Here is a 72089-nt window from a genome sequence, read left to right on the forward strand (position 1 = left end):
GATGTGCCACTCCACATCTTATTCATGGCAGTTGGCTCACATGAATACTGGGTAACCCTGTTGTTGGAAGATAAACCTCTACTCATGGAACTGGACACCGGTGCAGCAGTTTCACTGGTCTCAGACACGGTGTATAAGGAGAAGCTAAAGCATCTCCCGCTTAAGCCAACAAAAATTATTCTGAAGATGTACACTGGAGAAGCTATAGCCATGTTGGGCATTACTGATGTTAAAGTGGAGCTCAATGGACAGACTGCTTAATTGCCACTGTTTGTGGTGGAAAGCAATTACCCAGCCTTAATTGGAAGGTCATGGCTTAAGAAGATCCAGCTGAATTGGGCAAAAGTGCATAGGATGGCTAAAGAAGAAACAGGGCTGACAGCTGAATTAAAGAAACATGCTGCTGTTTTTGGAGAGGACCTGGGAAGTATGAAGGAAATCACTGTGAAATTGAACATTAAGCCTGACAGCCAACCAGAATGTATGAAAGCCAGAACTGTGCCATATGCCATCAGGCCAAAAGTTGAAGCAGACCTGGAGCACCTGGTAAAAAATGGACTCTTAGTACCAGTTACCCACAACCAATGGGCAACACCAGTCATTCCAGTATTGAAGAAAGATGGCTCCATTTGGATTTGTGGGGATTTTAAGATCACTGTTAACCCGGTATTTTGTGCAGAGCAATACCTTCTTCCCCGCATCGATGACCTCATTTCTGGCTTGGCTGGTGGACCAAAGTTCATCAAGATTAATCTGAGTCAAGCGTATTTACAAATGCACGTCGATGAGACCAGATTTTGTGTGGCTTGCAAGTGTCCAGTTGCTATCTTGATGACATACTGGTCACTGGCAAGAATGAGGAGGATCACCTTAAGAACTTGAATGCTGCCCTACAAAGACTGGAAGAGTACGGCCTACGAGTTTGCAAAGACAAATGTAAATTCTTCCAGCCCTTTGTTAAATATTTGGGACATATCATAGATGCTACTGGCCTTCATAAGGTTCCTGAAAAAGTCAAGGCTATTGTGAAAGCTCCACCTCCTCAAAATGTAAGCCAGCTTCACTCTTTTTAGGGTTATTGAACTATTATGGAAAGTTTATTCCACAGTTAGCAACACCACTAAAACCACTCCTTGGCCAGAACAAGGTCTGGAAGTGGACTGAAGCCTGTGATGTTGCATTTAACAAGGCTAAATGTGCATTTCTAAATTCAGAGTTTTTGACACATTTTGATCCATCCTTACCTCTACAGTTGGCCTGCAATGCCTGCCCTTATGGCATGGGAGTGGTCGTGTCACACATTATGACTTCTGGAGAGGAAAGACTCATTGTTTTTCCATCACGCACCTTAAACAAAGCAGAAACTAACTATGCCCAAATCGAACATGAAGCACTGGGAATCATTTTCGGAATTCGGAAATTTCCCCAGTACCTATTTGGATGGAAGTTCATACTTCTCACCGACTATCGAACTCTAACATCATTTTTTGGACCATACACAGGCATTCCACCATTGGCTGCTAGTCGTATGCAATGATGGGCGTTGTTGCTTTCTGCACACACATATGAGATTAAATATCGGAGATCCACTCTGCAGTGCAACGCAGATGGTCTCTTGAGACTGCCTTTACCAGTTAAACATCTTGGCCAGAAAAAAATATTGGCCAGAAAAAAATCTTCTACTTTGAATAGGTAGAGAACACACCCATCACTGCCACTCAAGTAAAGAAGGCAACTCGTGTTGACCCAGTACTGACCCCAGTTATGGACTTAGTGATGCATGGAACTCTCTATGGGACTCTCAAGTCTCACCCGACCTTCCTCCCTACATGTCCAGGAGGATGTTCTGGTTCTGCTTGCTTGTTGTGGGGGATGCATGTCATTATTCCACCACTACTGAGATCACAGATGTTAGAACAGCTACATTCAGGTCACTGAGGAATAGTGTGCACGAAAGAAATTGCACGAAGTTACTTTTGTTGACCTGACCTGGACAGTGCCATTGAAGGCAAGAGCTTGTACTTCATGTCAGAGTATGAGAATGCACCTCAGCTGGTGCCCCTACAATCATGGGACTGGCTTGAAAACCCATGGCAGTGTATTCACATTAATTTTGCCAGCCCATTTGAAGAAAGCATGTTCCTGGTTGTTGCTGACACCCACTCTAAATGGCTAGAAGTCTCCGTAATGCCGTCGACTACTGCTGAAAGTACTATCCAGAGACTGCGTAAAATCTTTAGTCATTTTGGTCTGCCAGAACAACTTGTGAGTGACAACGGACCACAGTTCGTCTCTCAGGAATTTGAAAATCTTATGAAAGCAAATGGGATACATCACATCACTTCAGCACTGCATCTCCATCCGCCAATGGATTAGCAGAAAGGTTTGTGCAGACAATGAAATAAACTTTAAAATCTGCACAGAGATATTTGTCCCTTCAAAAGTATCTGGACGCCTTCTTAGTATCCTACAGAAATACACTTCATACTACAACCAAAGCATCTCCAGCCTTTTGTTAGTCCTGAAGCAGTTTTCAGCTAACCGAAACCCACAGTAGTTAACAGGCATGCATATCAGAGCCCCAAGAACAATGGCAAATATAAATACCTGATAACGCGGAAGGACAGATACCCACTCAGTAATTTTGCCTCACAATAGGAACAGCACTTTCCTTACACCCCCTCTCTCTGATGTACCTTTCTATCTGTAAAAGATCCTCCTTCTCCACCCAGACCCCCCCTCCACCCAAATGTAGTCATAGATCCTTTAATGTAATTAAAGTGTCTCTGCACGTATGTTCTGTATTTGTCATTATCACTCCTGTTCTTTCTGAGTAAAACAATGTCTGTATTCATAAATAAATAAATAAATAAAATATAAATACATTGTTTAAATAATAAAAAACGTATGTATATAAGTGTCTCCGATAACAAGATAAATTCAAAGCTGTTTAAGGCAAACTTCCCAGAACCGTAAAAAAACCCCTTCAGTATTATTTGTGCTGCCTAATTCTTGGGGAAAGAATGCTTTTTGCTTCACACTTTCTAATGATGGGACAACAGCTGCACACTTGCTTTGACCTGCTGAAACCCTCCAAAGCATGACAAGTTGTGCAACGTCAACAGCACAACCAAGTCAGCTGATGAACACAGAGAGCAAAAGACCGAACCTTTAGTCCTGGACAGTCTGTTCTAGCTTGAAACTGTGCTTCTGGAGCTAAATGGATCCCTGCTACAGTCGTCGCTCAGACATGATCTGTTCACTACACTGTCCAGACTGCAAATGATCTCACCTGGCAGTGGCATGTAGATCAGTTGTTGCCAAGTCATAGAAGTCCCAAGGACACATCTCCAGTTGAACTGCCCGACCTCACCATTGCAGGTGAGATATCCTTGAGTCAATAGTCACCCATTCCTGACAACCCTCCTCCATGTACCCCTGCAGCAGATACAGCATCCTCACCTGTCCGAGCTACCAGTCCTGAGCCCATTGCTAGACCTACACCAATAACACCTTTCGGTGCTAGTACATCAGAAATCCGCCATAATCCACTTAGAGAGACAAGGCCTCCTCAATGGCTGGATCTTTATCTTGAGGAAACCCATGTTTATGGGGCAGAATAATCCCCGGGGTTTAGCCGGGAAATGAGGCAGTCTACCCTCATTCCCTAGTTTAATGATTGTTCTGTTCATTAAGGAGAGAGGAATATGTTGTGTATTTTGTGACCTGCCAAGCTTGCTATAGCTTGTATTCTGTGTCCTGCCTAGCTGGTTACTGTAGCAACAGAGTTAGACTATTATGGGATAGCTCAGGCAGTGCTGGCTGATCTTAGCTGTAGTTCAATAAACGCTGTCTGTGTGTTTACATCTCTCTGTGTCTCTGTGCTGGTTTCTCTCTGAGTGCAAGTAACTTCCAAGGATCCAAACATAACACATATCCTGGAGGGAGCTGCTGACAGGTTGTTCTTTTCCTTTCTTCTATTTAATCCCGTTTATTGCCTGCAGGCTGTTTTGTGTTTTTGCCTGGGACCCCACTGGGGACGAGACTCGAGAGGCCTCAGCCAGAGCTGCAAAGATGCCCGGCAACACCTGCTAGGGTGGAGGAACATTGGATTTAGATGTGTGCTTCCCATGTAGCTCCTACAGTGTGCTCTACCATGGACAGATTTGTGACAGTCCCAAGCAGACATGCAACCAGCTGTGTCATCCAACAGTCACAGCCTATTCCACATACAGCTCTGTCCACAATTCCTTGAACTTCTCTTCAGCACCCTGCTGCCATATGGCTCACCCAAACAGAGTCCAGCCACTCCCTGGTTCAGGACCTGTCCCTTTACCTGGCAAGGTGAAAGGGTGTGCTGTGAGTCTGGGGGTTGATGGGGGTCAGTCTCCTGCTTTGCAGATCCATCACGCACGCCTCTCTTTTTTTCAGAGCGCTGTAAGAAAACACAGCACCTCTGGCTCCTGGCAACACCACTCTGTACCCTGGCAGTGTGAAGCCATTGGTCTGTGGAGGGAGTTGGGGGGGCGGGATCCAGTAAAAGGGTGTGTGGAATTTAGGAGTAAAATTCCTACAAACCACATAGCTCAAAATCAGGGACAGGCCTGAGGGATCTATAAATTAACAGGGACTCTGAATACGAAGACCCCTGCCCCTTTTTTTTTTTTTCAAAGACATTTTAATTAAAAGGAGAGTCTTGGAAAACCTCTCCTAGAGATTTAGAGCTAAATTCTGCAGTCAAAGGTGGGCCATGGCACTCATCAGTCAAGCTGATATTAATTGGGCTTGATTGAATTCTTCATCCTTTATTCTTAAAAAATAAAAACCACTACTATTATTTATAACTTATATTACAGTATCACAGAGTCCCCAACTTACATAGAATCATAGAATGTTAGAGTTGGAAGGGACATCAGTGGTCATCTAGTCCAACGCCCTGCTCAAAGCAGGACTAACCTCAGCTATATCATCCCAGCCAGGGCTTTGTCAAGCCTCAGCTTAAAAACCTCTAAAGATGGAGATTCCACTACCTTCCTAGGTAACCCATTCCAGTGCTTCACCACCCTCCTAGTGAAAAACCTTTCCTAATGTCCAACCTAGACCTCCCCAACTGCAACTTGAGACCGTTGCTCCTTGTTCTGTCATCTGCCACCACCGAGAACAGCCTAGCTCCATCCTCCCTGGAACCCCCTTTCAGGTAGTTAAAGGCTGCTATCAAATCCCCCCCTCATTCTTCTCTTTTGCAGACTAAACAAGCCTAGTTCCCTCAGCCTCTTCTCATAAGTCCTGTGCTCCAGCTTCCTAATCATTTTTGTTGCCCTCTGCTGTACTCTCTCCAACTTGTCTACATCCTTTTTGTAGTGGGGGGCCCAAACTGGACACAATACTCTAAATGCGGCCTCACCAATGCCGAATAGAGGGGAATAATCACTTCCCGTGACCTGCTGGCAATGCTCCTACTAATGCAGCCCAATATGCTCTTAGCCTTCTTGACAACCAGGGCACACTGCTGACTCATATCCACCTTTTTAATCCACTGTTACCCCCAGGTCCTTTTCTGCAGAACTGCTGCCTAGCTCGTCGGTCCCCAGTCTATAGCTGTGCATGGGATTCTTCCTTCCTAAGTGGAGGACTCTGCACTTTTCTTTGTTGAACCTCATTAGATTTCTTTTGGCCCAATCCTCCAGTTTGTTTAGGTCCTTCTGTATCCTATCCCTACCTTCCAGGGTATCTACCACTCCCCCCAGCTTAGTGTCATCCGCAAACTTGCTGAGGGTGCAATCTACCCCATCTTCCAGATCATTAATGAAGATATTGAACAAAACCGGCCCCAGAACTGACCCCTGGGGCACTCTGCTTGTGACTGGTTGCCAGCTAGACATGGAGCCATTGATCACTACTCATTGAGCCCTATGCTCTAGCCAGTTCTCCATGCACCAAAGAGTTTATAATCTACATGAACAAGACAAAAATAACCTTGTCCCCGTTTTACAAATGGGAAACTGAGGTCCAGAATGGTTAAACTACTTGCCTAAGGTCATACAGGAAGTCTGTGACAGTGCTGGGTAGTGAACCCAGATTTTCTGAAAAAGCAGCTCAGTGACTTAACCATGTGGTCAGTGCTGAGTAGGTTGATATTTGTATGGTGGAAGCTGGGTGAAAGCTCATTGAAGCTAGTGGGTATGACAGCTGCTCTTCGTTCAGGTTAAATGTAAAAAGCTCTTTTTTGGAGTAAGATAGCTGAAATAATAGAAGCAGAGGTCACATTCAAGGCCAGTTAGAAACTGAGCTATATGGACACAAGATTTTCACCAGATATTGTTCGATGGACATGTGCGTGTCTGTGAGCAGAAGCAGCCAGAGAATGGGCTTAGAGAATCAGCCAAAAAAACCAAGCAGACAACAAGAGAAGCACTGGAAAGTGGTCCTTAGAGAAAGCGAAGACAGAGCTTTTTGGTCTCAGTGCTGGCCGGAAAGAGGGTTTGGAACTGTGAGCAAAAGAAGCAGCCTCCTATTGTACTCCTACTGCATCCAGAGAAATGGGATTTTGTATATGCTATGTAAATAAACAAACTTGCATCAGAGCAATAGCTGACTTTATCATAATTTTTTCCTCCTAATGGAAACAACCCCCAAGACCCTGATTTTTGGCTAACCATTTGGGTCAATAAGGGATAACAATATTATGAAACATACAGAATTTTTCTGAGTGAAAATACTGATTCTTACACCTGTCCTGGTCTTAGGGCAGGCTGCCTCTTCTGAGACCCTTTTCCAGTCCCCCGTGTGGCAGGATCTTGCTTCAATTTCTCTTTGGAGTCAGATCCCACAATCCAGCCACTTTCTGACTGCGTCTCCGGGTTACACCTCCCTGGTGCCAACCATGTTACTTAGCAGGTCCAACTAAGTTTTGACCCTGCCAGAACTCTTCTTCAAAAGCCTGTGGTCAGTGACACAGAAGCAGTTTCTCCAAAATTAATTATGATTCATTTTGCCCAGACAATATGCAAAGCTTATAGAAGGAGATTTAAAAATAACAGACACCTATATTTGTCTTACCTATGCTTGACATTCCCCTCAAGCCTTTAAATAGACGTGACTTAGGCTTGGTGTCCCCTCTAGGCATCAAGTTACAGCTGATTTACTGAAGACCCCAAATGTCAGTCAGGCCTGGTCTACACTACAGAGATAGGTCAACGATCAACGTAAGGCGGCTTACGTCAACTTAACTCTGTAAGTGTCTACACCAAAATGTAGCTCCCACCAATATAACTCGCCCACTACACTGACTTAATAACTCCACCTCTGCGAGAGGCATAACGCTTAGGTCGATGTAGTTAGGTCGATGCAGTGTCCATGTAGACACTGCATTGCTTACATTGATTGTTGCTGTCTCTCAGAAATCATCCCATAATGTCCCACACGTCAGTTAAATCAGTGCAAGCACTCCTGGTGAGGCTAAGGAATGTAGTGTGGATGTGTAAAACTGATACAATTATTCTCGTTGCTGTACTTCAACGTAATTTTGGTTGATTTAATTTTGTAGTGTAGATTTGCCCTCAGTCTCTTTGTGTGTAAGCCTTTACGACATGCTGACTGAGTGTCTTTCTGTCAGCTTCCAGCTGGCCTGAGAACTCCCCCTTCCCTTTCTGCCAGAGACCCTTTTTTTAACCTTTCAGAGTCTTTTAATCTCAGTAGTAGCCTGGGAAAGAGAAGAACATCTTAATCTGGATGGTGCCAGCCCACTAATTCCTTCTTCTAATTGATAGCTCAGACATCTTTGTCTTAACTCCTTTGAACTGGATACCTGAGAGGCTGTCTTACTGTGTCACCATTTTACCCTTCCTAGGTCCCTTAACAACTCCCTTTTACAGCCTCCTTTATCTGAATATATGCTTCAGGAAGGTAACAATACTGAACTGAACAGGAAAGCAAGGTCATACATAAAATTAATAAGAAATAATAAACATTTTCCTGGTTTGTTACAACACCCTCAATACTTTGTGTGTACTCTATAGCATGATGCTGAGTTTCAAAACTATGAGCAGACACTCAGTTTGGTGTCCACCTCTTGTTACTATGAGGTGTTTTGTTTGATCCACGAGGGTAAGTTAGATCATGGATATTGTCAGTGGAGGGGGGAACAAAAAGATGACACAGCTGGCAGGACTGTGAGGAGCCAAGTTTCTTTGTTGGCTGGACACTTCTCTATGTAGTAGGCCCTCTCCTCTTCCTGGACTCTGAAGACAGTGTTCTGGAGGACAAACTCTTCTTGGTGTGATAGGGCAAAGCTAATGTCTTCCCCCACAATGCACCACTTACAAGAACTAGCAACAATTGGGCCCTTTATAATTATACTTTTGTTATGCTACCACAATTGTATTAATTGTCCACTGTTATGTTATATTGCCACAAAACAGAATTATCGTCCAGTTTGCTCTAACCTTATCATTTTGGAACACAAGTACTGTATCCAGTTTACTTATGGATTAAAACTTTGCATTTTCTTCTAAAATGATGTCATTGTTCTTTAAGTGACATGCTAGTCTGTTAATTTTTTAAACAGACAGATAGCATTTTAATTACATAACTACAATCTAACAATAAGTATAGAATAATAAATTAAAATACAAAGTCAACCTGATTAGAATATATTTTTTTTCATATTAGTGAATGATGTCCTTGATTGTACTCTCTTTCAATGGTCATGATTCAGTAGTAATTTCCCTTCTGATATCATTTAAACATGATTACTTATTTCATCAAATTATTTTAATTTATTCCCTAGCCCTCAAATCATCTTTTTGCTCATACAATAGCTCTTTCTATCAATGACCCTTGTGTTCATATTCTGTTTGATTCAATCATTTTGCCTTTGCTTGCTTTGTTTTCTTTGATTTTCCTCCTGGGGCTTCTGAAAATTGAGGTCAAGTAAGCTAGTAGAAGGAGGTGTCTGAAAAACTGCTTCGACTAGAGACTTATCTGTTCGTAGATGTAGAACACTTCAACGGTTTCTTAAGAAAGAACTGGTACAATTCTTTTTTGAGTGGTTTCTTTTATTGTGGGTCTATGTCTGATCTTTCCTTGAACCTTTTATTTAATTCATTTCCTTGATGTCAGAAAAAAGTAATTTTTCGAAGATTGTTCAAATGCTTGGGCACAAATTCTCTTATGGTATAAATTGAAGTCAGTGGAGTTGTGCCAGTTTTTACTGGCAGATAATATTACCTTAGATACTGTGTACATTTCTGTAGAATGGGATTTACAAGGGAGCTGAGCACCCAAATCCCATTGAAATTCAATGGATTTGGGTGTCTCCCTCCTTAAGGCTCCTCTGAAAATCACAGCTGTAAATAATAGCTATAAAATGCCACTTTTATAACTCTTGGGGAATAATGTGAGGAAATACCATATAATACTGGTAACTCACCCTTACTTATAGAAAATATAAATTCTATTATGCATTCATCTATAACTAAAATATTTTCTGATTGCCAATTACCATAATATATGTCTAGGCAATGTTTTCCCGTAGTGTATAGTAAAGCAGATAAACTATACTGGCCTAGTGAGTGTTATCAACCTCTAATGGTTAGTCCTAATGGCATGAAGTTTACTATTATATCACAGCAAAAGGAGTTTTCAGCACAAGTGGTCTGTAGGTCTGTGCTGATGTTGAAATTTCTGAATTTGATCCTCACCATTGACCATAGTGTTGCTTTGTATATGCAATAATGGTTCATTCTTAATTGGTTCCCTGTAGACCTCCGATGCTCAGGACAAGATTGTTTAACTGGGGAGTAGGTAGTACACTGTTCTTTGCTTTTGAGGCTAACTCGCTGTAGTGGCTGTCTCCTAGAAGTTCTATGGCTTCCAACTTTTTAGTAAGTAAAGGATTGCTTGAATTGTGGTGGTAGAAATTTGTGCTTTTGATGACGAAGGCCATGGGTTCAATCCCGCCCGATAGCTCTAGTGTATTACAGAGACACTGAAAATGGTTCTGGTTTCACAGAACTTGTTTCCATCTGAAGACATCATAGTTTGCAATGATATGTCAGTTAACTTACGCACAATATGTATTGAAATCATAATCCAAATTCTTCTATAGATTATACTCGAATAAATCTGGAATGGCTTCACGGAAGCCAGAAAAAAGAGTATTATTTGATCCCTATTTCCTTTTTTATAAATTTCCTTTTATTCACAATGTTAAAGTGAAAAGGAGGTATTTTTTCTTGTGAGTTTTTCTCCTATTCTGTTTTCATAGTGTCTTATGAAAGAATATAACTGCATTTATCTCTAAAAGAGAGGAACTGCCATCTACTTTTTCTTCCCATTAAAGGGTCATAAAGGAAATATGGCAAAAACAAGGAGAGTTCTGTAGCACCTTAAAGACTAACAAATTTCTGTGGTCATCAGCTTTCGTGGGCTGCAACCCACTTCATCAGATGGTTCATTTTTCATGTTGGTTTTTTTTAACCCTCCATTTCCATATCTGAGAATGTATATTTCTATTAATATTAAAACTTTTGGCACTGGGAATGGAGTTAGAGAGTCAATGTTTTATTCTGCGGCTGATGCAGAACAGTGCAGCCATGTTGTGTGGATTACTCATCATAATGCCCAGCCCAAGTAGTCAGGCCAGGTGCTGATCCAAATCCTCTTCCACAGGCGGTGAAATGGCTCTGTGGCCAGTAGTGGCTGGAGTAGCCTCGCAAGATGTGCCAAACCCTCAGCAGGATATTTATCCCATTTTTGTTTTTAATTTAAAAGATCTTCTTGAAAAAACTCAAAAAACTCATTTTTTGTTGAAAAATCTTTGACAAGAAATTTTCAACCGCTTTACAAGGCAGAGTTTACACCATGTGAGGACCTGACCTGAAGTTTCTCTGAATCCACTTTTAACTCCTTACAGTTGTAAATTTTTTTGTCAACCCTGTACTTCTGAAATACTCATTCTTTTCTCAGAGTTTTAAAAAAGTAGCCATGTCTCCCTAATTACAAGCTAATTACAAGTTAATTAATTGTGATTAGGATATGTTCAGATGCGGTGTTGGTTAACAAAGAGTATGATGCTATACTCCTGTTTGACCACTGGAGTGGACCAGGGAATACATTGCCAGGTCTTACCGCACACCAAACTCAGTTCCTTCGATTGTTCTGGAAAAGAGTCAGCATAAAATGAAGGCCAAGTTAGCCAATATTTAATTACCAACATGAAAACAAAACCCTATTTTTTTAACACTACTACTGTGAAAAATAAGGGACTCATGCCCTGAGGATCCCCAGGTGCAGGATACACTCCGAATGAGGGAGGTCACTCACCTCCATGGTAACATTTCTCTCTCCACCCATACCAACCCAGAAGAGAAGTCATAGGAAGTTAACATAGGCAGTATTGATAAAGAATTGATAAAAGCACCAAATGAGTTATGCCTAGCAAGGGACATAAAAAGGAATAAGAAAAGGTTTTTAAATACATGAGGAGCAAGAGAAAGACACAGCAGGGAAGGAGAGCTAATATCTGATAACATCAAGAAGGATGAGGTGTTTAATGCCTATTTCACTTCAGTCTTCACTAAAAAGTTAATGTTATCCAGATACTCAACACAACTGGGAATTATAGTGGATCACAAATTGAATATGAGTCAACAATGTGATGCAGTTGTGAAAAAGGTTAATTTCATTCTGGGGTCTATTAACAAGAGGGTTGTACATAAAACCCGGGAGGTAATTGTTCCACTATACTCAGCACTGGTGAGGCCTCAGCTGGAATACTGCATCCAATTCTGATTGTCACTCTTTAGGAAATATACAGACAAGCTGGTGAGAGTCTAGAGGAGAGCAACAAAAGTGATAAAAGGTTTAAAAAATGCAACCTATGAGGAAAGGTTAAAAAAATTATGCATGTTTAGTCTGGAGAAAAGAAGACTGAGGAGGGACCTGATAATAGTTTTCAAATATGTTAAGGTGAGTGACCAATTGTTCTCCATGTACACTGAAAGTAGAACAAGAAGTAATGGGCTTAATCTGCAGCAAGGGTGATTTAAGGTATTAAATAAATGTCTGACTATAAGAGTAGTTATGTTCGGGAACAGGTTTCCAAGGGAGGTTGTGGAAGCCCCATTACTGGAGGTTTTTAACAACAGGTTGGACTGGATGACTTCTCAAGGTCCCTTCCCTTCCTATAGTTCTATGACTGGTGAGACTGATACTGGAATACTGCATTCTCTTCTTTTGTCCACATTTTAAAAAGGATGTTGAAAAATTGGAATAGGTGTAGAAAAGAGTCACACATTATTTGAGGACTGCAGAAAATGCTTTATAGTGACATACTTAAAGAGCTTAATATGTTTAATTTATCAAAATGGAGATTGAGAGGTGACACGATTATAGTGTATAAAGTATCTTCATGGGGAGAAAATACTGGATGCCAAAGGGCTCTTTAATCTAGTGAAGAAAGGAATAACAAGAACCAATGGATGGAAGCTAAAGCTAGACAAATTCTAACTGGATATTGGGCACACATTTTTAACAGTGAAGGGGATTAAATTTTGAAACAAACTACCAACAGAAGTGGTGGATTCTCCATCTCTTGATGTCTCCAGATCAAGACTGGATGCCTTTCTGGAAGATATGCTTTAGTCAAACACAATTATGCTTTAGTCAAACAGAGGTTGCTGGACTCAATATAGGGGTAAATGTGTTATATAGGAAGTCAGTCTAGATGGTCTAAGTCTTTTCTGGCCTTATACTCTATGAATCTGAATCTTCTGCATCCTTCCATGATCCCTTTGTACTATGAAATCACCTTTGAAAGGTTGCTCCAAGGCAGTAAGACAGAGGCATCCCTAGTAGCATAACTTTATTGGGGAAAGACTTGGGTACTAGGGATCTGCACTCACTGACCTGCTCTGTTATGAGGCTCTGTCCATCCCTTCAACATAATATAAAGAGTAGTGATAAAGATGTTTCCCCCTGTGCAGAAATCTGAGAATGACTCTGGTGACTGGAAATGAAGATGAATTATTCCAGCCATGAACATAACTGGAGGCACTTGAAGATAAGTAATGAAAGATTTGCACAAAATTGAATCTATTATTCTTATCAGGATCCAATAAAGCTCTAATTATGATAGATATTTAATGCACTTGATTAGAATTCTGCATGGTTAACAATACAGATGGTGTGCAGTCAGGTTAATGACAGTGCAGTGGAGTCCTCTTCCAATTTGGATTTCCAGTGCTTCATGCTGATAAGTTTAAACTGAGTTATTAGAATAATAGAATCAGAATCGTAAGACTGAAAGAGATCTCGAGAGATCATCTAGTCCAGTTCCCTGCACTTATGACAAAAAATATTATCTAGATCATCCCTGACAGGTGTTTGTCTAACGTGCTCTTAAAAACCTCCAATGATGGAGATTCCATAACCACCCTAGGCAATTTATTCCAGTGCTTAACTACCTTGACAGTTCGGAAGTTTTTCCTAATGTCCAACCTAAACCGCCCTTGCTGCAATTTAAACCCATTGCTTCTTGTCCTATCCTCAGAGATCAAGGAGAACAATTTTTTCTGCCTCCTCCTTGTAACAACCTTTGAGGTATTTGAAAACTGTTATCATGTCCCCGCTCAGTCTTCTTTTCTCCAGATTAAACAAACACAGTTTTTTCAATCTTCCCTTATAGGTCATGTTTTCTAGAGCTTTAATAATTTTTATTGCTCTTCTCTGGACTTCCTCCAATTTGTGCACATCTTTCCTGAGATGTGGCTCCCAGAAATGGACACACTATTCCAGTTGAGGCCTAACCAGTGAGGAGTTAAGTGGAAGAATGACTTCTCATATCTTGCTTCCAACACTCCTACTAATACATCCCAGAATGATTGCTTTTTTTGCAACAGTGTTATGCTGTTGACTCATATTTAGCTTATGATCCACTATGACCCCCAGATCCCTTTCCACAATACTCCTTCCTAGGGAGTCATTTCCCATTTTGTATATGTACAACTGATTGTTACTTCCTAAGTGGAGTATTTTGCATTTGTCCTTATTGAATTTTATCCTATTTACTTCAGACCATTTCTTCACTTTGTCCAGATCATTTTGAATTTTAATCATATGTCCAAAGCACCTTGGTATCATCTGCAAACTTTATAAGTGTACTCTCTATGCCATTATCTAAATCATTGATGAAGACATTGAACAGAACCAGACCCAGAACTGATCCCTGCAAGACCCCACTCGATATGCCCTTCCAGCTTGACTGTGAACCACTGATAACTATTCCAACCAGTTATGCAACCATCTTATAGAAGCTCCATCTAGGTTGTATTTCCCTAGTTTGTTGACAAGGTCATGCAAGACAGTATCAAAAGCCTTACTTAAGTCATGGTATACCATATCTACTACTTCCCCACTATCCACAAGGCTTGTTACCCTGTCAAAGAAAGCTATCAGGTTGGTTTGACAGGTTTTGTTGTTGAAAAATCCATGCTGTCTGTTATTTACAACCGTGTAATTTAATTGGTGTTGACAAATTGATTGCTTAATTATTTGCTCCATTATCTGTCTGGGTACTGAAGTTAAACTGACTGGTCTGTAATTTCATGGGTCGTCTTTATATAGATTATAACCTTTTTACAGATTGGCACTATATTTGCCCTTTTCCAGTCCTCTGGAATCTCTCCTGTCTTCAATGATTTTTTTTAACGTAATCACTAGTGGTTCAAATATTTCCTCAGTCAGCTCCTTCAATATTCTTGGATGTATTTCATCAGACGCTGGTGACTTGAAGACATCTAACTTGTCTTAAGCAATTTTTAACTTTTTCTTTCCCTATTTGAGCCTCATCTCCTACCTCATTTTCACTGACATTCAGTATGTTAGACATCTAATCACTATTAACCTTTTTGGTGAAAACTGAAACAAAAAAGTCATTTAACACTTCTGCCATTTCCTTCTTTTCTATTATTGTTTTTTCCCCCTCAGTGAGTAATGGGCCTACCCTGTCCTTGGTCTTCCACTTGCTTCTAATGTATTTGTAAAATGTTTTCTTTTTATCCTTTATGTCGCTTGCTAGCTTAATCTCACTTTGTGGCTTGACCTTTCTAATTTTGTCCCTACATACTTGCGTTATTTGTATATATACATCCTTTGTAATTTGACCTCGTTTAAACTTTTTGGAGGACTCTTTTTTGAGTTTCAGATCATTGAAGATCTCCTAGTTAAGCCAGGGTGGTCTCTTGCTATACATCCTATCTTTCCTACACAGTTGAATAGTTTGCTCTTGTGCCCTTAATAATGTCTTTTTGAAAATCTGCCAACTCTCTTGAACTGTTTTTCCCCTTACACTTGCTTCCCATTGGATCTTACCTACCAACTTCCTGAACATACCAACATAGAACTGAGAACATGAGCTCTAGTACACATCAAAGACCAAATTCTGTCTTCAGCTGCAGCAGTTTAACCCTATTTAAGTCAATGGGAGCTGCATCAGATAACCGATGACAGAATTACATATAAATTAAATTAATTATTAGCTACAGTTAGGTATTATGATCCAATAGTGCTAGTCTTACTCATGTGAATGTTCCATGTGACTTCCAGCCCACATTTGCAACTCTTTATTTACTTCTCAGGTGATTATTTGACCTTTTCTTGTCAGCCTTGAGAACCATGTTTTGGCATGTTAATTGCCCTGACAAATTAGGTCTGCTTTTGAAGGCATAGATTTATTATTTATTCTTAAGTTTAATACTATCTTGCACCAAAATGGAATCACAAATCAGACTAAGGCCCATTAAAGTCATTAGGACTATTATAATCACCTCTTAAAAATCAGGCTGTTTTTATTGATGTACTAAATTACAGATTTAGGTGCCTAAATCTAGGAATTCAGGTTGGAAAATGTTAGTATTTGGCCCTAGTCCTCCAACTTGCACCTTGTTCTTAAATGGTTTCAGTAGCAGAGTCATATTCAAGAAGAACAGCTTTTTTATTCAGTCACTTTGCTGCCATGATAATTCAAATCCATTTTCTCAATTGACCATGTCTTATATATTTGACAGTACCGAGGTACATTTGAATCTGTTTTTACTTGATAAACTCTTCAAAGCTGTTGGTTATACCTTTTGGGTTTTGTGTTGGAAAGAATAGCATAAGCTGGCCTACTGTATTAAAAGCTTAACCAAAAACTTTACTCCTCTACAGCCTGCAAGACTCAATACAAATTTCCAAGCAGCTTAGTGAGTTTCTTTTTTCTAGGTTCTATTCTATTCTGGTTCTTATACCACCAGTGGTATCTGAGTGTCTTTCAGCAGTGCAGTAAGCCACATAACTAACACGTGTTACATGTAGTTTGTTCTCTGTCTCTCATCCTTTCCCCAGGAATACATACCGTTTGTCTTGATTTGTAATAGATATCTGATAAAACCTGTCTGCCTTCCTATTTTAGCTATGGTCTTACATTGAATTGTATGCTGAAGAAGTATGAAATAACTAAAAGTAGCTTGATTCAAAATATATGCTGCTGTGTATTCTGACACAATACACAGTTGTAAACACTGAGAACTTAAGTCTCTAGCTTTACTGATATTGAGTAGTGTGACAGGTATGGCAATTTCCTGCCCTATTCTAGACAAACCTTACTGAATTAAGTCAAACCTGACTGAACTAAGTTTAATATCTTTGGAGTCCATTGTATTAAGTTAATGGTCTATGTATCTTTGTGGGTCAAGGATTTATGTATTTCCATGAGGAAGAGTAGATAGAGTTCATCCAGGAACTGAGAACAGTGTGCGTTGTTAAGGCAAATTCACTGATAAGAATAACCATACAGGGCCAGACCAATGATCCATCTAGCCCAGTATCCTGTTTTCTGACAGTGGCTGATGCCAGATGCTTCAGAGGGAATGAACAGAACAGAGCAATTTTGAGTGCTCCATCCCTTGTTATACAGGCCCAGCTTCTGGCAGTTGGAGGTTTAGGGACACCTAGGGCATGGGGTTGCATCCCTGGTTGCATCTTGGCTAATCACCATTGATAGACCTGTCCTCCATGAACTTATCTAATTCTTTTTTGAACCTAGTTACACTTTTCGCCTTCACAACATCCCATGAGTTTCACAGTTTGCCTGTGTGTTGTATGAAGAAGTACTTCCTTTTGTTTGTTTTAAACCTGCTACCTGTTAATTTAATTAATTTAGTTCTCATTTTATGTGAAGGGATAAATAATACTTCCCTTCCATTCATGATTTTATAGACCTCTATTATGTCCTCCCTTAGTCGTCTCTTTTCCAAGCTGAACAGTCCCAGTCTTCTTAATCTCTTCTTTTATGGAAGCTGTTCCATATACTTGATAATTTTTGTTGCCCTTCTCTGTTGTAACACCTTCATGGAAGCACGACCACCTGGAGAGTCTTGAATATATTAGTTCAGACTGGATTCTTTAGAGACCAATGGATAAAGAAAGAATTTTCAGATAAATAGCATGAGTTAAACTGACTCATAGCCTTCTTACTGATCCAACAAATGGACAGGACTTTCTGTCTAAGGTGGAGCCGCAATCCTTCCTGGAAAGGTTGGAGAGATTTGTCCTAGTCTGTGATTAATCTGAGCTGAAGTTGTGATGAATTTGTGACCACAGGAAAAACCCGTGTGCGGTTTGAAGGACTAATCACCAACCTGGAATCGGGGTGATCTCTGGTAAGCTTATTAGAATGTATGTACGTTCTTCTGTTGTTTTAATGTTTTCTCTGTAATACTTTTACCTTAAGAATGAAAGTGCTTGCTCAGAAAGAATTGTGTGGTAGTTTAACAGATGAATACAAATTATGGGCAAAAACACCACATCACCCAAGGCAAATACTTTTCACAAAGCAATCACCCCATATCTGTTCCAGAGGGGTAGCCGTGTTACTCTGTATACAGCAAAAACAACGAGAGTTCTGTGGCACTTTAAAGACTAACCAATTTAATATTTGTAGACATAAGCTTTCGAGAGACTTCAGCTCTTCTTCAGATGCAGTAATACAGAAAATAGGTAACACAGAGGCATCTTATAGATATCCAGGTGCATTGAGAGCAATGGGGGAGGTGGAGTCCGGTACTTAAGACCTAATTATGACCCCATATCTGACTTCTCAATCCTTGTTCTCAAAGGAAATTGTGTAAAGGTCCCTTCTTGTCTTAGAATCTATGAACATATAATATCTTCAAAAGATGAGCTTGGAACTTAAGTTAATAACTCTGTTGCACACTAAAAATCATTAGCAGACTGTGATTGGGTGGACTAGGCGTAAAGGTCTCCTGCTGGAGGCCTAAGGCTCCTGCCACACCCATGCCATGAAAAGATTAGTAGAGAAATCCTCCAAGCTGCATGGAGAGTTTAGGTGGGATGCAGCCAATCAGGGGGAGGCTGCAAGGGTCTAGCCAATCAGAGAGTTGCAGGTTAGTATAAAAGGAGATGCAGTGCATACCAGAGTCAATTGCTGCTTGAATCCTGAGGAGTAAATATGGTGCTTCTAGCAGGCTGAAGGTCTTGTGTAGGATGCATGGTCTCAGAAGGGTTCTGGATTAGGGACCTTCTGTGCCGTATGATTACATTTATGTCCTGTAATGTCAGAGCTCCTACCTACCAGGAATTTTCTGCTGGAGTTTCCTTCTCCCATATTTCAAATAATTTTCAAACAATGAATCCAAAAACTGTTGTCCTACACAATCTCGGAGACCGATAGAACTACCTGAAGGATGCACACTATTTCATGCAATATAAACTGCAAATATTCAACATCATCTTTGTGGGGATGTTCCCCAAGTGGGGTTGTCATTTATAATATTTTGCATACCTATTTAAAGATTTGGATGCTGGAGGAACCCTGGAGAGCAGTGACATGCTGCCTACATCCCCGCTTGCCCCAGAATAGAAATATTTTACACACACAAAAGTTGTCTCTTAAACCTTAAGAATAATTTATATTTAATCCACAAGTGTACATTTGGGCAATATTAGTACAATGATTAAAACTAAAATATATTGTCTGAGTGTCACTGTGCCACATGTAGCTTGATTAAATTTTGAATACTCAGAACAAATTACAAATTCTGGTTGTGCATGGATCTCCTCTGCAAACATTCAGATGTCTTACTTTGTATGCCATTTTATGAAACTTCACTCAGTTCAGATGGGAAATCATTGGGAGTGTGCTATTTAGATTGCTGTTGGTATTGACTGTATTGTGTTGCTCTGAAAAGCCTCACAAACCCATGGTGATGTTTTTCCTTTTAGTGATTCTGATAGGTGTTGATTGACAGCACAGGAGAACAAAGACTCTATTGCTCTACAGAGCACGCACAGCATAGGCAGTTGCAATGCACACTTACTTATCCATCAGTTTGAAAACCCAGTTCTGAAGGGAGCTACTTCTGAAGGAGAGAACATTTCAGTCTCTGTAATCATTCATCCTGGGACTCCCTGCTGAGACATGGCATCATAATTAATATAACATTATATGCATTGTGCACTATAAAGATCCAGAGTGTTACTATTTACTTCAGTGGGAACAGGATCAGGTCCATAATGCCTCCGAGAGCATATTGCAGAAAAAGTCTAATTAGGGCTTGATTTATCTTATTTATTTTTGTCATCTGAGCATCTTGAAACCTTTCAGACAGAACATTCTAATTTAACCATCAAAGTCTTTCTCTAAACTTATTATCACAACTTTGAATAAAACAAAGTACTTGTGGTGCAGAACTACACAGAAGCTGCAGTACAGCTTTAATAGATCCTAACAGAGGGAGCAGTGTTTTATTTACAGTGTTTTGTACACATTTAGAAAGCAAATAATTTGAAGACAGAGCTATAATCAATACCTGCCATGCTACTAATGAAATTATAAAATGTCTTCTTCAAGGAAGTATTCTGAAATGATAAAGTCTCGTTGGATAAACTACACCAAACTTATTTATCACTGGCGGGAAATACACATATAACCCACTGGTCAGTGTGCTTTACAGTTCCCACTCTGTGCCGGTCCCCAGAGGATATGAGTTGTTACAGCCCCACCTAACTGGGTTTGTCTCTTCAGCTTAAGTTGTAGCAGCTCATTCTTTTAAACTCTGGAGGTCTCTGATTCAATACCCAGAGTGCTGGCCAAGAAAGTAGCACACTTTCTCTCTTTCTCAAACACACACACACACACACACACACACAATGTTTCAGTAACAAGCAACAACGGCAGTAACAAGAGCCATTGCATTTCCTGTTACAAATTACTTCTGTAGGTATAGACAGATTTTTCCTTCAGATCCATATATTCTGTCTTCAAAGTTTTTGAAGTAATACTGGAAGTAATACCAAATCTCTGACTGGATCTAAGGCTTCATTTTCAGAGTAATTTAAAATTAAATAGGGCTGTAAAGATTTCCCCCTCCATTTCATTAGGCTATTTTCTCTTTACTATCAATTGCTTGTTTTAGTGGAGTGGAATACCTTAGATAAACCCAGAAACTTTGGGTGGGTAACAAAAATAAATAAATAAAAATGAAAAAAAGTTTGTATTCCTTTAACTTGTATTAATGTAAAATTTTCCATTAAATGGTAAATAAAGGAATAAACATTTACTTCACACAAATGTACTTGATATATATCAATTTGACTTTTCAGCTACTGAAAATTAGAACCAGAGGGCCTGGAAAAAAAGATAGGAAAAATACTGAGTTGTAAACTATTTTAATAGTTTCCTAGATTATTCTATTGATCAAGCATGACTTTGTTTTCAGTATTACCAAAATAAAAATTATTTCCCTTTCAGCCAAGTTATATAATCATGGTCTCAGCAGCTTAACTGTATTGTAACCATTAAGATCACCATAATATAGTGAAACAATACAGTTAAGCTGCTGGCAACACTTGGAAGCATCATGCCCAGTTCTTCCCCAGTGAAGTCAATGGATGTTTTGCCATTGACTCTAGCTGGAGCAAGTCTGAGCTGTTAAAGGAGTGAGTACTCTTTTTAAGGTCGCCTTGGAAGTGGTGGTTTTGAAAACAAGAAACAAAGATCCCCGAAAGACACAGCTCTTTGTCAAAATGTATGTTTAATATTTTCCAATGTACATTTAATATAAATATCAGTGCATTCATTTCATAGTTTGTAAGCACATGTACAAAGCTGAATTTGAAAGCATTTCTCTCCCTTCCTTCCAAGTTCCTTTTCCTCTTTGTCTCTCCCCTGTCTGTTAATAGTTGCAGGAATGGGCACCCAAGGAGCCCACTGTATGATTAGTGAAAATCAAGTGCTACTAGTGCTGCTTTCAGATTGGTCAGCAGTTAGTAAGTTTTGGCTTGTCATTAATAACTAACCCATCATGTGCATGACATCACACACGATGTCATGGACACGATGGGTTAGTCGCTAATAACTATGTCAGTTCCTGAATACACGTGTGAACATACTAGCCACAGACAGTCCTTTTATCCTGTATTGTCAGTGAACTGCATATTTTTAGAAGCTCATTTTGGTCTTTATGCTTGTCGTATTCATCATTAAGGAGGCAATTGCACAATAACAAAGAATACTTTTGCACAGCAGCCTTCCACCACATGCTCTAATATCCAAAAAGTGGACTTGATTAGTCTTTCACACTAGCTTTTACACTGATATAAGTGTATGACTATGATGAAGTCACTCCTGAGTGACAGCAATATAAGTGAGAAGGAAATGAAACCTAGTCAGTTTAACCATCAAAATAGACATATATGTAATACATCTCTCTTATTGAATAGACCCTCCTTTTAAAAGCTTGACCTCAGTGTGTTTTCAATGTTGTTAACTTCACGTTCTGTCATCCTGAGTTTGACATTTGTGCACCGAGTCAGACGCTTCCGAAAGTTCCCACTAAGTAGTATGTAAAGGAAAGGGTTAATGCTGCTGCTGGCATAGCTGAGGCAGATCGAGAAGTAATAGCTGACGTAGAATGTTACTGAGGGCTGAGAAATCTGAAGATTCACGAGCTGTATCACATGGTATGGGGCAGCACTTACAACAAATACACCGACCAGCACGAGCACCATCTTGGTCAGTCTCATGATTCTTTGTCTTGGGATACCGGTATTGTAACTGCAACACAAATGTGAAGAACTGTAACTGTAAAATGAAGATAATATAAAGGAAAATGCAGCTCAGTGAAGATAGTGTATTTGGGCAAATTTTAGTCCTGACAGAGGCAGACACAACCCGCAAGGATTTCATTTTTATTTCAGTGCTGCTGTGTCTGCTTCTGCCAGGGGTAAACATGGCCTTATGGGTTCATTAGTATAGGAGGTACTAAGATTTATTTAATAGGTTCAGTTGATGACAATTTGTTATCATTCAGAATATTGTGAGCAAACACCTGCTCCTTCCAGCACTGGAACTGCGCAGTTTGGTGCCCCACACTGACTTCTCACTGCATTGTTTTAATTGGGGCACAAATACTGCACCAAATCATGGCTGGCCCTCATAGGAAAGATGCAAGGAAACTTCCCTCCACTATGCAGGAGTCAACTACAATTGAAGAACCTGTACACACTGCTCCCTCCATGCAACTGCTGGAGTCCAAGACACCACAAAGGCAGTGGAGACTGATGAGGAAGAAGAGCCCCCTGCAATAGATGGTGGTACCTGTGTGCCCGCCATGCACACAAGGGAACTTGAGGAGAGATGTGAGTAGGGCTGGTTGAAAATTTTCTGTTGGAAAAATTTTTTTTTTTAATGTAAAATTGTGTTTTTGACTAAACACATTTCTTCATTAAAAGCTTCTGCTTTCTGTGGAAAAACGGAATGCCCAAAAATGAATATTTTGTCCATACACCAAAATATTGATTTGGAAATGCTGCTGCAGAGCCTCATGGGTGTTGTCATTTGGTTGTCTCCTACCCCATTCTCTTCTATGGGATGGCTTCTTGGCCAGACTACTTCTTCCATCCTTCACCGTGACCAGAGATTCTCATGATACACTGCCTCTCCTTTCCAAGAGAGAAGGCATGGTGCATTTTGGAAGATGTAGTCTGACCAGGGTGCCTGGCCCATAGAGGAGAATGGGAGCTTGAGAAACCTGAGTTTCTACTCCCATAAGGCACCATAGCATTTCCAAATTGAAATATTTTGGGTTTTGGCAAAAATATTTCAGTTTTTGACCAACTCTTTTTGATATTTGAATTTCTGACAAAAATTGAAATTATTTTATTTTCACTGACATTTTCTGAACCCATTACCCCTAATTTTCAACCAGCTCTAATCAAGAATTTGGCCCTCTCTATCTAAAGTTCTAATGCAGTCAGCACCTGAAATCATTAGATATCTTAAAAAAACTCCTTCAATCAAAAGACACCAATTTCCCATCAAATTCTGGGGAAATAATTATTTCTTGAGATAAAAATCTGTATGCACAATTGCAGCCAGAAACTTATTTCTTTTGGGTTATGTTTATAAGCCCTTGAAATAGGGATTTGCAATGGAAATACTGACACAGCTCAGTACAAGGGTAGCTGGGTGACGAAGCTCAATACAGCTCAATACAGGTATTGGGTGAAATGTAACGGCCTGTTATAAAGGAGGTTAGACAAAATGATCTATTGCCTTTAGGGACTTAAACTCCATGAATCTATGAGCCTTGACTCGTTATATTTTGAAAGAGAATTTCAATTAATAATTCTGTCGCATTGCTTGATGAGACAGCATTCCTATCTGAGAAGGTGTTTGTCCACCAAACCAAACCTAATTATGGACCTGAGACTACAAGATGCTATGTCTCTTCTGAGGTGCTGAGTACCTTCAGCTCCCACTGACATCGTGGGAGTGAAAGGTATACATCTCCTTTTGGGACTTGGCCCATTGCAAACAAGTTCTAGCATAACTGGAATACAAAATACTTGGAATGATACTTTACCATCCTGATTTCTTGTTTTGCTGATACATCTCCCATGTGTAACATAAAATTAATATATAGCAAATAAATATCAGTGGTAATGGAAAAAAGAAAGTTGTTATGGTCAGATAAAGTGTGTACCTGTAAAACAAAACACAGATAGAACAGACAACATGTTTATATATAGCCTCAGAAATGGAAATAAATATAGGGCACATTTTTCAGAAAGTGGCCTATGATTTTGGGTGTCCAGGGACCTCAGTTTTGGAACCACAATTGAAGTCAGTCAGAGCTGTGAGAATAAACCCCCAAAACACTCAAGCTAGGCCCTCAAAATCTGAAGCACACAAAACCAGAGGCATCTTTTGAACATTTTGGCCCTGATTTACTTATAGGACAGGATACATAATGTACAGTTAGTGGATCATGTACTCTGGGCATCATTCTGAAAGAACATGCAACATACAAATAAGAACTAAGTATAGAATTGACATTTTCAAAAGTGCTCAGTGTTGACCTAACTCTGTTGTCATTGAAGTCAATGCTAAAATTTCCATTGATTTCTATTATCATTTGTGACTAGCACTATTATTGCTGAGCACATCTAAAAATCCCAACCTTCTTCTTTTATTTCCCCCATGACAATTCTATAAATAAGGCAGGAATTTGGGCATGGCCAGATACTGGAGGTCTATGTGTGTGTTTTGAGGAATGTAGGTTAATTTTTTCATGGGCCATACCCTCAAATCAGCATAGCCTGTCTGGATAGACTGAGCACTGAGGGATCTCTATGTGGAAAAGAAGATACCTAATTCCAGCCAGAGGCTAAGCACTCCAGACCATATCCTCCACCTCTGCACATCAGTGTAGCTCCACTGCATTCAGTTTTGCTGAGGCCATCAATATTAATAATAATATCTAGGACTACTTTAATGGACATAGCACTCTGAATTGCCAGGCAGGAGATCAAAGGTCAGTTCATTCTTCTGTTCCCTTATGTTAGGAGACAGGAATGATGCAGACAAAATGGGCATGAACCTCAACTGGTGTCAAACAGAACTGAAGTCAGTGGAGAGTCTGAGAGCCTGGTCCACATAGTTTTAGATCCTTACCAAAGTACGTCATCAGGTGATGTTAGATCGAAAGCACAACTCTCCAAGCCATCTTTGAATTTGATTACTTTTGAGTAGACCCACACAGGAAACACTAGCATAAGTGAAGCTGCCCACAGACATAAATTGACTTGAATAGTCTTTGATCTTGTTCTCAGGCTGGTAAGGCGGAATGGTTGGACAAGAGCCAAGTACCTGTGGAGACAGGTAACAGAAAAATACTATGGAAAATCAAATGAATTAGGAAGTTTATTTAATTGTCCCTAAAATAATAGATGAATAAAATATCCATTGCCAGGAGTGAAAACTGCATTTTAAAAAGTCTTATAATGCTACAGGAGGAGAAAGCACTTTGAATCTACAATTTATTCAAGCAGTGCTCTGAAAAATCCACAACTGCAGTTATAAGTTATCAAGCTTTGCTTACCACATCCTTTAACTGTGGTGTTGGAGAGTTTTTAATAAATGATGGTACTGGAAGAAGTCAGTTTCAGGACTCATCCATAAAGGAATAAGCAAAAAGAAGACTTTAGATTGAATTAGTTCCTGGAAGGGGATGGAGATATAACAATGAACCTAAGACTTTCATTTTTCAACATAATTAAAGGCCAATCTGACATATTTGAGCAATTGGATCCCTCAAATCTGCTGTAGTTGTGTCTGTAAAATTTAAAAGATTTACTATCACTAGTACCAAAGAAATAGATTCTGTACTGTTCAAAGAGTACACTGACTCACAAGTAAATCTCAAGCTGTCCACAGTTTATGAATGCTACAATATAAATTCAATTGAAATTTCATGACCTGCATATTTTGTTAAAGGGAACTTTCATCTGTCTGCTCAAAGTGGATTAAAGTTGTCACTCCTTGAGCTGAAAAGCAGAAGATTAAATGCAGCAATTTATCTGGCAAAGATGTAACTTTAAATGTTTACCCAGGAATATATAAGATAGGCATTTAAGTACATTGCATTTGACATTCTTTTTCATTCCAATTAAGGTCAAATCATGAGGATGATATGCTATTACTAGCATTGCAGCTGGGTTGACCTGTAAATAATTTCTTTTGTGAGAATGGTCCAGGTATTTTAGAATCTGTGCAGGGAAATTCCGTTTTGTTGGTGGGAAAAAAAAATTAACCATGAGTTCTACTTTTCTGTCTGCATCTTTCCACATTGCAATGGCAGAGTCCAAGAAATGTGGGGCAGACCATGGATATGGCCAAAATGCACAGAGCACAAATCAAAGATGGTGTAAAGTTTCCACATGCACTGTCCCGGAATTTGCTGCTGCTTTTAACATATCTTCCTCCTTAGAGCAGCCTGAGAGATCCTCTAATATGCACTGGGTTGTTGCAGTCAGAAGGGGATGTAAACATAGCTAAGGGTCAGTGTGACACAATTATATCCCAACCAACCCTCCTTTCCCTGTTGTGCACGTTGCAGGGAGGGTCTACGGTATACAAACCTCTGTGGTGGCTCTTTCATTGGAATCACCCAGCAGAATCACCCTTGCACAGGGATGATCCTCAGTGTGCTGGTCAGAAACTTTTTGCAGCCACACTCCACCTGAAGAGACTGACCATTGTGTTGTCAATTAAAAGAGCTGGGTTTGTTATAGGCCCATAGAGTTCTCATTTTTAGTTGAGATGGGCTGTATTACAGAGGTGATATCTTTGCTCTAAATCAGGAAAAGAGAACCTTGATTTCTATACCTTTTACCAACTGACTTGTCAAGGAGAACTAATGGTGACATTAAGGGAGACTGTATTTCCCAGTGCTTTAGTGCCACTGGCTAGAAGAAAGATGATGGAAGCAATTGGACAGTCTGAGAGCTCTCTGCATGCCTTGTAAAAACAGTACATAATGAAAATGTTTGGTTTTGAAACTGACGGCATGTGGAAATGTGCTGAATGGATGTTGCCAAACAGTACCAGAGCTCTGTATTTAACATGGAGGGGCAGATTCTCTCCTGCATCAGAGCTCTCCTCTGACAGGGGAAGAGAAGAGCATCAGGGAGTTGCTTATGGCTCCCTGATCCTAGCCCAATCCCAGTCTTGGGGAGACTTAGAGCAGCAGCCAGCGTGCTCTAAGATCCATCACTAGTTTAGGGCCCTTTAATGAAACTTATGCCAGTGGAGAATGGTTGTGGTAGAATTCCACCACCCCCTCTCCCAGTTTCTCCCCCAACACATCCGCTATGCCAGGAAGAGGGGAGGCAGAGGTGCAGGGCCCAGAAAGAGAATCTAGTCCTATTTCTTAAATCAATACCAAACAGTAGAGCTAGCTGAAAAATATTGAATTTTAAAATTTACCAAAAGAAAAAAGCAGATACACTTTTTGCAAAAAACAAACAAACAAACAAAAAGTGAAAAGGATATCTAGTTTTTAACCAGCTTTACCAAACCGTTCAACAATATGACTCTTCCTTGTCCAGGTAACCTATGCCCATTTTCTACTTGCATAGAGTCTAAACTGGAAAGAGTTTCTTAGACAGACACAGTGAACTGTGGGCCTGATTAAATTTACATAGACTTATATACGATTTAGATTGGCCCCTATATCAAGAAGCAAAACAATTCTTAGAAATCATTTTCTCAGTGATTAGCAAATCAGGGATTTTTTTTCAACTCTGCAAAGTTCCACCCTAATGATTTGGAGTCAAATTATTTAAGACTCCTACTAGTGTACGATACTTTAAAGGAGAAAAAATAAATGACAATGAAAGGTTGACAGAGTTTTATTAAGTGATTTTTAGTGCTCATGGAATTGATAGGATTGACAGTCCTTCAGACTGAGGTACACCAGGCAAGTACAGTATCAGCAGTAAGACTGAAAGCTTTCACATACTGCCCAACAAATATGTCTCACGCTTGTTCTAAAGGGATAACATCTGGTGATGACACCTCATGCCCATTCACCCTTCATTTTACTGTTTAAGAATGCAAATCCAGGTTACTAATTCTTGCAGTTGTGATGGTGTATTTTCCTGATTTAGATCAATCCACTGGGAACTGGACTGAGATCATCAAATTATTACCAGATTCTCCTCTCAATGGAGTTATTCCTGATTTATATCAATATGTAACACCTGAATTTTGGCTGTAAGCAAGCATATCAAGCCACATACATGCACAATTTTAAATTAAGTCTCTGCAAACTGAGTGCAAAATTGTGTTTTCAGTTGCACTGGGATAAATCTACAGTAAATCTACTGAAGTCCTGCCAGTTACTGTGATCTTAACTAGTGTAACTGAGAGCAAAGGCTGAGTTAAACAACTGTCAGATGAAGTATCATTTGTGAATTAATTTGAGATTAGGTAGACAATAGAATAACCTAATATGTGAGTTCATGGAACCTAAATTATGATTATCATTCAATACATATTAGAAAAGAAATAGTGTAGATAGTATAAAAACCTAACAATACTAACACTTTGCCACCCAATATCACCCAATAATGCAGATGTTTTGGCTAAATGATCTGAAATGGTCATGACCAAACTAACTATAAATAATTTGAAACTGTGGTTAACCATTTCCTATACTAGACTTTCATACACTATAGTGATAGACCCATGTATGTGCACAGAGAAGTAACTCATATTTACATTTTATGTTAACTAAATATAAAATATCTTAAACTTCAAAGATTCATAGTGTCACAGTTTAAGACCACGAGGGACCATGAGATCATCTAATCTGATCACCTGCATATCAGAGACCATTAAATTTCATCCAAATACCCTTATATTGAGTCCAATGACATCAGCATTTCAAGACTTCAGGAGATTAAACTTGTGTTGTGTGTCACAAGGAAAGAACAGAAGAGACCGAGGTGCCACTAGTGACAGAGATCCCTGGAATGACAGGGAATAGGTTGGTGAGATATGCCTGGATGATCCTAGCAGGAGATTCACTGCCCATGCTGCAGAGGAAGGAGAAAAACCCTCAATGTCCATCTCATGTTGACGTTTGGGAAAATTTGGCATTCAGTTTGACCCTGAACATTTCAGCCAAACACCCTAGCCAGCCATCTAGAAAGTGGATTCTCTGTACCACCTCAGAGCATTGGTCCATCCCATCTTCCATCTGCTACTATGTATTGTTTACTTTACTTTAGATCAGTAAAGATTCAAGTTTCAGCTGACATGATTTCCTTTTCAGTTTTGCCTAGGGCTATAAAACCCATTATTTCATTTTTCAAGTTGTGCAACAAACCAAGCTCTTTTTCACTGGACTCTGACAGACTATGACATTTAACAAGTTATGCCAGTTGTTTTCCCCATGATTATTATTAATCATGGTCTTGCAATCATGATGCTGGAGACAGAAATAACAGGCTTTTTGATTGATCTGGATATGAGAGGGTATGGATTATCTACCAAGAATTGTTTGATTTGTGCTACATTTATAATGCAGCTGGCCTATTTTGCCCTAATTGGGTAGATCTATTTGTACTAATCTAATCTGTTGGCTCACAGAGTCAGATCCTGATATCACTGATAGCATTTATATTAGAGTTACTCCCAATTTGAACTACCTTACATATTGATAAGATGCTTATAAAGTTGGAATTACTCTGGATTTACACCACTGTAATTGAAATTGGAATTTGGCCGATTCTCTGTACACAAATAGTGTCCTATTTACTCATTTCTATTTAAGTTTGCTATCATTATTCCAAGCTGTGTAACAACTAAGCTGCTTTCACACAAAAATAAGGTCAAAATAACAGTTTTTTTCACTGGACTCTGCAAAAACATTTCCAGAATCTGACATAGAAAAAAGGGATGATTGACCCTATGAAAAATCTTGGAATGGTTGCAACTTAAAGCAAGTCAGTGTAGAATTTCAATATATCTAGGAGTTTAAAGTATGGGGAAGCAAAGCAAAGTGCTGCTTTCCCTCTTCTGCTAACTGACTTGCATAATAACAATACTAATAATTAATAATAAATACCTCTCAGTTATATAGCATTTTTCATTAGTAGATTTCAGTGCTCCCCCTCAGCTTCTGCTTCTCTTTGACTGGAGTGGTGACAACTCCCCCTCTCTGTTTCAATCTATTTCAATTGCTAAACATATGACTTCAAAAAGACAGTAATATGCTATTCTCTTAACAGTATTTCACATGGAACTGTATAACATAATGCATCACAGTTGACCTCACTCGTAGGATCAAAGTGTTGTCTAGATCAAACCAGTGGTATCAAGTAGTCAATATTTGCATTCATTTGTATTTGTGTTAATATATTTCTTAAGTTAAGTGCCTGAGAGTCATTAATGGGGCTGAAACAATGCAAGACCTATTGTATCATAGAGCAGTTTTTCCCCACTTCATAGCCAAGGTTGGAAATAACTTTCTGTTGTGTCTGGTTTTCAGACTTCTGCATTTCTCAGATTTTCCCCAAAGAAGCCAGATATCTTACATGCTGCATCTAAACCCTGGGTAGAATTTTTCTGGGAAGTTTGTAAAAAATCAGATGAGTTGTAAAGATACGGAATTTCAAAAATTGCCCATTTCCTTTTTTTGAAAAATGTTTCTGTACTGTAATTACAGCGTATTCACAGTGTATCTGTACTGAAAGGTACCTGTACTATAAAGTGTATCAAAATTGTGTAACTTTTCTGGGCCTGTCATATCTGCAAAATGGCTTGGTCAAAAAACTCCAGATTTTTTATGTTGAAGGGAGGAGCAATTTAATGTTTTTTTCGGACCTTTTTCCCCCAGCATCGTTTACTGGCATGCTTAGGACAGACTCCCATTTAATGTTCACCAGCACTCCTACTCTCCTTTTTCCACAAACTAATGTAAAACCACCAACCTAATCTATTTTTATATATCTAAGATGACTATTGCCTGCCACCCATCCTTCAAAACATTCAAGGTATATACCACATGCTCCATTCTATTTCTTTTGTATTTTCCTGTACTCTGTCAATGATAACCTTTTGCTTTTCAACTCTTTGTGTCACAGAATCTCATTTGTTTACACATTTTACCTATTCTTCAGTGTGGTGAACAGCTGTAGTGCTAGATAATTATGACATAATCATAACTGAGCTTTGAAAGTGATTACTTTGTTTATGAAAATGCATTACCACGTTTTTTTCACCACACATGCTGTATTCTAAATTTTTGGAAACATCTACAGTGTATTCTGAGATGGAGACCTCTAGAACAAAAGCATCGTTGCTCCATAGACTTAATTAACCCAACAGTCTTTGATTCATAAATGGCTATGAATCTATTACCTCTAAGGCGGCTTTAAATTAGAAAAGACAATAATGTGCAGGTGCATCAATAGTAAATCTGCAGACCATTACTTTGTAATTTTCTTTAATCCAGGCAACCATTGTTTGGAAGAAATGGGTTCTTGAGATCTTACAGAGAAGCAATGTATGTTTTGAAATCTTTTTATCTTATTAAAAAGAAGATTGAGAGATAACTTGATTACAGTATATAAGCACTTTCATGGGGATAAAATACTAGGTACTAAAAGACTCTTAAATCTAATGGAGAAAGGCATAACAAGACCAGTAGCTGGCAGGTTTAGCCAGACTAATTTAAACTGGAAAAAAGGCACGTTTTTTTAACTGTGAGGAACAAACGCCGAAGGTCTTCAGATCAAGAACTGTATGCCTATCTGAAAGAACTGGGTTAGCCAAACACAAGTTTCTGGGCTCAGTATAGGGGCAACTAGGTGAAATGTAATGGCATTTGATATACAGAAAGTCAGATTAGATGATGTAATTGTCCCTTCTGACTTTGAATTCTATATGTCTGTACAGCCCCTTCCTTATTATGTACTGTTTGTTTGGATAGAGAATGGAGTTTCATTTTAAAAGAACGAAGGCAAAATAAGTGAAGAGAATATTTATTTGCAAAATCAAGCACTCCCTGATATTGCTTTTAAAAAGCTTATATTATATTTTATTATGTTTTAGCATATAGTTTTTTTTCCAACCCAAGGTGAAGACTTCTGAAGCACTTCAAAAGCGAATGTCTAGTATTTAAGCATTTTAATACAGTTTTATTCATGGGGGGAAGGGAAGAGTCTGATTTTCATTTGCACTAAGGGTGCTTTATACCATTCTGGCAGTGTAAAGGGGCTATACAGTGGATTAAATTACATTTACATCCGCTTTAAGGTCTCTTTACATGACCAGAGGGATATAAGCCTTCATTCAAATGAGATTTTGGCTCTGGTTATCTAATGGTTTGAGCAAGGAGACCTGGGTCTAATCTCGGTTCTGCTGCTGAGTCTATATGACCTTGGACACACTTAACCTCTCTGTGCTTCGATTGCCCAACTTGTAAAATTGGACTAATAACATTTATCCATCTTTTATAAAGCATTTTGAGAACTTTGGATGAAAAATGCTACGTAAATGCAAAATATATTGGTATTATTATTCTAGAGCCTTTTTAGAAACAAGTAACCAGTTTGGATAAAACAAGAAACCCACCCTCATGTGATTATTATTGTGTTGCACTTTTTGCCAATTTTTGTGATTTTGGGTTCTGGTCAGAACCAGGAATGGAAGTACCAAGACTGCTCTTGGCCCTTCTGCTCAGGACCAAAACTGGAAGTACAGGAGTCTTATGCAGAAGCCTGTTCTCACATGAATCTCATCCCAGTTTTGCAAACTTTGAGTTAGAGAAGTCACCAAAGTTTTGGATGCTTATTTAACTGTAATGCAAATGATAAACCATTACTGTTCCATCTGAGTTATAAAAAAAAAAAAGAGAGATCAACCACATTGACTATATCATAAGGCCTGAAGTTGATCTACTGGATATTTAAAAAGGCATATCAGGTTCACAATTATATAGAAGTTCTTAGAGTTGGATTGCGACATCTTACTCAGACTGAGTAATACCTTATGCCAACAGTAGTCTCATTGATTTCAAGGTGACTATTAAGGGGACAATGAACTACTTGATGTGAGTAAGGATATCACCATCTGGCCCTTAGATATTTGTATTTCTTTAAATCTGTTACAATGACTTTACTTTCTGGATCATTTAATTACCTGTTTAGCCATTTTCAGCAATTAAAATTTGACTGTAAAAGAAGTGCTCCTCCCCTCTGTTTCTAAATTAATTGCATTTTCTAGCTGTCATTCCTTAAACTCATCAATGCAGAACCCAAAGCTGATCAAGTGAAATCTAGCATAAGGGAAATTGCTAAATTGACTGACATGAGTAAAGCCTCGTGTGGCTAGATTTGGCCCAGGGTATGCACCAGCAGTTCCTTTTCTTGGTGTAAATCAAGGACTTATGGATGACATAAGTTCAGGCTGATGCAGGAAGGTGTAACTTATCCCTTCCAGCAGCATCAAGAATTAATCTGGCCTGAAATATTTATTCACTTCCTTTTCTTTCACATATTTTTGCTTTCCATAGTATGTCTGTGCATGCTGCTTTTCTCACTGATTTCAGTATTGTCTGCCATTCACATTCAGTGTACATTGCCAGAGAAGGAGCCAGACTCCATGTAATCTAATTGTACTGTCAGTCACGTTCCTGGGGAGGATGTGTTAGGATATCCTAATTATTTTACAGTAGGCGAGTCTTCTCAGAACAGTCCTGATGTCCCGTCATGGGAGAAGAGGAATGCATGACCCATTACTAACATGTCTGGCTGAGCTCCACTTCAAGAGGAGCAATGAAGATGGTCATTCTCAAAATTCTTCCTCCCTTTCACCAAAACTTTTGGAGGAGAGAGCCCTTTTCAGCTGTAGAAACCCTTGCCAATCTCAGCAAGATGTTATCTTGGGAAGTAACCTTCTCAAATACCTACTGAAAAGAGCACAGCATGTTGGAACAGCTGCATTCTCCCCCAGCCAACTGGTTGCATCCCTAAATGTGCATTCACACATGTGGGCCACAGACAGCTCTGAGTGTATATGGGTAGGGAAGTTATGCCTCATAGCTAGCAGCTCCTTTGTCTTTTTTCTCCATGTTTACTTCTCTCCCTACCATTCTGCAGAGGGGAGAATCTGGCTTTCCTTATGCTATAACATTTTAAATCCTAGATGTGTTCAATTTTTAATATATATTTATTATACAGTAGTTAATGTTAAGATGCTGAACTTTTCTTCTCCCAAACTGGGAACTAACAGAATAGAATGGAGAATTTCATAAGGAATATATAGTGTAGAGATTACCTATCTGCCTAAATTGGAATACTTGATCCAATTTTTGTCCCACTGAAGTTTGGGTATGTTTGGATATCAATTTACCTCAGGAACTCAGCTTCATGGCTGAGGACTCTCTCTATAATGGGCCTTAATGGGAACACTAAACTTTGGGAAGTTCAAATCACCACTGAAATCAATACGCGTTTTGGTGCTGACTTCAGCAGGGCTGTAGTGAGGCATCTACATCTGAACTCCATGTCTCAGCGTCTCTTTAACAGTTGTATGATTCTGATCTCACATGTTCCAGTAGAAATTAGGAATAAATTTACTGAAGTCAGTAGGGTGGCAGCAGTATAAATTGATGGAAGAGTCAGGCTCACAGTGATTAGTTTTGCTCAGTTCTTGACTAGGATATTTTAGTTTTATGGCTGCATTTAATTTACTAAAATCCATTTTTGAATACTAATAAAAACATAAAGCAAGGACATATTAATTCTTCTAGATCATGTTGGTAGAGGCTGGGATCATTTGATGATGGAGTAAATTGTCATAGAAAGAAAGCTACTCAAATGACTTAATAAGATCTTTATATTAACCCGTACAGCAGCACTTATTAAGTGGATAAGTTAACTTACCTTTTAGATGGAGCTGTAAAAGTGGTAGTCAAAGAAGCTGAGAGGAAGAGTTGTGTTTGGTACAGTCACAAACATTATGAGTAACTTTTTTGGAAATAAATCCATTTCTCTGAAGATCGTTCAGGTGTCACCTAAGCCAATTTTACACTGATGTAACTCTACTGACGTCAGTGAATTTAGTCTTGATTTCAGTGACATCAGAATGTGTGTCTCCTTCTCCACTATAAGGAGGAGTTGTGAGTTGCTCCTGAGGATGTGTCCCTTTAGCAACAGACTAAAGGTTTGCTGCCAAGGCTCCATCTTTGTTTTATGTGTTTAATGTTTGCTTGTGACATGAGTATTAATCCATACTGAGCAGCACAAATTTCTCAGTGTCACTTTGGGAAACCTTGTTGTAAAAGACAATATGCATCAGCAACCCATGTAGTTTTTACAGCTTTTCTTTAATGATTTATTATGAAATATTAAATACAATTGGTGCCTACTGAAAGGCAAACCCCCTTAGGCTGTCCTTACAGTTTCCAACTAACCAAGGAGAGGCAGCTGTTTACGTCACTTCTTGAAGCACTTATATACATTTTTTTCCGGGGATATTAATAACACCACTGGATAGGTCCGTGATATAGCTCCTGAAGAACGACTTCCTGGGGGGAGTGTTTCTGGGAATAATAATATTATCCAACAAGGTGACAGTCACTAATGAGGATCTGGTAGCCATTATGCTTAAACCATCTTTGTTTGGAAGTGACCAGACAGTTCTGAACTGCTTCCACACTTCTTTGAAGATGTTTTTATTTTTGGAAATCTAAAAGAGAATATGAAACTGCTAGGGCTATGTCAAATATTTGCCACAAAAGTTACAAAGAAAATATGGGGCCAGTAGGCGCAACAGCCATTTAAGTTCATCCCATGTGTTAGCTCATTTCCTTTCTGGGTTACTCATCCCCACACTCGGAGTTGTTCCCTGCCTCATCACATGGATCTGACCTTTAGATTTTTGACTTTTTTAAGAATTTGGGAGAATGATTTAATTGTTAAAATTTGCTATATTCTGCGGGGTGGTTTTTTCCACTTAAAAATATGCCTGTTTTAAAATTTTCACTTAATATAAGTTGCTTGGTGGATTTGAAGATGCAGGTCTTAACCTATCAAGCCCTGAATAGTTTGGGAGCCAGTTACACGAGGGACACTTTGTCTCCCAAGCTCTACCACCATAACTGAGAATAGGGAGAGAAAGTAAATGGGAATTAGGCAATTTGAAAATATTCCCCCAAATAACTACATTTGAAATAGCTAAGCTTACTTCAAAAGGATTTAGAAATGCAGGCACATGCAAGCAACTCCCATGCCAGAAATGCTACATTCTAACACAAATGAGGCTGTCTGTTTGAAGTGCTGGCTATATAAGACCTGCCAGGGAACCACGTTAGTTGTACACCCTATTTTTATACTTTGTTTGGTTTTCAAATGAATTGGCTTGTTTCTTCCAAGTTCTTTTCTACTGCAGGCTTGTGCATGTCCCAATACTTACTTGTCCTACAGCATCTTGCCTTTGCAGAAGATGGTGAATACTGTTGTGCAGAAATCTTTTAGGAATAAAATTGAAGCGTGTTTTTCCTCACATAAATGGCAAGCAAATTTATGAACAGAGCCTTTAAAATTGGATTTGAGAGATAATTATCGTTTTCCAATTTTTTTATTCAATTGCTTGTTACTCAGTTGGTACTTCTGATGTTATTACATTAATCTATCCCATGAAAAATTGGCTGTAGTTGCCTACTTTTAAAGCTGTTTCTAGATTTTATTTTTCTATTTTATTCTCTATTGATGTCCCTCAAATTTCCTTAATTCCCTCTTTATTCTCCTTTGACAAGATAGTCCATGGCTATGGTTTTAGTCGATACCTTTAATGCCAACAGCTCACAAATCAACTTATCTACCCTTCACCTCTTATGTGTACTAACTCACATCTCTCTTTAACATTTCCTTATTGCTTTCCTTCTTCGTGTGAATCTGTGGGTTTTTTTGTTCAAACTTTCGACTATGCTTGGAAAAGTATCCTGAGTTAAATGCATTCTTGCTCTTCCTATCTATGTTCATATCTCTTTCAGATTCTAACCACACACAGGCTGCTTCTGGAACTTGCTGACACAATAAAAATTGAGATTCCTGTTGTTCAGAAATAATGTAAACAGATATAATATTTGTTCCTGCTTTATTATAAATTAAGGTTTCTATAGTTCATCTTGAAGCCATTTTTATTATTATTACACTATAATCATTAAAATATATATAGTTTCTCAGGGAAATTTATTATTACTATAATTTTCATCCCCAGCTAAAATAGTGTTTGCATTAGTTGTACAGAATTAGGATATATTCAGATTAAACCACGTACCTGTCCAAACTCATTACCGTCATAATAGCGCTGCATGCAAACTGGTTGCATGTGTCTAATGCTGTAATGATGGTACACAGAGGGCTGCCAAACACCCACTCTCCTCCACGTGCCCACTGATGAATGAGAAACGGCATGCCAATGATATGAACCAAATCTGCTACAGCCAGATTGCAGATATAGATATCTGGAATTGTTTTTTTTCTAGACCTGAAATAAATGAGGAAAATAGATTCCTTGACATAGTTGATATCAGTGTTGCTGAGGCAATTCTGTTTAGTTTTTAATGCCCACCTCGGTTATCCAAACTTCCCTTTAAAAAACTATATAAAGTTTTAAAAGTCTTTGGGCCTGATTCTCCATTCACAATACTTCCACTGCAGTTGATGGAAAAGCTAGTGTAAGTGAGAGGCAAGACTCAGGCTGTCTGACCCTGGGGACTAGATGATGCAATAAACCAAGGGTTAGATATTTAAAGGGGCAATTTTGAAACTCCTATTGGGTGCTTCTCAGTAGCTTTCAGCACCTAACTACCTTTACAAAGCTGGCACTAACTTGCCACCTCTGATGGTATTGGTTCTAGTCACAGTTTAGGTCATAAGTGAAAATGTTTTTTAGTAGCATCCCAAAAAGTTTTCCATGAAAGCCAGCATGCTTGAAGCAAGTAGCAAACTTACAAATGCTCAACATATCTCCTCATATGAGGAAAAGTGTATAATTATATATCTGGGAATGAGAGAAACCTCCTTTGCTAATAGGGCTGGAAGGGGATGTGGGACATGGCAGGATTGGAATGAGAGAGTGCAGTGAATTTTGGTACTTTGAATTAAAACAGTTTTATTGGTTATTTCGACCATATGTCCTCATAATGCCTCAACTGATCAGTTATCATAAATGCATCCTTCCATGTCCCATTATCTTCTTCTGACTCAACTAGCAAAGATCGTTCTGCTCATTCCCAGAGGGATTATCATATAATTTGTTCATCTTCAAAGGTAGCTTCTTTATTTTCTGGCTGGTGACATATATTAGCAATTTTTTATATATTACACACAAAAAACTATATTAAAAGAGAATTATTAAGGTTGCAAAGACTCAAGCACTCAGAAGTCACAAAATACCAGAATTAAGGTTACCTATAATTTTTGTTGCCTTTCCCTCTACACCTTTTCCAATTCTAATATATCTTTTTTGAGATAGGGAAATCAGAACTGCATGCAGTATTCAAGATGTAGGGATATGATAGGTTTATATAGCAGCATTATGATATCAATGAATCACCATCAAAAGTGCAGCCTACAGACTTGATTGCAAAAACTCTTTCTCTGTTTTCAGTTATGTCTCCTTTTCCTCTATTGAGTTTAAAACTCTTTCAGCAATTGCTCAGGCCACAGATATTACAGTGGCAATCAGATTGTTCCGCCCAAGCCATGATAAGCCTTATGGGCAATTTGTTGTTCAGTAATTGACACATTCAGATGGCCAGGTGAGATTTAACATAAATAATCAAGATTTTAGTTCTACAGGTTCTGTAAATGTGTCATTTCCCTAGCTAGTTCAGACTTCTAGCTAATACTCTTCCTCCCAGTCACACTAATCAGGAAAGGATTTGAAAGACTGATCCCAGTTCTCTTACAAAAAGTTGTATTAAACAGTACTTTGAACTGATATTGCAATAATTCATACACTAACTGTCATTTCCATAACAACTGTGGGTGACGGGGCAAATGCATTGTGTGCTGTAACAAATCATCATTCATCCTCTCCCAGTCCCAGAGCCTGCACTAACTAGCACCTTGAGAGCTCAGCAGATGTTCTGAATCTCAAAAGGATTCACTCCCAGTCAGTGGCTCCTCTCAGCTCAAAGACCAGATGATCTATACCATTGCATATGCACACTCACAAGGAAATCTCTCTGAGGATCAGTTACTTCCCAAAATTAACTGAATCTCAACCAAATCAGAGAACATCATTAGACCTACCTAATGTTTCCAATATTGATGCAATGCATTGCTTCTGTTTCTGAAATCAATCTTGGGTAGAAACAAGAAAAACAGACTATACTTTCCAGTTTTCTCTTGGTGCAGAGGAATCTCTCTTCTATCTGAGCAGAAAACATACAGCAAAACAGTCCAGATTCACACACCCTAGGTGCCATTTATATAATTTTGCCCTTCCTTCTTTCCTTCCTTCTCAACCTCCCTTAACGTGTTCTGTACTGCTTCTTTGTACCTAGGGTACAGGGAAGCTCTATCCTCCCCATTATTTCCTGTGGGAGAAATCCACCCATGTTCAGAGGGCCAGAACAAAGTCAATGAGCCATTTAGTAGGGCTTAAATGGGACTTTAATGCTGACTTTTTGCATCTGGATGAATTTTGCCCAAAGTGCATATTTTGGGGAGCTTTTAAAAATCACATTATAGGGTCCTATATTTATTGTCTCCCAGAGAGTTCCAGATCAAATCAGTTGAATTTGCATGTAAAAATAAGTATTTTCAGACTGCCAGTCTTGTGAGTTCAATCTGCAGTCTGAAAGTACAGGATTCTTTCTGGATCATGCATCACCATTCATAAAAATTCTGCAACTAGAACCTGGTTAATAATCCTGTTGATGACATAGTAGCAGGGACAGAATCCAGCTTGTTCTATCTTAGCAACTGACTCTTCAATGCTAACTGAAAAAAAAACTAGTAAAAAAATGTATTCAGTAAAGAAAGAAGATATGACCGATACATATGGAAAGCAGACCTTTTAAGCAAAAGGTGAACATTTTTATAGTCCCTTTTCAGAGTAGAGACAGACTTTGGATATAAAATTGTCTACTATCTCTTCTGTTTGCTGATCTACTTCATTCAATGTCAGTAATTACAACATTGAGTTTTTATATGCACCGTTTTCAATTCCTTCTCCTTCATGTTAATGTTCATGCCCATATATTTGAATAAGTAAAATCTTCCCATGCAAATGCAATTTAAATGATCTTTTTATAAAGTCAGTGTCTGTCTCTATTCTCTTGTGCCTCATCTTGTTATTCATGTCAGACAAAGGCCTTTCAAGAGAAAAAAAACTCTTTGTTCCTTTTTAGTTTTTGCTTTATTATAACATTTCAGAGACTATATAATTAATTTTAAAAGCTTAATGAAAATTCTCTTCCTTTATATCCATTCATACATTTAAACAGTCATTCCCCTTATTCCCAGCCCATACAAACTCCCGTAATCTTCTCCACAAAGATTGTGAACTGCTTTTGGCACCAACTTCTCCAGTACATTAGGCATCTGGGGCTAGATTCACAAAAGGACTTAGGCACTAACTGCCATTTTAGGTGCCCAGAATCAGGCCCCACTGGGCTTCACAGAACCTCTGCTCAGCTGCTGTCTAACTCTGTAGGAAACTAAACTAACTTGGCATCTAAATGTCTGCAATCAAAGTTCCCTAGGAACTTATGTTTCTGCCTTTGTGCATGTGCACTGCAGCTGCTTAACAGGCTTTCCTCCACCTAACTTGTCCGCGGGGTCCAATGTGGTAACCACGCTCAGATCTTGCTTATCAGATTGGGCCCCTAGAGGTGAATTTACACAAAACAGTGGGGAGGAGGCCCTCCCTCATAACTTTCACCTGGTTCAAGTCCCCCCCTCTGCCTGAAGGGGCGGAAGAATTTGAAGTAGGCACTGCCGAGTCTCAGCAGAGAGCACTAACCCCTGAGCTATGGGACATTCTGATGTGGGTGTCTCTCAATCTGTCCGGCTGAAGCTATTCCACTGTGGATACATAATTTAAAAAGTCATTGGAGCAGGGTGACTAGGATACTCACCTGAGGGGTAGGAGAGGCAACACATCCTTCACCTTGGGATCTCCTATCTGCTAGTTTAGGAGGGGCTCCACCTAGAGGGCTGGCTTTCGGGAATCCCATTCTGAGGCACTTCTCTCTCCTCATTCATTGTATGGGGAACCTAGGTGCCAAACTCATGGTTTGTAAATCTCAGTGGTTTTCTAGGTACCTAAAATGCTCAGCATCACAGCTAAGCTACTTTGTGAATCCAGCCCTGTACTCCTTAGTGCATTAAAGGCAGGTTTTCAAAGGCACAACAGATACTTAATTCCTTTTTGTGATGTTGGAAATCTCCCCCTTAAAGCCACAGTTCACTGGGTCTATGGACAGAGTTCATTTATTCAATCTTGCTGATACTGAAATGTATTAGCCCTAGTCTATCACATTTCTGATAATTTGCACTGCAGGAGCTTAGGTCAAATCAACTTCTCAGGAAACATGTCTTTCAATCCAAAATTTTGTGGTGAAATCATGCATTTGAGAGTCCCACTAAAAGAAAATGTTGATAGAATCAGGAAATTAAAAGATACTTTCTTGCTGCACAAAACTATAATTGATAATTGGCCCTGATCCTGTGGCCCAATAAGTCTACTGGCATGTTGGAATCTTCACCTGGGGCAGATGCTCGTGTTCCTGTGAGTATTGGGTCATGCTGGAGAAAGTGATGAAGCCCAAGGAGGCCATTACTAGGTAGGAGAGTTTAGATAGCAGTATGATATAAAAATAATCTTACACAGAAACACTGTTTTCAAGACCGAAAAAGGAGAATGCTGCATTTGTTTTTGTTTTTATATAATTACTTAAAAATGTTATTACTTCAAAAATTTTCAAAATAGGTTGTTTGGCTTCCAATATGGATATATGAGCAAGAATCTGTACGAAGGGGTCAGATATGTCACACAGTAGCAATCTCTTGCACAGATTATCCCTCTGAATCATTCTGAGTCAGGGGAGAAAATGCTAACTGATCCAAAGTGTATTGTTAGCAGAGTGGGAAAGTGGTGAAAATTTTTAAACAACAGATAAAGCTTAAGGCCTTACACTATCCAAGTCAATGGGAATTTTGCCACTGAATTCAGTGGGAGCTGGATCATTTCTAAGGTCTCAATTTAAAAAAGCATCCTTATTCGGGAAGGAGGCCTACACATGTGCTTAAGTCCCACTGAACTCAATAAACGTGTTTGAAGTGAAGCATGTGCTCAAGTGCTTTCCTGTGTATAGATGGACCTAATCATATGTTTAAGTGCTTTCCTGAATCAGGGTCGAAATTGGTTAGACAGAACTATGGGCCAAAATGGCTATATAAAGCATGATTTATTTATTGTACTAGTAGTCTGTGCTGGACAATTCAATTCCTTCATTTATTCAAATTATTTGTTTATAGCAGTGAGCCTCTGTTCCAGCACATACGTTAATTTCCATACCTTACTATAGTGAACACAATGAGGATATTGCCAACTAATCCTGTTGAGCAGATAATCCCAATTAGAGAGGGAAGGATGATTGTTTCTGCTGCACTGATCACTTGGTAGTAATGCCCTCCACTCCAAGATTTGTTGAACAAGACAGATGTACTATTCCAACAGGAAGGCTGGATTTCATTCATTCTTCAGAGATGTTAGGTCCTTAAGTCTGTAACAGTAACGGAAAATAAATTTTTAATAAACTCTTACCACTTGAATATTTCATTAGTCAAGCACAGTATCTGGTCATACCTTCTTTTTAATTATAGTTTGAATTTCATAAATAAAATCTTCCAAGTGGTTGTGTATGTTCATGAATGAATGCACCAAACTTAGATAACATTGCTTTAAAAAAAATCTGGGACATGTTTTATACCAATATTAAAATATACAGAACTTTTTTTTATTGGGCCATTTTAGGTCACAGCATTCATTCTGACCATGGAGATCCCATGGGGAGCTATTCCTTGATCTCCCACAGGCTTATGAAGTGTTGGATAAGTTACTTAGACCCAAATTTTCAAAAGTGAGCTCTAATTCCACGTGCCCCACTTGAGTCAAAGAGGGCCTGATTTTCAAAAGTGCTCAGCCTCTCAGTTGGAATTCATTTGGCATTGAGTGTGGTTAGTGCTTCCTAGAATCAATCCCTAGATATTATCTCACACAGTGTACCCAAAATTTGAGTGTCCCAAAATTAGAAGATAGTTGGAAGTTGTTTCAGTGGTTAATTACTCTCACTGTTAAAAATATATACTTTATTTCCAGTCAGAATTTGTCTAGCTGAGGAGGGGTATTTAATTTGTGAGGATGCCTTCTAGCTTAAGGGACCAGGTTATCAAAAATGACATGAAAACAATGCAAAGAAAATCTATATGTTCTATCTGCTGTGGTTCAAAGGAGACTAGTGGCTTTGAGGTGCTTGGGAAGTTTAGCTTGGCAGGATCTGCACAGAGGGAACGGTGGATTCATGAATTCCAGAGAGTTGGATGTAGCAGGTTTGCCACAGGATGTTTTAGAGACTGAAACAGGAATTAAACCTTGCAACCTGACAAGCTCTATATTCTATCCTCACATAGCTGTCAGACAGACACCCTGGGGGAATGCAGGGAATGGAATCTTGGAAAGTTAAAGCCCACAGGAGACAGTTAGTAGAACAATTCTATTAAAAAAAATTCCAGCAATGAGAACTGCTGGAGACAAGGTATTATTATTATTGGAATCATTAACTAGGACTAGTTTTTGTTCTGAAACAAGACTGCAGAATTTCCACTGTGATAACTGTCCAGTCTCTACCAACAGAGTGACTGTAAGCGGAAAACAGGGCATACCACTTTATGGAGGATAGTACCTGGTCACTCAGAGCATGTGGCGGGGGAGTGGCTACACTGTGTACTACAAAAGATCTAGCCCCATGATGCCCAGTTACAGTAGGAGGACAAAAGCTAGCTCATTGTCTCTCAGGGTTCCTCAATTTAATGTACTGAGTTTAAGAGGAGTGAAGGGTAAGAAAGACAGGGAAATAACTCCAAAGACATACCATTGTAAAAATGGAAGTCACTGTATGGTGTCATAAATATTTCTGCTACTGCCTTTCTCCAGTCCTGCCTCTGGAACCTTTGCCCAACGGCTCTGTGACGAAGGAATATAGATCTCTCTGAGTTGGGAAACCCTCCTGATCTAATCCCCACTTCTGGGGAGGCCTAGGTGTGAAATACAGAAATTCATCAGAGGGTCAGAATTTGAGACTATGTAGATTTGTCCCATTGTTGAGTATGTGTATGACATTGTAATGTACTGTGTGGAAGGTTCTAGAAGGAATTCTGGTTTGTTTGAAATTATAAATCACATTATTTAAAGAACACTTTAGAATGATACAAAGCGAGAGCTTATTTTAAAGGCAGAAGAACAAGGGGATACAGTTCATGTTCAACCTTCAGTCATAATTCTGTATTCCTATCTTATGATTGTTTGATTTTTCAGCCCTCTCTTTGCATTAATTCTTGTTTTGTGCCTGCACTATAAAATTCTCTTTCTGTAGTACTATCAACGTCAAGCATTTAAAAATCATGAATAAGCTCCCCCCTACCCAGGATGTAATAATTTGTCCTACACATTTACTCTAATTGTGAGCTCAACTGAAAAAAGTATGTGAAAGTTCATAAGATGTCCATAATAACCTGTAATAATAAATGTTGATGGGAAAAGGTGCAAAAATGAGACAGACTGAATTAATTCAAACAAAAAGATCTACTGCTATAACTCCAGGACTGTATTAAGATCATAGCTGTTAAACGAGAGACGTGTGGAACCAGAAACCAGTGACCCAAAATTGGTATGTTGGAAACTAGGCCAAATTGGTGGACAAAATAATGAGGGGATGGGCTATCCCACTCATCACTTCCTTTTGGGCTCCTTAAAGAAAGAGACATTGGGAAGAGAAAATGGCGATTTCAGTGAGTTTCACCATCACGGCTGCCATCCCCATCTTCTTCTGGCTCCCCAGCCCTTCTTCATCCTAATCCTGAAAGATATCCTGGTCAGAGAGAGGGAAACAGATGGCACTGCAACCTCTGCCAGTTTCAGCTAAATCCTGAACATCAGCTGGGATGTAAGGTCTTGTCCCTCCACAATGTGTCCTTTTCCTTCCCTACCTTATTCCTTCTCTTTCCTACCTCCTGTTTTCCTTCTGTCTAAAATGAGACTGGTTTTGCCAGCCAAGACTGTGTATTTTGCAACTTTGCTGTGAGCCTGTGACCAGGAAGAGTCAGCTAACAATAGCGCCCTAAACAGCCTGATGCTGGTACAAGTCTGCCAGATTGAGGTTGCAAGTCAGAGTCAACATCAGACAGAGAAACTGCATTTTCTGCCATTGCTGTTCTTTCCTCTCCCCTCTTGTGCGTTTGTCTTGTTTTGTCTTATTAGGAAATGGGCCTGAACTTTAACAACAACAGCAATAACAAAAACAGTTCCAGCCCATCTCAACTCTTCTCTATTCTCCAAAAAGGACAGTTATTATCATCTTTGATATCATCTAAATGACTGTCAAACAGGGTCTTTTTTCCTTCCAAAAACTCTCTCCAAGATAAAGGGAAAGGGAACAAGGGATGTTGTTAAAATGAAAGCCCTATATAATACTTTAAAATTCAAATGGTTTAACTGGTTTTTCTTCTTTTTCTGTATTTCTAAGAATAGGTTAAAAGGATTTTTAATGGTGTATTTGCCATGGGACTAAGCAAGATGGGGTCTCTTCATGCCAAATCCCGAACCTTGTTCAGCACCCTTTAATGTGGGATAGTGACTGGGTCACGTTAACACCTTTAGCTCATATATTTCATCTAAATTAACACAACACATGGTATCCCTTCAAAAAACATGATGAGATTGGCTTAAAATCATGAGGTTTTAAAAAACAATAAATCGTATTGCTTTTCGTCTTCCTTCTGTTTGTTGAATGTTTGGCCGGGGGAGGGGGAGGGGAGCTACAATTCATGTGGGTTCATTACAGGTTGAACTCTGTAGCTGTTGACAGACTTCCCACTTACAATAAAAGCTCACTCCCCTATTTAGATGCGTAAAATATGTGTTTAATGGGCCTAAGTTTAGACTCCCTAGTTAAAAAATTTTGGCCATGGGCCAGTCATAAAGCCAATAAGCCAGCTATGTTTGATTTCTCCCTCTCTCTTCCTACCCTGTGAGTCATCAGTTATGCATCTTGTTCTTTCTCTGTGTCATGTGTTCTGCTATCTTAAATGTAACAGTAGGAAGCGTATAAGGAAAATTGGATGCTTTGGTGCTTGGCAGATCAATGTCATCTTTAATCACTAATCTTATTGGCCATGTTGAGATGGAAGAACAGGATTAATTTATCTTGCAGTTAAGCAGTTCCCAGTAGCACAGTTACAGACACATCTGTTTCACTCAGTGTGAAAAAGAGTGGTAGAATCTGGTCCCTAGATGATTACATCAACAGATTTGGGATTTTCTGTTGTCTTAATGCATGAAATACATTAAGATTCTTATAGTTTATGAAAACAGGTTGATACAGTCTTACCCAAGACCTAGAAATTAGATTTTAAGTGGCACATCTAGATGGACGCTCATTCCAAAATATAACCAAATCACTCAAAAAACACAATAAGAAGAGACAGTATTGGTGTGATTTCTGAGTATCCAATATCTTTATTTCCAAGCTTGAAGTTTTTGTACAAGATGCTAAGTACCCCTCTTCTCCTCTAGAAATATATGGATATTTGTATAAAAGCGTTCAGATAGCTATTCAAGAGTTGTTGATATGTACTGTTTTGGTCATAATTCCCAGTGTACTGTCAGGAAGTATATCATTGCACAGACAAGCATATAATTAACTCCATAGGAAAAACCATTGTATTGTAATATTACAGACAAGATTAAGTCTAAAGATGATTTTTGTGCAATGGGCAAAGTGTGTGTAATTGCTTGTGATTAATAGGATAGACTCTGGTATATATTATTCTGTAACTTATGAAGAGAGTTGGTACCAACAGAGGAGGTATTGCCAAAATTCACCTTAGTGCACTATCTTTCTCGTGCCTTTTCGGCCTTTTGTCTCTTTGTTTACTTAACTTAATTGATTTCTCCTGCTTTACCTCATAGCTCTTTCTAGGATGGAACAATTATTTCTCCTTCATGCTGTGCCCACCTTCCATTTCTAAATATAGTAGCTTGTTGGCAAGGCAGAAGCAAATGGAAGCAGAGGAGTGTCCTTAAGCTCTTATGCTGTGGGGCAACATATATAAAAAATAGTACTCTACAGTTACATGGGCAGTGCTTTGTCATTTATATCAGCCAAAGTCTGTGTGTATCAGAACTGAGGAGTCCCTAGCATCACCTCTGCTCAATCTCACTTAGATCTCTGATAACTTTATGTAACCCGCTGCTTGCTCCGCGTGGCACTCTGTCCCCTTGTAGTGGTGCCTAGAGAATGATAAGCCTGCTACAGCGTCGTCTAACAGAGATGTGTCTTTTAACTCATGTGGTAGAAGCTCATGCATTAAGCTCCAGTGGTCCCAAGTTTCATCCCTGCTGCTGACACCCATGTGTGAGTCAGCATTACAAGGGGTGGCCTGTATGGGAATTTCAGAAAATTCAACTGGGAGAGCCTCTGAAGCTTGAGGATGTGCTTCCCTGCCCAGAGGGAGTATGTAACCCACTACTTGCTTGGAGTGGCATGCTGTCCCCCTCTAGTGGTGGCTAGGTCCCCTAGAGAACGATGAGCCTGCTACAGCATTGGCTGACAAGTGTCTTTCAGCTAATATGGTAGAAGCTTATGCATTAAGCTCCAGAAGTGACAGGCATGGATATTTACATTTACCCTTACAGCGAGAGTCCTGTGGCACCTTAAAGACTAACAAATTTATTTGGGTATAAGCTTTTGTGGGCAGAAACCCACTTCTTCGGATGCATCATCGTTTCTGCCCACGAAAGCTTATGCCCAAATAAATTTGTTAGTCTTTAAGGTGCCACAGAACTCTCGCTGTTTTGCTAAAAACAGACTACCACGGCTACCCCTCTGAAACTATACTTACCATTGCATTTTTAATTGGACAGGCAGCTCAGATTCTCTATTTTGCCTGGTTTCTGCTTGGTGCAGTTGAGTTTTAAGGGGGGAGGGTGGGCGGAACTTGACATAGGGCTGGTTATGGCTCGCTGATTCTCTAAACTAATTTTGGTCCAGACAGGGTTATACCATTCTGGGCAGAGGTGTGACCTAAATTATGTCAGCTGCTAACAATCCCTAAGGGACTGCACCCCGGTTGAGTTTAGCAGGAATGTAGCATGCTTCAGGCGTGTTCTGAACACACCCCCACTGCCAGAAGTGAGTGAGTGAAGGATGGGTTGGAAATAGAGGTGCTGGCTACATCAACTCAGAGCCACCTGAGAGCTCCTTAACAAGTGTGTGGGGTGGGGGAATCTCAGATGGCCAGATTGGCTGCTTCTGGCACCTCTACTTTTCCCGAGTGGTGCAAAGGTGGCTCTGTGTTGATGTAGAACATGATGAAAGACACTGAATCTGTCCCTCAGAGTATAAGAAAAAAGTCCCAGATCCTGAAAGATATTAGGGTCCTAACTTGCAATGAAATAAATGGGATTTAGGAGCCTAAATATGTCTGGGGATCTCGGCCAAAGACATTATAATAATTACACAGTAATAGTTATACAGTGTCTCTCAACATGTAAGTTGATTCTATGTTCTTTGGAGCAGGGACCATCTTGTCATTATATGTGTGTGCAGTGCCTAGCCCAATGGAGCCCCAGTCCTGACTGGAGTCTCTAGATGGTACTGCTGTACAATTTATAATGAAAGTCTGCATTAAGAAACCAATTTTCTGTACATTGTGAGAAACATTTTCAATAAAATATTTTAATTTTAATTTTTTATTTAAAATTTTATTTTAAAAAAACAACCAATCAAAAAAAATCCCCACTGTGCAGTATGTGTCCACTCTCTAAAGAATTTATACTCAGTTGGGTTCATTATTAGAACGACACCTTCCCATTGGAGGAGGCAGAGACACTTGAATTGCTCATGCCACACTACATTAGTGTATACTGCATGCATAACGAAACATTTTATCTCACTAAAATAGGGCAAAATATCTCTGACTGGAAATTTCAAATTCCATTATGTTTTTGGGGAAAAAACATACACTTTTACCAGTTTTCAGTTTTCAAGGGGAAGTGTTTCACTGCCATTCATTGTCACCAAAAGACCAGTGTGACACGCTGTACCCCAGGTACACCGTTATAGTGTGATTTGTGTGTCATTCATGTTCGCCCTTATAGTGTAACTGTGTATTGTCTAATGCAAAATATGTCATGTAAGGTCTTTCTGAAATGCTCATGACATACTGAACATTATTGTTATGGTAGCATATTTCATGCAATGTCATATATTTGGACAGATATGAAACTCTGCTGTGTCATAGCCCCAAATGTGTGTCACACATGGTTTGAATAAGAACGCAAAGCTGTGTTTCCACACCCAGCAGAGACATGCATACAGGACTGGCCTAAGCACCTGTGAGCACTTTGGCGCAAGTGGAAGAAATCATGCCCATTGCCAGACATGGCCAATCACCTGACCCCCGGGGGTTGAGGAAACTTATTAAAGGAAAGAGGCATCTTTGTCTCTGGGCTCTACCCTGGAATCCATCTTCTAAGCAACATCAAGGACTGGCAACTACTCACAAGGAGGCAGGGGGCAGCCTGGTTGCTAGAGGCATCACAACCAGCTGTGGGTAAACTAACATTACAGATTGAAAAACTACTGAAATATTAATCTTAGTTTAGGATGTGAGTTACCTGTTAGTTGATTGTGATCAACCCCTTGACGCATTATTAATCTCTTGATTTATATTAATCTGATTTATATTCACTTAAAATCTTACTGTAGTCAATAAACTTATTTGTTTGTTTTATCTAAAACAGTGCATGTGGACTGAGTGTGTGTAGAGACTCCACTTAGAGTGACAGAGCTGGTGCATATCAATTTCTTTGATAAATTGACATACAAATGTAAATGAGCTTGCAGGGTGCGGTGTACAGCACTGCACCCTGCAAGACAGCAGTTCCTGGGGTTGCATCTGGGACTGGGGGTGTTTGCTGTGAGTCTATCCCATGAGTGGCTGGCCAGAGGCGCTCTTTCACTAGGTCTGGGGACGAGTATTCGTAGGAGGCTGAGCGTGGGCCGACCTAGGAGTGAGTGGTTCACACAGCAAAGCGGAGTAAGTTGGGGCCCAGGAGTGAGGAATTGGGGTGACACAGCTACACACCACTCCAGATCACAGGGGGGGAACATCACAACATAGATCTGGGTAAGCATTGTATGAAATGTGAGACAGGCACTAGTTAATTAAAATTCACAGGTGTAATTTTCTTGCAAAAATCAGGAGCTATACACCACCAACAGAACAAATTAATCAAACTGAAAGGCATAAATACATTTCTAAAACAGATCATCTAAAAATAGCTAAAAGAGTTTTCTGCAACAATCCTAATGCACAATGAAAGCTTCCTTTCCTATTTATTATTGCTGTGTATAATTAGGATATGCCAGAATAATACACCTGCTATTGCTAGCATTCATGTGAACAAGTAATGTAACAATTATTTACACCTATAAAATGCCTTTAATTCAAAGATATCAGAGCACTTTACAAATATTAGTTATTACTAATTATTATTTGTACAATGGCATCTAGCAGCCCTCATCATTGACCAGGACCCCACTGTATATGAGTGCTATAGAAACACAGAAGAGCAAGATAGTCGCTGCCCCAAAGGGTTTACTATCTAAAAACAAAACAGGAGACAACAGATGGATACAGACAGTCATATGGGGAGTACCAGGAAACAAAACCAGGAGAGAGGTAAATATTATACCCATGCAAGTGATGAGTGATCTGAGGGATGAAGAGCATAAGTACTTGTCCATGATCACAAAGCAAATCACTGGTACTGTTGTGAATAAGACATAGCCAGTCCCCTGCTAAACCACATTCCCTGTCAAGCTAAATAAGGATTGACTATTACCAAATGTCTAGTTTTTGCTCATGTACTGTAAGTGACTCAAAAGTTTGTTAAATACATTAGAGGCATATATTAGATAGGAATATAGATAGTAAATATATTGATAGGAAATTTTGTAAAAAGTAGAATGGTTTGTTTGTTTAATTTGAATTACATTTCTTGATTGAGGGCTCAGTTCTTTAAGCATTTGATTAGAACAACTCCATTTGACCAAAAAGTGAATTTTGTGTGTCTTGTGCTTCTGCTGAAGTCACTAGGGGGTTTTATGTGCCAATGAGTTGCAAGACTGGGCTCTGAATGTTTAAAGGGACACAGACAATTTGAAAAACACATTCTGTCTGTCTGAAAATTTTGGATCTACTATAGTTACATGTAACACCAAAGATTACAGTACCTGAAAGAAGTTAGCAGAAAAGAAATTCATTTGTTTAAACTATGCCTTTGACAGCACTAAAACCCTTATAAATATCAACAGAGGAGCAGGGAAACTCATAATTTTTTAAGGATTTTTTTTTTCAAAATGTAGGACATGTTATTTACATATTTATGTTACAAAGAAACCTCAAGTTCTAAAAGTCTGTTCCAAGTCCAGGATAGTCAGTCTGATCACATGTTTCTTTACAAATGCCTGGATGAGTCATAAAACTAATGCATAATCAAAACATCTATGTCCGGTGTCATGTAACATAAATCATCACATGTGAGCTTCTTTTACACTCCACTACGAAGACAAAACTGCATACTCTCAGCTGTGCTAAAAAAAAAAATCATTTTTATTGGCCAAGTGATACTGGAGTTGTGGCATAGTCCTTGCGTTGCATCTCAATCCCACCCAAATACTAGCAAAGGATCAAAGTTTAGCAAGTATAATGAGAACCAAAATGCATAAAAATCCAAGATAATATTAGGGCACTGAATTTTTTCTCTTACTGACAAATCCTGTCCTCTTGTCTATGCAATGGAAGGCTTCTATTTGCAGCAGAATCAATACATTTTCTCTATACAGAGGAGCAGTTCTGGGGAGGGGAGATCATACAGGTAATAGTTGTTTGTGACTCAGAGCCCAGCTGTGCGCAGGTCCCCATGAGGTCATAGTACAAAGGCAAAATGCGTGTATTTATCATCTTGGACAGCATGCAGAGGAAGTTGGTCATAGAAAATTACCTGATTTAAGAGGTACATTATGCACTTATCTCACAAGGCGCCATTCCTACTGCTTTCCAAAATGAGGGAGGAAGTGTATAGGAGAAAGAGGACTGTGTAACAGAGCACATTATTGAGTGGACAAAGTGGTATACCCATATGATGCCTCTTCTGCAAATATATGGGCATGTCCATCTCTGTATAGACCAAAAGAAGCTTGATGAAAAAAAAGATATATTCTTCCCACATTGGAAGATATAACCTCCGAGTTAATTGTGCAACACTCTTCTCCAGACTAGATCCAGCTTATGTATTCTAGCAACTTCCATTCCACTCTGAGAGTGCTAAATTGACAATTTCTATATTGCTATTCAGAAGACATTGCTTTTCTTGCCTCCTGTCTACAGTCCCAGTGTCCCAGGAATCTCCCAAAGGAAAATGAGCCAGATTCTGCAAACCTAGAAAAACAGGAAATGTATATGGCCGACATTTTAGTTTATCGGAAGAGGTTAGACACTGCAGTGTTGAGTGCAGTATAAGAACCTAAACAGAACAGATTCCCTAGTGCTGATGTCTTACCATTTTTCCAAGGCTAGTGCTGCATCAGTCAAAGTAAGCAGCTATAGCTTTACCCGCTCCAGTTACATGGAGATGACTAGAAACATGGAGCTTGTTGGTTCAAGTGACTTTCAAATGCCAAAACAAAGTATGCCCAAATAGAGAATGTTTGGTGAACCTCTGGGGGAGCAAGAGCTTCACAAGATCTGTAATTTGTTGTTAAATATTAATTTTGTTAAGGACAGAAAAAGAAAGTTTGTGAGGGTTGGAGATTTGCCATATTTGCCTCTGGGTATTGTTTGTTTATACTACACTTTTTTGAGAGAAATGAGGAGAAAGGAACTTGCGGAAAGTTCTAGACAGAAGCTCTGTAATGAATCAAAAAGAGAGAGAGAGAGAAAGAGGTTGAGGGATAATAACTTATTCTAATAAAGTTCCTTGTTGAGCATTAGAAGAGACTCTTTTTTCTGTGATCTTTTATCACTGTCACATGAGACAGTCACAGACATAACTAACAGACATAATCCTAAATAGCTTGCAGCTTTTTTTTTTTTTTCCTCAGACCTTCTGCTGTCTAACCTCTCTTGCATATGTTACTTTATCCCACTCTTCCCTAGTGAGTTTGCTACTTTATTTTGAAACACAGAATTGAGGAGATTATTTGCTGCAAGGCTGGGCAACCTGCAATCTTTCAATTCCTTTGTTTCCTGTTTCATTCATTACCCATTTCATTAGTACACATTAGCATCATAGAGAAAACTAAAGCAGTAAACTATTGTCTTCTGGAATCTCTTCTTTCCTTTTATAGCAGAACACACTTGCAATATTACTAACTTCTTTTTGAACACTGGAATTTTCCCCTCTGCTGTTATTTAAATTACTTATTTAAAGGAAATTCTATTCACATTTAGTTATTTCTACTGTGCTCTTTCCTCTCCATATTGTGCTGGTTCCTTAGATTATAGTCATTTTCTAGCCCATTTCTCCATTCCCATTTATTTCTTAAGTATTGTATGTATGGCTCAGAGCCAACTGACAATGTGTTTTTCATGACTCTGACCTTGATGACTATGAAACCTGTCAGTTGGGATTTCAGGTTGGTAATTCCATGGAAACTACTTTAATTTAAACCTTTTAAAGATTTAACGTGATGGAATATGTCTCAAATGCCTGTGATAATCATGGGGAAAATAGGATGAAATTACCTAGAAACCAGAAATGAAATTTTAGTAATTGTTTAGGACATTGGCAAATATCATATAAAGTGATTTGGGGCTGTGGATTTCAAAGATAGTGTGTGGGTAGCTCTGATGGAATGAACCCTTATATTCACACGCTCCACAGTATTGTAATAATCTTTGTACAAAATATGCTTTGTGAGGTTCCATTTGAAAACTAAAAACTCCCTGGTCAATAATATCATGATTAAATGTGTGTAGTAACGTTATATGTAAAGTTATAAACATAAGCTGAAGTTAGGTCTGAAATGTGTTTACCAGACAAATCTGGGTAAACCAGCTTCTCAAAGACAAAGGACAAGCTGATGCCGCTAGCTAGGTGCCATCAAAGTTGATGAGCAATCACCTATCCAGTGGCCATTCTTTGGCAAAGAAGGGTGGCAGGAACAAATAGATATGCATCTTAGCAAACAATAGCATGAAACCTCTTTCACCAAGAGATGCTTTGTCTATGTTCTCACAGCAGGAATGAACTTTATTTAGGGGTAACTCTCAGGGAAATGCATTTCAAAGGGGGACTGGACTATAAAGTGGGGGGCAAAACACCCAAGGTATCTCTCCCTATCCAGCTCTCGCTCTTTCACCTAAGTGTAGCCTGATTTTATAGTTATTAATTTATTGAATAGGGTAATAGGTTTGCCAATTTCTTTAATTAAAGGATCATGAGGTTCGTGTCCTAAATCAGGCTTCAGGTAAGTTTTATAAGGACCCCGGGTACAACACAGGAAGAATTCCAGTGATAACCAGGATTTGTATAATTTTATAAATTTATTAAAACAACACAAAATAATAAACAAATGATTACTATAGAAAAAATAAAATGAATAATCAAATTGATAATAGATTAATACAAAGACTTATTTGATAGATAAATTTATGATATGCTTTAAACTAGTATACTCACACCCTTCCTGGACTTGGTTGAAAGAGATGTCTAATTTCTTAAGTTGGAGTTGAGTGGAATAAGAGCTGCTTCAAAGCTAAGAGCTATAAGCTAAGACTAACATTACAACTTTAAGAATATAAAATAAAGAATGAAGCTTAACACTAAATAAAACTTTAAGCAGGGATAGCTGACAGTCGACTGCCCCGATGAGCTGCATTTGATCATACTTATACCCTCAAGAATATGGGTCCTTCATCCGGGCCCATACTTGGCCTTTCCACCTTCAAACTTTTGGGGTACATGTTGTCTATTGGCTACTAGATTCATACGTATTATTGACGTATCCACTTCCTTCTTTTAGGTGGTCTTTTATCTCACCTTTGTTATTTCTAGCTTATTGTGGGTTTTGTGGTGTTCTTGTAAAGTCTCTTGGGCGTAACTGGGACAGCCCCTTCCCCTTTTAATATCTCCTGACTTGTCTAGGGTAAAGGTTATAACCATATATATCCTATCCTGTTCTATATTGATACTTATCTAAACCAAAGGTTGACGTGACCTGTCTAGGGTAAAGGTTATGACCATATATATATCTTATCCTGTTCTACATTTATCTAAGCCAAAGGTCGAATACATATATATATGAACAGTAGCTGTCATCCAGGATGTGGCCTGGAAGGTACCTTGCATTACAGCTGAATAAAATCTAATTTCATCACACAATCATATCAAAATATACATATGAAAAATATCTCTAATAATAAAGCAAGCAAGCAGGTTAGTTCTATAGGCTACATAAGACAACAAAAGAAACTTTGCAGAGAGATCCTGACCTGAAATTTGGTCAACCCTGTTGCTGGAAGTATGTGGTAAGAATTTTATTTTGAACCAAGTCTAGTTTGTTAAACTTTAGCAGTAGATGGCATTTTATCTTTATTTCTCTTGTAACCATTTCCAACTTTAATGCCTTGTATTTGTATTCACTTAAAACATATCTCCCTTGTACTTAATATTTAACTTTAACTTACATAAATTTGTTTTATTCTTTAATTAAAACTAATCCAGTGTTGTCTCTAAACTGAACTGTGTGAGTAACTCCATTTATGATACAAACTGTAATATATTAACTCCCTTAGAGCGGCAACAAGCTTAATATATCTGGACTGTTCAGGAGAGAGCTGGACAGTGCAGAACTCATGTTTTGGAGGAAAATCTGGGACTGGGAGTGTGTTGGGGTCACCTGCAAGAAGAAACTGATGGAAGCCAGAGTGTGACTGATGTGTGGCTGGCAGACTGCAGATGTACACAGACACTCAGGGTATCACCTACGTGCTATCTGGCTGTTTGTGTGCAGTTCAGGTGGGAGCTACAGCAGCAGAGCATTGTGGGGAATCCATGGTTGCAGGGCAGGGGTGACACTAGGGTGACCAGATGTCCCGATTTTATAGGGACAGTCCTGATATTCAGGGCTTTGTCTTATACAGGCGCCTATTATCCCCCACCCTCTGTCCTGGTTTTTCACACTTTCTGTCTGGTCATCCTACATAACGAGCTTCTCAGTGGTCTGGATTGCACCTCAGAATGTCACAGAGTATGTCTACACTGCAATGAGACACCTAAGGCTGGCCTGTGCTGGTTGACTCAGGCTTGCAGGGCTCAGGCTATGGAGTTGTTTAACTGTGGTGCAGGCATTTGGGCTTGGGCTGCAACTCGAGCTCTGGGACTCTTCCACCTCACAGGGTCCTGGAGCCTGGCTTCCAGCCTGAGCCCAAATGTTTACACTGCAATTAAACAGCCCTGCAGCCCCGAGTAAGCTGGCATGGGCCAGCTGCAGGTTTTTAATTGCAGTGCAGACATTCCTATAGAGGTTTCAACTCAGAAGGGATTGGAAGTGCGGTGCTTTAGGCTTCAAACAGAGCCTGAAAAAGCAAAAAACTGGAGTTTCTAGCTGAGTCCTTAGTTAGGGCACAGAGCCAGGGATTTCTTCTTGTTCTGCAAGCCAAATTATCAGAGAAGAATGATAAAGAGGGTTTATGAGGCTTCTCAGAGACTATTAACGAGTCTAAATTAGAATAAAGAATTTATTCTTACTGTCGAATAGTTTGTCTAGTTTCTTGCATACAAACTTTCTCCTGGTTAACAATCTTCTTGGTTTTTTTAATTAGCACATAGATTTGAGAGCTAGGATATATTTATATTTTTAAATTCTCTCTCCACTTGGAAGTAATTACTCATAGCTGTAAGAGAGTTTTATATGGGAAAGTTTAGCCTAACACAGATTTGCTTTCAATAACACACCACACATTTACATCTAGAAAAAGGGAGCAAGGAGATTAGCTTCTTTCTCCTATAATTTATACAAACTGAATGAGGAGTTGATGGCAGCTTAATCAAATAGAAATCACCGTCTTATTAAATCCCACCTTGCCACAAGCTGATTTATGCCTGAAGGAGCCAACTGTGGCATTTATCTGTTGCTATGATCCAAGTTGGACATCAGTTATAATTCTTGATTTTTCTGTTGCCTTTGACATTATCAAATTCTTATTTTGAAAGGTGTTCTCACTTTTTGATTGTTTGTTTGATTCTCTGCTGTTAAATAGCTTGTTTAACTTTTATCTAGTCAAGCATTCTGAATGTTGTGAAATAAAAACTCTTCTCATTTTAACCATTGAAAAGGTTCCACTGGTCTTATAATTGATCCTTCGTTTTCTCTCTAATTCTCTCTAATTTCTCCATTGCCTCTGTTCTGTTGGATGGATCTACAGTTCAGCGTGTTAGAAGACCTGGGTTCAGTTCTTGCCTCAGCCACTGACTCACTGCAGGAACTTGAGCAGGTCTCTTATGCTATTTCTGTCTCAGCTCCCCAATCTGTAAAATGTGGATAATGATGTTTCTTACCTTTGTAAAGTCATCTGAGATGTACAGAGGAAAAATATTCTTTGTATTACAGTAGCACCCACAGATCTCAATCGAGATACGGGCTGCATTGCAATAGGCCCTATCCACATATAAAATAAGAGGTTAAAAAGCCTACAGTCTAATTTAAGACAAGATACACCAAATGGGTGTAATAAAAAATAGGTGGAAAGAGAGAAAATGAGGTTAACATGTGCTTATAAAGTCACACCATGGATCCTGTCTCTAGTGATGTCAATGAGAGGTTTGCTGTTGACTTCAGTGTTACCAGGATTTCACCTATTATGTGAACAGCTAGATGACTGTGGGTCCTTCATTGGCTGTTTTTTAAATATTAAAGGATGAATCAAATAGATATCAATATTCCTTATTATTATTGCCCAGATAAATTGTTTAGCTCACATAGGTTTGAGTATCTGTAGGACAATAATTTACAGATTACATTTCAGACTTGATTCATTCTCCCTGATGCAGGGAGTTGTAAATTGCACCTTCCTATACCCTTGGAGCATTCACCCACTTATTTGGATTATAACACCGGTTGCTTGCTGGCCATCCTATTTACTCTAGCCACTCTATAGAAAACATCTAAAATTAATTGCCCAGTTACATTTTTAAAGATATGCTACTAAACATGCATTTCCTGTATGCTCAATCATACCCCTGAATTTTTGAAAACCAGACCTCCATATTTTATTTAAGATTAAAAGAGAGATTTACCATTTAAAAATCATGTTGTAAAAACATTTTTAAACTTTGTTATTAATAACATCCTAGATAATTAAAAATAAAAGATTTTTAAAAGCCAATTTACTTCTCACTGTTTCCGCATTTATTTATTCTTTACATTTCTCTCCACCTGGCCAATGAGAAGCAATATAGCTGCTTTCAGTTTTGTACTGCTCCAATGTCTGGGTTTCAGAAGCTGCAGGGGGACTCTTTAGTTGTTTAAAAACAGTTGTTTTCATTAGAACTTTTTTATCGCTGGGGATTTTCTCTCTATCGCTCTTAACTTTATAAAAGCCATTTTTACAAAATTTAAACATTGAACCAAATGTAAATGGACATGATCCCCAAGTGTAGCCTTCATAAGGCCCCCTGTGCTACTTATTTTATTGGTGTTTTTTCCATCCTTACCATGTCTCCAATTAAGGATGAGAATGTAATTTTGTCCTATATGCCTGTGCAGGAGTAAACAGGTGAAAAGCACCTCTTCACTGCTTAACCATATGGGTAACAATACAGGAGTGGGAGAGCAGACTCTCTGGGATTGCTGTGCAACTTTCCATCTTGTGAAACTGGGTGCAAAATTGGCAGGCAGGGACAAAGTTGAATTGACATGGAGGGGGAAGTTATCTGAGACAGGTATAGGGCTGGCATAGATTACTTCCCCTTGGAGAAAGGAAGGAATCATAGAATCATAGAACATTAGGGTTGGAAGGGACCTCAGAAGGTCATCTAGTCCAATCCCCTGCTCAAAGCAGGACCCAGTGGCATACCGAGGTGGAGGCGGAGTGGGGCCAGGCCCCAGGGTGTTGGCGTGTGGAGGGGGAGGGGGGAACACCAAGCCAGCCCTTCACCACGCTCAGGAGATGGGGGGCACAGGAGGCTCTGAGAGGCGCAGAGCTTCCTGCGCCCCCCACCCTCTGCCCGCCATGAAGGGCCGGCCTGGAGCATACTTACCCACCATGCCAGCCTTGCAGCCTGGCACCAGTTAATATGAGGAGACCTCACATCCTGGCATGGGGGGGGTATGGGCAGGCCTTTCACGACATGCGGGGGGGGAGAGTGAGGCTGCCCCCATCCGAGCCAGCGCCAGGCTGAGGGGCTGCGGGGCTGGAGCAGCGGATAAGTGTGGTGAGGGAGGGGGATGGTGCACCAGGCTGAGTGTGAGGCTACCCCCATCCAAGCTGGCGCCAGGCTGCAGGGCTGGAGTAGTGGGTAAGTGCGGGGGGGGGCAGGGGCGGACTGTCCCTTCGTGACATATGGGGGCGGAGGGTGCAGGAGGCTCTGAGGGGTGCCCTCAGCACCTCCCCCCTGCGTGTCATGAAGGTCTGGACCATCCGCCCTCCGCAGGCTGGGGGGGTGAGGCCACCCCACCATTCAAGCGAGCATGGGGCTGCGGGGCTGCTGCTGCAGCAAGAGAGGCGGGCGCCACGCGGCAGGTAAGTGCAGGGAGGAGGGAGGTGTTGGAACTAAGCCTACATTTGCACCTCCCCACAGCTCATGCCCCCCCCCCAAGGAACAGACTCCTCTTCCCCGGAACACTTGGGGAACAGTGCCGGGACCCCTGCTGCCCTGTGTGGGGGAGTGGGGCATGAGGCCTGGGGGCGGTGCAAATATAGGCTTGGTCCCCGGGCTCCAGGCAGTACCATCCCAACTAAATCATCCCAGTCAGGGCTTCGTCATTCTGCCCCTTAAAAGCCCCTAACGATGGAGAGTCTAACACCTCCCTAGGTAACCCATTCCAGTGCTTCACCACACTCCTAGTGAAAAAGTTTTACTAATATCAAACCTAGACCTCCCCCACTGCAATTTGAGACCATTGCTCCTTATTCTGTCATCTGCCAGCACTGAGAACAGCCTAGCTTCATCATCCCTGGAACCCCCTTTCAGATAGTTAGAGGATGCTATAAAATCCCTACCTTCCAGGGTATCTACCACTCCCTCCAGTTTAGTGTCATCGGCAAACTTGCTGAGGGTGCAATCCACCCCATTCTCCAGATCACTAATGAAGATGTTGAACAAAACCAGCCCCAGCACCGACTCCTGGGGCACTCCACTTGTTACCGGCTGCCAACTAGATATCGAGCCATTGATCAATACCTGTTGAGCCTGATGATCTAGCCAGCTTTCTATCCATCTTATAGTCCAATCATCCAACCAATGCTTTTTTAATTTGCTGATAAGAATACTGTGAGAGACCGTATCAAAAGCTTTGCTAAAGCCAAGATATATCACATCCACCATTTCTCCACATCCACGGAGTCAGTCATCTCATCATAGAAGGCAATCAGGTTGGTCAGGCATAACTTGCCCTTGGTGAATCCATGCTCATTGTTCCTGATCACCTTCCTCTCTTCCAAGTGCCTTAACATGGATTTTTGGAGGACATGCTCCATGATTTTTCTGGGGACTGAGGTGAGGCTGACCCCTCTGTAATTCCCTGGATCCTTCTTCCCTTTTTTGATGATGGACACTATATTTGCTTTTTTCTAATCATCTGGGACCTCCCCCAATTGCTACAAGTTTTCAAAGATAATGGCCAATGGCTCTGCAATCACATCAGCCAACTCCCTCAGCACATTTGTGCATGTCCAGCCTTTCTAAATAGTCCTGGATCTGTTCTTTCAGCACTGAGGGCTGCTCACCTCCTTCCCATCTGTACTGCCCAGTGCAGTAGTTTGGGAGCTGACCTTGTCTGTGAAGACAGAGGCAAAAAAAGCATTGAATACTTCAGCTTTTTCCACATCATCTGTCACTAGGTTGCCTCCCCCACTCTGTAAGGAGCCCACACTTTCCCTGACATTCTTCTTGTTACTAACATACCTGTACAAACCCTTCTTGTTACCCTTCATGTCCCTTGCTAGCTGTAACTCCGGTTGCGCTTTGTCCTTCCTGATTTCATTCTTGCATGTTCGAGCAGTATTTTTATAATCCTCCCTAGTCATCTGACCAAGCTTCCACTTCTCGTAAGCTTCTTTTTTGTGTTTAAACTCACCAAAGACTTCTTTGTTAAGCCAAGTTGGTCATCTGCCATATTTACTATTCTTTCTGCACATTGGGATGGTTTGTTCCTGCACCCTCAATAAAGTTCCTTTAAAATACAGCCGGCTCTCTTGGACTCCTTTCCCCATCATATTAACCTCTCAGGGGATCCTGCCCGTCATCTCCCTGGTGAGTCAAAGTCTGCTTTTCTGAAGTCCACGGTCCGTTGTTCTCCTTTCTTCCTTTTTTCGGGATCCTGAACTCGACCATCTCATGGTCACTGCTGCCCAGGTTACCTCCCACTTCTACTTCCCTTACCAATTCTTCCCTGTTTGTGAGCAGCAGGTCAAGAGGAGCATGGCCACAATCTGATTCCTGGTGTGTTTGTGGGACAAAGCAACTATGTGCTGCTCCTTACTGGTGGCTTCTGGCAAAGTCAAAATTGAATGTGTAATGTTCAGATTCCGTCCTTATTTTGTACCCTGTGGAACTCCATAGAAGTTCCATAAAGTGTGAATAAGGCAGCATTTGCTCTTTAGTAACATACCTTTGGTTACTCACTTTCTAGTGGATTATCTCGCTATAAATGGTATATACAGTTCGTAATTTTAAATGGTTCTATTTAAATCAATATGTACTATGTTTGGGTTTATTCATATCAGAAATTTAGGGTGGAAAATCCCAAACCATTGCTGACAGGAATGTGCATAGACCAGAACGTGCCTGTATGTGTGACATTTGGAGTGAAAGCAAACTTCCTGACATTCAGGGTCTGGGAAATTCTCTTACAAGGTTCTGTTTGATCCTCTTGATAGCATTTCCAGTGTGTGTTCAGCATTTAAAGACACCCAGGCCTCAGACCTGAGCAAAATGGGCTGGGTAATGTATTATTCTGCATTGTAATCAGTAGGTTCTGGACTCTGCCCAAAGACTCTGCCCAGTGTTTGAGTCACTGGGATTTCTCTTGTCTCCAAACCACACTTAGGAGAAGGAGTAGAAACACCAGTGCCCTCCTTACTCTGGAAAAGAAAAATGCATGCCCCTTAGTGGTTGTCAGGAATTTTTCAATGAAAAGTTTATTCACCAGAAAATGACGATTCGTTGAAATGGAAACATTGCAGGAATTTTCCATACTAAAATAAATTTGAGTAAAAGTTTCAAAAGCGTCAGAACATCTTGTTTTGACGTTTTCTAAATGTAAAAGTATTTGTTTAGAAATTTAAGCTAATTTATAGCAAAAAAAAAAAATAAAAAGTACAGAAAAAAATTCAAAATTGAAATAAAATATTTTGAAATGATCCAAAAAAAAAAAAAATCGTTCAATTGATCCAGTTCAAAAAATGTTTTCAAGACTTTGGTTTGCAATTTTTTTTTTAGTTTTCTGCTTTTTGTCCCAATTTAGGACAAGAAAAAATTTGAAATCTCAAAAATTCTCATGTCAGGAAAACCCTTTCCCACTCAACTCCAATACCAAAAGCCTCCTACTCAGCACATGGTGAGTGAGAATGAGAATTAAATACATTGGCTCTGCTCACAACCCTTCTGGTACCTCAAGGTCTACACCCTCCCCTGACTGCTCTACTTGGTTTGCTGTATACTATTAATATCCTTGTTTCAAGATATTCTTTTGTAAAGAAATACACTATTAAACATTCAGACATATGGAGGGATACAGGTAAGTGGACAACTGATAAATGTTGCTGAGCTAGACAATGAATACATCTCTTTTAAACATGGTCTTTCCCCACAAACATTCAGGAAAGAACGGTGGGGCTTAGTCTCTCTTTGATATAAGTGGGAATTGATAGTTAATAATGACAGAGTGAGTTATTCACGCACATTGAGGGGAAAAGACCTCAGTCCTGCAAACATTTGCATGTGTTTAAAGTAAAGCACACACATATAGATGTGCAGGACTGGGGCCTTATTTTGTACTTAATGCCTGACTTTGAAAGGTTAATACTTCAAAAGTTCAGGGAAAGTCATGCCTAATATTTTTTATGGTGGCATTGTTTAGTACATGATGTTTGTCAGTATGGAATTACTATCAAGTTGTTAGGTTGCCTACAAAAATAATCTGACAAAGTGGGTTTCTGCCCATGAAAGCTTATGCCCAAATAAATTTGTTAGTCTTTAAGGTGCCACAGGACTCTCGCTGTTTCACAAAAATAAAGTTCCTATACTTCAGCAATTTTATCAAAATGTACTGAATGCCTGACAATCAGGCAAAGAGGGATACTCAGCACATTTTGGTAAAGTTTCTGGAAAGCAATATTTTTAATCTGTGAAGGGCATCATAAAAGCTTTGGACTGGTCATATGTGAAACTATTCATCTTCTAAAATTACCTTTTCCAATGTTGCTTTACCTTGTGTAGCCCAATCAATAAAGCAAAGAATTCTTCAAGCAACTGTTACATTTTAATCCATTTGAAATGTCATGGAGGAGAGAGAGAAATAAAACAATCTATCCTTGGGACATTTGTTCAGAAGTCCATGTGATGTAGAGGTCATGTATCTACCAGTTCTTGGTAACTTGTCTAAAGAAGCTATAGAAAAAGTTCAAAATCCACTGCAATCAAAGACTTGACCAGAGGACGAAGTGGGAATAATATTAATAATACTTAATGCCTTCAGTACATGTAGCACTTTTTCACAGTAGATCTCAAAGCACATTTACAAGGGCTAGTAAATATCCTTATTTTATCAACGAGGAAACTGACGTAGAGAAAGGTTAACATATTATTCGCTCAAGCTCACAGAACAGGCCATTGGTAAACCTGGGAATAAACCCATGTCTCCTCTGTCCAGTGCTTTCTCCACTGGAACATGCTATCCTACGTCCAGTCTGCTAATGATGTCAGCCTTCATTGCTTAGTTAAATTTTCAAACAAGCCCCTTCATGCTTTCTCCCATGCTACTCTTCACTCTTGGGAGGAGCCAGATACCAAATCTTTTTAAAACTCTCCTTTGCCTATGTGGCAGCTGTCCGCTCCCCTCTAGTGGGTCCCACGCTTGTGCTGTCCCTAGTGGGCCAGGTGTGTCCAGTCACCCCGTCTTCCCTAAGGAGGGGGGTAGGGACCCGGGCCCACCCGCTCCTCCGGGTCCCAGCCCAGGGGCCCTAGGAGAGGCAGCTATGTGCTGCTGGCACCGTGTTCCCAGCTGCACTGTCTTCCCCTGGGCTACTTTTCCCCCTCCTTCTGGCTCCTTGAGCCGGATACCTCCGTTTGTCCACAGGCCTCTGCACTCCGTTCTGCTCTTCCACTTTAAGTCAGCTCACCACTCCCCTTCACTTCAATCCAATCCACGTCACTCCGATGCGCAGCGCAGCGCAGCGCAGCGCAGCACAGCACACTCCTCCTGCTTGTGCCCTGACTTTTTGGGGCGGAGGGCTTTTATGAGGCTCCTGGCTGGTCCTTCATTGGCCCCAGCTGCCCCTAATTGCCCCCTAATGACACTTGGCTAATCCGCAGGGAACAGAGCCCTGAGCATTCTTGGGCTCACATACCTCCCTTCCCGCACTCTCCTACTGCCCTCTGCCCTCACTATCTCACACCTACAAAAATCTTGTCAACAGTTAGGCAAGTGCTGAAACATTACCTATTATGCTGAATAATATGTCTCATTGTTTCCTTGTGTTCCTCCATCTGTGTGTATCCACCTGTTGTCTCTCATCTTATATTTGGACCCTAAGTTCTTTGAGGCAGGGACTGTCTTTTTGTTCTGTGTGTGTACAGCACCTACCACAGTGGGGTCGTGGTCCATGACTGGGATTCCTATGCACTGCTGCATTACAGATAATAAATAATAATAACATGCTATCAATAGATGGGAGGGTTACATACTTCATCATCGTAGACTTCATGGAATTTTCTTAGTTTGTTCAAGATGACTAGCTTCCATGCATTCCGGGGCAGGAAGTTATTGGTTAAACAGTACCCCCCACTACTTAAAAGGAGAAGTGGGGCATCAAGCTAAACCAAAGATGAAAATATGAGAGAAATGCCAGTTTTCCTGTGTACCATGTTCTTCATGAAAGCCTAATTCTGTTTCATACTTTCTAGGTCTTCTCTTCAGAGGAGGCAAACAAGAATGCTCATCAGCAGAAGTGCCTCCATTAACATTCAGGCCATGTTGTGCTTTCATGACCGAATATTCATGAGTATTTTGAGCTGCTAATGAAAATGGGTAAAGACAGGGAAAAGTTGAGCAGAGAACTGTTTGCTTGCCTCAAGTAATTCTAAAGGAAGCCTGGGTTCTAGAACAGCAGACTCAGTTGTAAACTGTAGTTCAGACTCATTGTTCAGAGACCTGTGTAAACCACAGTTAACAAACTGTTTCACTTTCATCCACTGCTGTCAGCTGTAATATGGTGAGTAGATCAAAGATGGTTTGGCTTTGCAGGCTAAATACCATTGTTTAGAATGATCCGTCTCTAGTCATTGAGGCTGGGGACGTTATATAAACTGCTGTGTACATTTATGGTTCTATCACAATATTTTACAATAGTGGACGCTGGATATGAGATCTCTTCCCACTACTCAGACATTGAGCAACCACAAGAACAAAGGACTGGACCCAGGACAAAGCGTGCAGGAGGAAGGAATTATTTTCTAGTCTGCATAGGAGCTGCTCTGCAGGGCTACTTCAGCCAAGTGGACTGCTTGTGGAGACAAAAGAATCTCTTTAGCAGCAGATCTCCTGGCTCTGCCTATGCTCTCCTTTGGCTTATGCTCTGCCCACCATATTGCTCCCCTGTATCTTGACCCCCACCTGCCATGCAGTAGACCCACATACTGCCTCAAGGACACAAATTCAATGTCAGCTTAAGGGTTTAGCAGCATCCACCTTTGTGCATTTTAAAAACTATGTCAGTGCTAGGCATTCCAGCATTCCAGAATCACGTGAGCTCTTTCATATCATACATGTGTGCTGCACTACAGTATGGCTGAGTGAGGGGGTCTTTTGGGATGTCCTTGCTTGAAACAATTTAACTTGCACATTAATATGATGTTTTCATGGTAACTGGCTATTTTATGTGTGTTCTTGTATTTTAAAAAAATGCACAGAAATAAGAGAATAATCTCTATGCATTTTGTGTAATAGAATCATAGAATCATAGAAGATTAGGATTGGAAGGGACCCCAGGAGGTCATTTAGTCCAACTCCCTGCTCAAAGCAGGACTAAGCCCAATTAAATCATTCCATCCAGGGCTTTGTGAAGCTGCACCTTAAAAACCTTTAAGGATGGACATTCCATCACCTCCCTAGGTAACCCATTCCAGTGCTTCACCACCCTGCTAGTAAAAAGCTTTTTCCTAATATCCAACCTAGACCTCCCCCACTGCAACTTGAGACCATTTCTCCTAGTTCTGTCATTTACTACCACTGAGAACAGCCTAACTCCATCTACCCTGGAACCCCCTTTCAGGTAGTTAAAGGCTGCTATCAATTCCCTCCCTCATTCTTCTCTTCTGAAGACTAAACAATCCTAGTTCCCTCAGCCTCTCCTCATTAATCATGTGCTCCAGTCCCCAATCATTTTTGTTGCCCTCTGCTGGACTCTCTGGAACAATTTGTCCACATCCTTTCTGTGGTGGGAGGCCCAAAACTGGATACAATACTACAAATGTGGCCTCACCAGTGCTGAACAGAGGGGAATAATTACTTCTTTTAATCTTCTGACAATGATCCTACTAATGCAGCCCTATATGCCATTAGCCTTCTTGGCAATAAGGGCACACTGTTTACTCATATCCAGCTTCTTGTTCACTGTAAGCCGCAGGTCCTTTTCTGCAGAACTGCTGCTCAGCCAGTTGATCCTCAGTCTGTAGCAGTGCATGGGATTCTTCCGTCCTAAATGCAGGACTCTGTATTTATCCTTGTTGAACCTCATCAGATTTTTTTTGGCCCAATCCTCCAATTTGTCTAGGTCACTCTGTATCCTATCCATAATCTCCAGGGTTTCTACCGCTCCCCCCAGTTTAGTGTCCTCTGCAAACTTGCTGAGGGTGCAATCTACCCCATCCTCCAGATCATTAATGAAGATGTTGAGGAAAACTGGCCCCATCACTGATCCCTGGGGCACTCTGCTTGTTACCAGCTGCCAGCTTGCTTTAAGCTGTTGATCACTACCTGTGGAACCAGATGATCTAGCCAGCTTTCTGTCCATCTTATAGTCCATTCATCCAACCCATACTTTTTAAATTTGCTGATAAGAATACTGTGGGAGGCCGTATCAAAAGCTTTGCTAAAGTCAAGGTATATCACGTCTACCATTTCCCCACATCCATAGAGCTAGTCATCTCGTCATATAAGGCAATCAGGTTAGTCAAGCATGACTTGTCCTTGGTTAATCCATGTTGACTGTTCCTGATCACCTTCCTTTCTTCCAAGTGCCTCAAAATGGATTCCTTGAGGACATGCTCCATGATTTTTTGGAGACTGATGTGAGGCTGACAGGTCTGTAGTTCCCCGGATCTTCCTTCTTCCCTTTTTGAAGATGGACACTATATTTGCTTTTTCCAGTCATCCGTGACCATCCCCAATCGCTACGAATTTTCAAATGGCCAATGGCTCTGCAATTCCATCAGCCAACTCCCTCAGCACACTTGGATACACTGCATCTGGCCCCATGGACTTGTGCATGTCCAGCCTTTCTAAATAGTCCTGGATCTGTTTTTTCAGCACTGAGAGCTGCTCACCTACTCCTCCCCATTCTGTGCTGCCCAGTGCAGTAGTTTGGGAGCTGACCTTGTCTGTGAAGACAGAGGCAAAAGAAGCATTGAATATTTCCGCTTTTTCCACATCATCTATCACTAGGTTGCCTCCCCCATTCTGTAAGGGACCTACACTTTCCATGACCTTCTTCTTATTTCTAATATACCTGTAGAAACCCTTCCATAATCACTATTGCTGCTTTTAGCTGTTCATAAGATTCCCCCTGTGAAATAAGAACTATGGACTTGCAAGCCAATTTGTTTCATATAAGCCTATTTTTTGATAGATTATTTTTATAATATATAACTGACAGAACTTGAAAATAATTGCATTGCTCTCAATATCTGGCTAAGATAATTTTTATTGATTCATAGCATTTTAATTAAATTGTAAAAACAGGTACTCTTTTTTATCTTTTATGTAATACCTTTAAAAAGATTCCAGTACAGGTATCCCTTATATATCCATATTTAAATATAATATGTCCCAGTAAGTCTGCAAATACCTTTCAGTTGACAATACAAAGCAGATATTTATTTCTATATTGGTTGTGAAAGTACAGTGAGGCAGACCACCTGGGAAATATTTTTCTCTATGGTCTACTCTCATATCAAAATGAGATGTAATTAATTAGTGAATACCCATCATGGATCAGACATTTTTAAAAATATGATGATAACCTCCACTCATTTTCTTAAATGTGATTTTAATGATTAACAACTGCACAGTACAACCACCTGTTTGAAAACTATATTTAATTTTTTCCTGCTGAATTCTCAGAGCGCTAGCTTCTTTTTTAATGATATGGGGAATTTTACCATGAATGATTTAATCAGAAAAGGTCATCTCATATCTTGATGAAATTAATAGTAAATGATTTTGTTCTCATTTTAAAAAATTCGAGCCCTTTAGAGCTACACATTTTGCTCTGATGTCCAAAAGGGTTTATCATTTTTCCTTGTTTTTTACAAAATAGTGCCAGGTCTACATGTTAAAAAGTCAACCCTTAATTCACCTCACAGCATCCTTCCCTAAAATATCCTTATATTATGAAATACCAGCTCTTACCATTCCAATTTAAAACCACACTTCTTCAACCTTTGCTGATTTATGTAACTTTCTACCAAAAGCAACTATTAATCAGGAAAGCAGAGAAGGAATTTTAAAACATCATTACAGTCTGGAGTCACAAACTCACCATACTGAGACAAAAGTTTAAAAAACTAACAAACTTTAGGCTTAACCTCCTTGTATTACAGTATTTTGCCGTAACTACAAGCCACAAATAATACCATTTTAATTAAGAAAAGGATCAAAGTTAAACAATTAATCTATTTCCTCATTAGGATACAGCAAATGGAAAATAAATGCACTGTTACACCTACCTTATTCAGACAAATTGTTCCCATGAATTGTCATGGTCTAGGAGGTATCTGTCACTACATTGGAATCAGAACAAATGAATAAGAAGAAACATCCTAGGGTATCTAAGAACACAAGCAACATAGTCTCCTCGTGGGGTCTCCAGAAAATTTAAACTTTCCCATCTCTGTATTAGCCTGTTACCTCAATTGATTGGCTTTGTTTTCATTGCCTGCCATCCCCTGCAAAATAAATAATCAAAAGACCCGATAGCATGATCATTTTTTGGATGACACTTGCCTTCCCTACTTCATACTTCTCCCATCTTCCTGGCTGAAAGGAAGTGCTAGATTATTGAATACTCCATCAACATAGAACGAAGGGAAAGCTCTGCTTAGACTGATAAGGAGCTCTAAGACCCTCGTCTACAGTGCTGCCTCAGAGAATAGCAAGCTAATACTTACTACAGCTGCTGTAGCAGCAGCATCTAATGATCATTCATTCTTTTTTCTTGACTCCTCCCCATCAAGCTGCCTGCTTCTGCAATGTGCACTGTCTGTGTATTATCTCTCGCCACATCAGCTTAGAAACGGGGACAAAACCTATTGAACAAAACCAGTTGGAACCCTTACCTCTTGCAACATGCTGTGCAAATGTGTAACTCCTGTATAGATAAGGGCAAAGCGTTCACCTCAGTCTCAACCCACAAATACAGCTGTAGCTATGAGGGAACTGGAATAAATGCCGAGGAGGAATATTGCCTGCTGAAAGCAAATGGGACATTCCGATCATTGTGTAGCTGTGTGTGAAAGAGTCACAAGGGAAACTGATTTAAGGGCTGATCCTGCATTCTCAGTGGGGTTACTGATATACATAAAGTTACTTACATGCATGTTCAGAAGATCAGGCCCTACCATTGTATTTGGCACCTGCATGCTGTGGTCATTGTCATATCTAATTAGATTAGGTAACATCTGGACTGTTACACCTTCCTTTCCTTCCAGCCTGAGATGTCAATTCCCAGAGGATTTAAACACATGCCTTTTCTCACTGTTCTCCCTGCTCATGTAATAATGTATCTAGAAAAAATTAAAGGGCTAAATTCATCCCCAATGTAACCTCATTGAAGTCAAGCATACAATTTAGTCCACAGTCTTTTTAAAATATAAATTACATTTTACAGAAGCACTTTTTGTACATCCCACTCCATCAGAAATCATAAATCAGTTTTATATGATCGACACTTAAATTTCCTTTAGAAGAGCATAGAAGTAATAGTTTAATATTTATTTTCAGTATACAAAATGGTCTATCACTACATTTTAAAATGCATGAATAATAACAATTTAAAACACACAGTAACTAATAATCCCAGTGAAGAGGACTGTATCATCTTCAAAAGGAGCCTTCTCTTCTGAAAATATTTTACCCTTTGGTACTGTTGTCATAAGTCTTCTTCTTCTTCATCTTCTTTTCCTTTAAGCCTCTTTTCCTGATGAGGGTTGCAGGTGCAGCATGGAGAACAGGAAGGACCAGATCTACCTGTCTTCCGCAAAAGGTTCCAGCTCCTTCTTGGGGACTCCCAGGTGTTCCTGGGCCAGCCGGGAGATTTAATTCCCCCAACATGTCCTGGGTTGCCCTCAGAGCCTCCTCCCAGTGGGACGTGCCTGATGTAGTTCCAAATGAAGCCTAACAGGGGGCATCCTTAGCAGGTGCCAAAACCACCTCAGCTGACTTCTCTTGATCCGGAGAATAAGTGGCTCCCCCAAATAGCTGCACCCCTTATCCTTTCTTGAAGAGTCAGCACAGCTAACCTGCGGAAAAACCTCATTTCTGCCAATTGTACCCGCGATCTTGTCCATTCAGTCATTACCCAGAGTTCATGGCTAAAGGATGAAGATGTAGATTGATCTGTAAACTGAGAGCTTTGTCTGAAAACTTAGCTCCTGCTTCGCCACCACGGATCGGTACAGCGACCTCATCCCTGCCGCTGCCGCACTAATCCTCTGGCCAATCTCCCACTCCCGCTTACCATCACTCATGAACAAGACCCCTAGATAGTTAAACTCTTCCACTCTATCTGAAATAAATTAGGGGAAAATGTCAAATCTGTTTTATTTTGTTCATTTGACAGCACTTTTTGTCTAGACAGTTTCCGTTTTCCTTGATGTTTGGGTCTTTCACACAGCAGTTGTAAAGAAAAACATCTGAAGATGGAAAAAAGTCATTCGAAAATCACAATAATTGGCAAGGAGCTCAAGAGGCAGGTGTAGTACTTGTAATTTCTTTTAACCACTGTTTTGAAATTGACTGAATTTCAAATTGTCAGTGTCATGTAACAGTATTGTAAAGAGTGCTACTTAAAAACTGCCTACAAAAAATGAATACCCTCTGTACTCTACCTAGCCTCTCAGGAACAGAGTCCTTCAGCATGCAGAACAAAGGTGGTTTGGAGAATGGACGCTACAACATCCTGCCCCCAGGAAAAAGATGTAGGAC

At 39.8% G+C, this 72089-nt stretch overlaps 1 protein-coding gene across 1 annotated transcript; it reads right to left on the reverse strand.

Moving 5' to 3' along the window:
* Positions 1-21792: 21792 nt before the first annotated feature.
* MCHR2 (melanin concentrating hormone receptor 2) lies at positions 21793-42636 on the reverse strand. The gene is made up of 5 exons (XM_067546756.1): positions 42455-42636; positions 37199-37408; positions 25019-25213; positions 23928-24047; positions 21793-22117 (listed from the first exon to the last, which is right to left on the reverse strand). Exons 1-5 carry the CDS (start codon positions 42634-42636, stop codon positions 21793-21795), a joined length of 1032 nt encoding a protein of 343 aa, XP_067402857.1.
* Between the last annotated feature and the right edge of the window lie 29453 nt (positions 42637-72089).

Source organism: Emydura macquarii, unplaced genomic scaffold (genome assembly GCF_026122565.2).
Source record: "Emydura macquarii macquarii isolate MOO-44397 ecotype Brisbane River unplaced genomic scaffold, CSIRO-AGI_Emac_v2 contig_1146, whole genome shotgun sequence".
Taxonomy (NCBI): Eukaryota; Metazoa; Chordata; order Testudines; family Chelidae; genus Emydura; species Emydura macquarii.

Excerpts from the sequence above, each read along its gene's own strand:
- MCHR2 (XM_067546756.1), bottom strand. The coding sequence starts at position 42,636 with ATGAATGAAATCCAGCCTTCCTGTTGGAATAGTACATCTGTCTTGTTC. Across the intron at positions 37,409-42,454 it reads ATTGTGTTCACTATAGTAAG|GTCTAGAAAAAAAACAATTC; the intron begins GTATGGAAATTA and ends CATTTATTTCAG. Across the intron at positions 22,118-23,927 it reads CAAAACAAGAAATCAGGATG|TTACAATACCGGTATCCCAA; the intron begins GTAAAGTATCAT and ends TTTGTGTTGCAG.